Source organism: Cibotium barometz, chromosome 29 (genome assembly GCF_041138505.1).
Source record: "Cibotium barometz isolate CiBa-2024 chromosome 29, ASM4113850v1, whole genome shotgun sequence".
NCBI lineage: Eukaryota > Viridiplantae > Streptophyta > Polypodiopsida > Cyatheales > Cibotiaceae > Cibotium > Cibotium barometz.
In genome coordinates, this window is record NC_141074.1 from 46,456,756 (window position 1) to 46,528,844 (window position 72,089).

At 38.4% G+C, this 72,089-nt stretch overlaps 2 protein-coding genes and 1 long non-coding RNA gene across 3 annotated transcripts; 2 read left to right on the plus strand and 1 right to left on the minus strand.

Annotated features, from left to right (window-relative positions):
• Positions 1-5,976: 5,976 nt before the first annotated feature.
• Positions 5,977-7,488, minus strand: LOC147622262 (uncharacterized). The gene is made up of 3 exons (XM_086823570.1): positions 6,751-7,488; positions 6,231-6,644; positions 5,977-6,076 (listed from the first exon to the last, which is right to left on the minus strand). Exons 1-3 carry the CDS (start codon positions 7,486-7,488, stop codon positions 5,984-5,986), a joined length of 1,245 nt encoding a protein of 414 aa, XP_086679696.1. The 3' UTR covers positions 5,977-5,983.
• A 10,425-nt stretch (positions 7,489-17,913) lies between these two features.
• On the plus strand, positions 17,914-20,870 carry LOC147622263 (uncharacterized). Its single transcript, XM_086823701.1, has 2 exons — positions 17,914-18,014; positions 20,161-20,870. Exon 2 carries the CDS (start codon positions 20,162-20,164, stop codon positions 20,789-20,791), a length of 630 nt encoding a protein of 209 aa, XP_086679827.1. The 5' UTR covers positions 17,914-18,014; position 20,161; the 3' UTR covers positions 20,792-20,870.
• Positions 20,871-21,493: 623 nt separating this feature from the next.
• Positions 21,494-28,386, plus strand: LOC147622264 (uncharacterized). Its single transcript, XR_015269735.1, has 4 exons — positions 21,494-21,557; positions 22,352-22,424; positions 28,176-28,226; positions 28,313-28,386. It is a non-coding gene; the product is annotated as an uncharacterized LOC147622264 (long non-coding RNA).
• Positions 28,387-72,089: the final 43,703 nt, after the last annotated feature.

Here is a 72,089-nt window from a genome sequence, read left to right on the forward strand (position 1 = left end):
TTTACAAAATTAAAAACTATTTTCTTTAAACCATCTCATAGTACATTACATTATATATCATTACACAACACCACTACATGCATTTACAACAATGAAATATATTCAAAAATAAATCATGAGATAATAATTAAAAGACAACACATACAATAGAAATGTCATCAATTTAGAACGATACAGTGATGGATTGGTTAGGGTTCGATCTCATCTTCAATAAGATCCATCCTTGCCAAACGATCAACATCAATATCCATTTGATCAATTTGTAAGGCTACGATTAAATTTATTCCACTATCGATACTCTGTCCATTGTGATAATGGTATCGATGTCTTGATCATCCTCATCAACATCACCATCATCCTCAATGGTAGGGTCATTCTCATGATCATGAGAAATGGCATGCTCATCCTCATTATCATGATCATCTCTTATTTCTTGATCATCGATCACAACATCTTCATTGGCATGTTCGACATCATCTTCATTGCGGCTTGTTACATCCTCCATATGCTCCATATCAGTGAATGTATTATACATCACTTTGTAACGTGGTGCAATAGGGATGACGTACCACCATTTAATGTCATGCACCATTGGCAGATAGATAACCTACTCAAATACACATACTGTAGTAATTAATTAGCATATCAAAAGTCAAGGGGTACGCGAGCTTAGATATATATTTACATGAAACACTAGTAAAAAAATGCATACCTGCTCACATTGTTGTGGCAATACGAGCCTATCTTTCTTTGTTTGCCACAACTTTGTAGAGTCAATAGTTACATAGCCACTTGCATGGCGTTTTATCGTTGCATTAGGCCCTTTTTCCACCACGTTCATTTGCCATTTGACATCCAAAACATACACAAAGAAGCGACGAAAGTCAAGCCTAAATATGTCTTGGATTGTGCCACAATAATCATCCATTTTTCCATTAGCTCCCTCAAAGCTACTAATGACACCGCAATCTTGTGTATTCCTCTTTTCATCAATTCTTTGTGTTCGAAAATGCTTGCCTTCACACCATATAGCATTGAACATAGTGCACTGGACCAAAATAGAAGCAATATTTGTGTAAGCAATGTGAATAAATATTAAAAGCAAATCACTTACAACTAATGCAAAACATTAGTTCTATGTACCTTTAACATGCATCCTCGTGCATACTCCCATTCTTCCGCCGTGATATGCAGCCCCTCGTTGCTCTCTGCTCTCTCCATTTCCTCATGCAACCAATCAACATGGATATCATTCGGAAGTGTTGCTAGATGCTTAGGGTATGCCTTACAAGAGCCATGTTGCCTCCGAAAGAGAGCTCTTTCTGCTTGCCTTTTTGTCTTTGCATCTTCATATCTTGTAACCCATCTGCTCATCACATCACTATTAAGGATGCAAGTGAAATTGAGATCATCAATCAATGTTCTGTCAATTACTTTACTCTGTCCTTTTCCTTGAGGCACAATAGAGGTCATCCTCAAGTCCTCTTCATTGCTCCATAGTCGTGGCAAAGAGCTGTCCACCTGACCAAGAAATTTTGAAATATATACAAGAGACTCTTGTATCAACCAACCCTCGGCCATGCTTCCTTCAGGCCTTGCTTTTTGCCTCACAAAGTCTTTTAAGGTCTTCATGAAGCGCTCTAGGAAGAACATCCAACGTGCATGCAGAGTGCCACATAAAGCAATTTCGTCCACTAAATTCACAATGAGATGTAGGTGACTTGTGAGAATGGTTCTCGGAAAAGTCTCCTCTACCAAACAAACCACCTCCACTGCCATAACACGCGCATCATCCAACGTGGCTGGATCAATTGCTTTGGAACTAACATATCTGAAAAATAAATAAATAGTACGTTATACCTCATGCACGTTCATTTTGCAAGGTATAATGAAGGGTGATCTGACATGGGTTTTACATACCTCACAAGCTTGCCCATCTTATAAATACATAAGAGCACATGTATGTATGGTTTATGGCATTACAAAATTTAATTTCAACGTACAAGACTTGAAAAACGCTTACTTGGAGCATCTTGTGCCAATCGTGGGACTTCAACCCATATAGTTGCTCAACGCCTCTTTTCTTAGTGGTTGTAAAGGCTCCCTTCAATGATCTCATGCATCGAGTGGGAGTACGCAAAGTGGTGATGGCCTTCTTTACCTGCTTCTCCTCTTTCTTTGATATAATCCATGGTGCAGGCGGAAGACGAACGTGCCCACCCTCCTCTTGTGGCCAAGCTTGATGCATACGTCCTGCGACCCGCAAGTCCTCCCGTATGCTAACATTGTCTCATTTACCAATAACATGTTCCCAAATACCAGATCCCACATTCTTGAAGATGTGCATGGGATCAAGAAGATGGTTGATCTTAAGATGGGTCCAATATGGTAGCCGAAAAAAAATATTTTCAATTATTTATGAATTCTCCTAGATGGGTTTAGATTTATACACCTTCTAAATTTGGGCGATTGTAGCTTACTTTACACATACACGAATGATTTCATGCATGCGTGGGAGTATTGGTTGCATTGTCTTGAAACTATGATTTTTGAAAGGTTATTTATATTTTTAATCAATTAATTTATTAATTGACAAGCATAGTTGATGTAAGTGTAGATCCATCGATTGGATAATATAGGCGAGTGGTCAAGAAGATTTTGAGACACTCGATTTTGAGTGTTGTAAATATTATTTGATTTTATGACATGTGCCATTATTTCATTTTGGGTGTTGTTCCTATTTATTGTCAATGTATATATATTAATTGGGACTTGTGAAAGCTCCCTTGTGCATATTTGATTTTTACAAGAGATGTTCACATTTATAAGGTTCGAGGTACACCCGTTTTTAAGTAGATTAGCTTTTACGTCCAATAAAGCAAGCTATTTTTGAAGAGGTCGACATATTTATAATAGTGGACTTTTAAGCCCCACAAGTTATTTCAAGCAATATGATTTAGATACACCAAGAGGAAGCATGGGCTCACTTGTGTGGGGGCAAATTAGACTCAATCTTATGTCATGTGCAATTCCTATTCTATGGCTTGTGAGATTAATACTTTGCAATTATTTTAGTAAATCCTTTTCACCCTCCAACATTATTATTTATGGAAGCTCTTCTTTGCAAGTATGGTAAGTAAGTACATTTCTAAACCCGTAACCTCTTTGTTTTTTCTTAAACAACATTTCACTGGTGTAAGTTTTGTTGTGTTTAGGATCATGTTACTATAAATTTTTTCTCATGTGCAACAAAAAGCAATGAGAATGTGAGACTAGAGGCTGAAGCTGCAAGGGGTAATAATAATCAGAACGTGTGAGAATGTTTAGCAAAGACAATGATAAGGACCTTGAATATGCAATTTCAACTTCGTACACTTTTATTTTGATATCCTTATATTTTACCTATAATAAGGGTATAATCTTTTGTACCTATGATAAGGGATTACTTTTTGTTAACATAATCCTAGATGATAAGGCCTTAATCTTGTGCAAGATTTGTTGTCTTTTATCTCCCAATGTTTATCTATGAATATGATAATTGTCTTCGCCTTCACCTGCACATCCACAAGCAAGAAAATAGGGGGTATAATTCTATATGCATGTATAAATAGAGCATGCATAATGCTTTTATGCATTATGCTATGTATGCTATATGCATGCATAAAGACGGGGGCTTGCAAATTTTTGTCTTCAACTTTCTTGCACACTTGCACATGTACAAGAAAAAAAAAGGGGGCTATCCTTGCATGCACTGTAGTTTCTATAATACAAGGCAAGGGGTGCTCCCTATTTTTTTGTTGCATGCCTAATGTGGCTAGTGGCCCGACTTGTGGTCCGACTAGTGGCAATTTTCGAAGCCTACAGAAATAACACAATGTTGTCGGCTATACCTCCATTCTATTTTTTGTTGCAGTCTCCCTCCCTCAAGTCCCTCCTCCCTCTCTCTCTGTCTCTCTCTGTCTCTCTCCCCTCCCTCTAGGTGTGTGTATGTGTGTTTTATATCTCTCTCCAACATACGAAAACAAAGGAAAAAACCTTCATAGAACACTTTTCCTTTTTCTCTTAACCATGTGTTACTCCCCATGTTTGTGTCCTCAAAAACATAAGGACATGTTTAGAATTGAGAGAGAGAGAGAGAGAGAGAGAGAGAGAGAGAGAGGGAGTGGGAGAGGGAGACGGAGAGGGAGAGGGAGAGGGAGGGAGAGGGAGAGGGAGAGGGAGAGGGAGAGGGAGGGAGAGAGATGGATAGATAGAGACTGGGAGGGAGATGATGATATTATTCCTCATGTTTGGGAAGAACCAGCTAGCTCATATATGTATGGCCCCCAAGATGAGTAGTAAGACAAGCACACATTCTTTATCCACATCCATGAGAGGCCATATTGTGTGGCGGAGCGGAATAATATAAGCACCTTATATAAGTTAAGTAATGAGGACTTATGAAAAGGCCCAAGGCTTACAAAAAGGGAATAAGTAAGAAACTAATTGACACTTTTAGTAGGAGCTCATGGCCAAAAATCTCCAATGGTAGCTTGTCCTTCCTAGAGTGAGCCCATTTTGATGGTGCAAATTTTGGATGAGATAATTCTCTCTCTCTCTCTCTCTCTCTCTCTCTCTCTCTCTCTCTATATATATATATATATATATATATATATATATATATATATATATATATATATATATATATATATATATATATATCTCTCTTCTATATTTCACACACAAGGTTATTTGTCTTGTCTATGTACTAAGTTAAATAGCATTAAATGAAGGCTTGGACCATGGAGATAGTCATTGATTTTCATTTTCTTCATCCTCGAATAGTATGAGATAAATTTGGATATTATATCCATTCAAAAGTTAGAATTTTTTTGATTAAACTATAAAATTTCTTTTCATGTCATCTTATTTTGCTAAATGATTAGGGTTGGGAGTTCATTAAAAATCATGTAAGCTATTCAAGCTACCCATTGTGTTTCAAAAAGAAAACTTTTAATGTTCTAAGTATATAAGTTTTTAGAAAAAAAAAAACAAAGAGAAAAACAAAAGTTTTATTGTTCTAAGACGCATAGGTGAGGAGTTTTGCAATTATATGGTAACTTCATTCTTTCCAATAGTCAAATAACTAGGTGACTTGCAAAGCGCACCAATTTAAAGTAGAGATTAGAATTTATCAACTTGACTTTTTAATGCACCAATTTAACTTACATGTGTAACCTTACATCCTTCCCTAACATTTTGTGCATGTGAAGACATTTTATTTTAATGCATCTAATGGAGGAGCCACATCAAAGAGAGGTGCATATGAAGGGTCAACAATATTAAATCATAAAAGTGATGGATGTGTTCTAGCACTTTACTTTTTTTTCTCTAGCATACCATACTACTACTCAACTTGTAGCACTTTGTTGAAATGCTATATGGATTTTCAAGTAACACTTCTGACTCATTCAACACATATACTCACAACTTCATAGTTGTTTCCGTGCATGAAGATTTTAATTGGAGGAAACATGACATAATTACATGTGATGGACTCTTTCTCAAGGTAACAAGTGTTTTGCATGCTATGGAAGTAAGTCCATCTTTCTTAGGAATATCTGTTGTTAAGAGTGACAAAAAGTGTTTGTTGTCAATAGCAAAAAGAAACCGAAGTATGTTGATCACTACATGAACGGTCATGGGAATGAAGGGGAACATCTTCATGATAAAATAATGACGTAGGAAGAGAGCCGATATCAATTGCCTTGAATTGTTCTCCTGTGATCTAAGAGCATGACATTTTAACTTGAGCGAATGTTTGGCTCCATGAGAGGAACAAGAAATTATAGGCTTTCTTGTAGAAAATGTTCAAATATATGAAGGCCTATGAATAAACGTGTGGTTTGCACATAAAAACAATTTAACTTAAATTCAATAACTCTAAATTGTGATCGAAAGAAGATGTCACGAACCTTACATTGATGTGAGTTTTCTCTCATCATCATCTCTTCAATGTTATGAGTTCCTTGATGGCAATTTGTATGCTTTCGTGCAAATCTCCCCGTTTGATGGAAGAGGCATCAGCAACCTCAATCTAGGATATCACGACTTTCACTATAAGTGTGAGATAATTAAACCAAACGTCTAGGTCTGTCCATGCAATATGATCATCAAATGAAATAATCAAATAGCATGCACTCCATGTGGATCAATGTGAGCATACTGATTTTAAAAAAAGAGTTTCTTACCTTGGAAAGGAACCATTGCAAGGTGGAGGTACTGCTAGAGGTGTTGTTAATGCAGGAGCAAGAGTTCGCATAGAGGATCCGGAGGTCGAGCTTGGTGAGAGCAAGAGTGATGTCCGAGAAGATTTTAGGCCTATGGTGAGCTCTTATACTGATGATGTAGTGGCTTCTCTGCGCTGCGACTGCCGCTGTAGTCACCTCTATAGCGGGCGCATGTCCCATAAGCTCATCTTGCAGGTCACAGAAAACCATAGATAGTGCTCCCTCCCCTGCCGATGTATGTGCACCATCCAGCCTAGCGCCGTCATCACATTGTGGTAATACTGTATGTCTTCCCTCTTTCTTTGATACTAATGGCGGTTGCATCCTCTCCATCAGAAGCCTAACTGCAGCTTCAATGACGGAAGCCTTGTCGGTCTGTCAAGGCAATGATCGCCCTTACAACCTTGATCGTGTGCAGTATTAGGTCTCATACGTGATTAGTATCTAATTAAGCTAATTAGGATTGTATCAGCATGCGTACCTTCACGGAAAGTAAAGGGCTGACTACGACTCGAAGATCTTCGAGATTCTTATTCACTTTCTCTCGCCTCTTGCGCTCCGCGAGGCAGTGCCGTGCTGAATTGTCGTCGAACCTTGGCTTCTTTATTAACCTGCATTTAGGACTCGCAATTAGCTGCTTCACGAGAGAGTCCTCTTCGCCGAGCTCGGTGCTGAAGGAGATCATCGTTCCGTCGGCAGACTGCAGCGCCGCGGACGTCGACGGCCAGCTAGCTGCTCTGATCTCCTGCTCGCTTGCTAAATGAGTTCTATTAGTATTTTTCTCACTTTCGGCGCCGCTCTGCATTCGGGGGATTATCTTCCTGCCAAGGTACTGCTGCCCGCCATTATCTACTGCAACACAAGTACTAATTAGGGCCCCTTTTTCTGGATTAAGGTTATTATGCAATGCTGATGTATCATCATGATTACCTTGCGTTAATGTACTATCGAGATGACGGCTACGATTCAGCATCAAGTAACTTGTGTAAGAATTAGAGGTGCCCTCAGCAATAGGCCCTTGTTTAGGGTTAGTTGATCGGCATATTAAAGGGAACGCCTGAGTTAAGCCTTGATTACTGTTTGTCTCCTCCTCCAGCTCCAAACAACCACCCAAATGGGAACAACTAGCAGCCATCATGGCCGGTGTGTTGTAATTTCTGGCATAATTAAGGGCACTCTCATTGCTAGTAGTAGTGGAATCTCCTAGTTGCCAGTCCATAAACCCCAACCAGCAGTCGCTTGCAGGTTCATAGTTCTAAGCGTCCATAAGCCTAGCTTGGGAATTACTGACTAAGGCCCCGCTCCCTGATTGCGAACCTGAGCTTAATAGCAGCAAGAAGAACTAACGACGGATTAAACAGCAAAATTGAGCTCTAAGGTCAAACTGAGCATCTGATGTTCTCGCCTCATCTTTATCTGCTCAATTATAAGAATGAAATGTAAGGTCAAATAACAGGCGCATCAACGGTTGCATCGTGCATCTAGTGATGTCGGCTATACTAGCTAGAACCTCCTTTTAGAAAAAAAAAATTGGCAAGTGATCGACAAGTCAAACTCATTCACTGAAGGGCCATAGCTAAGAGAAGTTGGACCCTTTGTGGTCGACAAACAAGGACTCAAAACGTTGGCTTTTGGGGAATATAACAAATCATATTTAATAAGATTTGATTATCCAAAGCTCCACAGTTCGGAAAACGGGAAACCTCAATGAGGGCGTTATGGATATTCTAGTCCCGAGGCTCCACAACAAGTCTCTAGATTTAAAAGGTGCCACACCTTGTGGCTTTTAAGGTGATTCTTTTGGTGATTTTGGTGGCACTAGAGCCTAGAGCCCTATAAATGTAGCCTTTTGGGGTGGGCTAGCCAAATTTAGCTTTGATTCTAAGACTTAATAGGAAGTTATGTGAGGCTACCTTTCGAGAATCGAATGTGTAGTTAAGTTAGTTTAGGGTTGAGATAAGGTTAACAACTACGTACAGCAATGAGAGAACTTTCTTTGGGGAGCAGCATACAATTCTCTTTATTTGCACGAATTCACAATAGTAGCATGTCATTCTCTCTATTTGCTTTAATTTACATTAATTTAACAAGTATATTCACTGAAGGATCTATATCAAAATAAGTGTATAGTATCATAATTGTTATTATCCTGTTTTTTATAAGCTAACGTGCTTGGGTTGTCATTTATCATGAGATTCCTTACCCCACTACTATATATTGAGTCTCTACTAGCAATGTTTTTTATACTTGGGTAGTCATGATATTCCTTACCCTTCTACTATGTATTGAGTCTCTACTAGAAATATTTTTATTAGCATCACTAAAAGACGCATATTCTAACAATGGAAATGCTCTAAAGGGACACTTGAAGAGATGCTTGCCACCTATATTTCTTGAGCCAAAATAAAACTATATTTCTTTGCCATCCCCTAGCCCCCCTACACCACTTATCATTTGATATATCATTTCCTAGGCAAACTTTCCCACTTGCATGTAGCTTCGCTTGTCGCCATGCAAGGCAATAGGGGAAATTGGTAAAGATCCAAATTCGTATCCACACACACATGTGTGTGTGTGTGTATAAATGAGAACAAATGAATGTGTTTGTGTGTGTGCGTACGATGTAATTGGATATTTGGTAATAAATAGAACATTAGTCAAGTTTTGGAAATGGGACAATGTATCTTCTAGCCTTTCATTTTAGACTGATCATTGTGAAGGAAACCTTCATGTCCTACCCCTTGGTGGAACTCCTTGATGAACTTCAATAAATATAAGCATTAGAGAAGAATGCTTAGCTAGACAAGTGATTTTGTTTGGAAGAGAAATAAGGGAACTATGAAATCATGTTTCTTTTTGGCTTTGCATAAATTTTACAGACCCAAGGCTAAAGGAGTTCTTGGTATGAAGCTCATATATCACTACGAGACTGTGTAAGATGATGGAAGTTTTCTTTGAACAAAGGCAACCTAGCTTGAGAGATTATGTTAGAGTTTTAGGAAAATGGCATAGACTCTCACATGAATGAACATTATCTTCTCCCATGACACACTAGTGATTTAAAGTATGCAGTTTACAAAATTCCTTATCAAAAAGAGGAATTACATCTTGCATTTAGTTAAGCGATGCTAATTGTTTAACTCTTTAATTTTATATAATGTGTGGTGATTTTTTGGATACCTCTTTGATGATGTGGTGTTGAGAAGTGTGATGCCATAGAGCACATGTAGAGGCAGAGAATGAGTAGGTGAGGATGAAGCCATATGGCAAAAGTGGATTATCCCACATGGACCAAGCAAAGATATAATCTACCCATAAAAAAGGGGGTTATTTTCAAGCAATGGAAGTACAAGCACATCTCAAGAATCTCTGTTAGATCAAGTTAATCTATCTTGCAACCTAATTAGCTCATGATCATCACTTTGTTTCACATACTCTCATCGTAATAAAGCATCATCCACTTGAGGTTTAAGTTAATCATGTGTCATTAGTGTGTGTGTATTGTATCATTAGTCTCATTGGCTTCTTGTAGGAGGTACCATAAATCTTAACACACCCTGTGCTCATCGTCCTCATTACTCCACAATTGTGGAGTTATGGGATCCACTCAAGAGAGACGGATACTATGAAATGTGGACACATGATTCTTGCACTAAGTAACCCTCTGCATGCTTCCTTCTGGCCTAGCTCTTTGCCTAACAGAATCCTTCAAGGTCTTCATGAAACTCTCAAGGAAGCGCATCCACTGAGCATGCACAACCCCGTATACCGACACTTCATCTATCAAGTGTACCAGAAGATGTAATTGACAATAGTCCTTTATTATGCACACTTCCTCCACTGCCAATACTCGGACTACGTCAATAGTGTATGGATGGATCTCATATACCTAAAATGGAGTTTATTCCATTTAATTACATGACATGTCTTACAAACTAGCGCAACAAAACAATAAAGCCATGTTAGAATTTTAGTTTCTCATACCTCACCAATGTCCCCATTTTGTAGATGGTCTTGCACACTTTTTGATCTCCGCACTTGCTAATGAATATGGGAAGAATGATGATGTGACAAAACATTGCAATCAATATTATGTAATTATAATGAAAGACCATCATGAGGTTTATATAAGTAAATTGAACGTACCTGAAACATCTTGTGACAATCATGCATTTTTAGACCATACAATTCAGTTTCTCCTTTCTTCTTTGTTTTTGTGAATTCCCCCTTTAAAGAATGCATGACACCTACATGGGTACGAAAGGAGATAATTTGATCCTTCACTCTCTTCTCCTCATTCTTTGTCAAGATCCAAGATTCTTTAGGTAAAATTACCTTCCCATCATCTTAAACTATTGGCCTAGTTGTGGGGAGGCGTTCAATCAATATCAAGTTCTCTTCTCGAGCTGCTAAAGAACCTCTATTGCCAATTATGTGGTCCCAAATATTGGATGCTACATTTTTTATGATGTGAATCGGATCTAGAAGATGATTGATTCTTAGATTTGTCTAATATGGGAGACAAAAAAGGATTGAGCACCTTGTCATTCTTGATAGTGGTGTATGGGACGATCCTCTCCACAATACTTCCCAATCTCCTACTCTTAGAGGATATGGGGGCACTCCTTTTGTAGATGGACAAAATTTCTCATGATCAAATGGAAAGAATCGGTGATGGTCTTTGTACACGACCTTCTTGAGATGCATAGGCGATGATGTCAAATCGGACAAGCATTGTGACCGAATGTTGTGAGTCCTAATTATGCATAATGCAAAAATAAAATATATTTAGAGCTAACCCATATTTGATAATTAAAATAAAATGAAAGGTGATAAAGAATAGAAAACGTACCGAAGCACTCTCCATATCCTAGAAAGTCATGCATTGTCCACATTAGAATTGTGTTCGCCTATGTGCTACATTATTGTGTAAGCGGTCGAGACACATCATGCACTTGGATGCCACGCTATAGTGTCTCAAGGCTCTCAATCAAAGGTTCAAGGTACATATCCATGTTCTTGACCTTGTGCTTACCAAGCATAAGAAGAGCTAGAATCACATGAACCTTCTTTATTGACTTCCAAGAAGGGAGATTGTAGTTCACTACTACCATTGGCCATGTGATCCATGATGTTGATTTGAGACCAAATGGATTTACTCCATTCATACCCAATCCAAGTAGTAAGTGGCATGGATCGTCCTTAAATTCCAACCACTCCTCTTCTATGGGTTTTTCCATAGCAGTGAGAATCTACACGGACTATCATCATGCCATCAGTGGAACGATTATGTCCATGCCACATCATGAGTTCAGAAATAGACTTGCACCAAAACATGTGTTGAATGCGGGGTATGATAAGAAAATGCATCAACACCTTTTGAGGAATCATCGTACCTTGCAAATCACTTTGGTAACGAGTATCTCCACATTTCAAACATTGAGTTGCATCTTTATGAGCTTCCTGAAATAGCACACAATCATTAACACATGTATGTATACATTCAAAATCCATGCCAAGGGCGGTCAATACTCTCCTAGCATGCCTCCTTGTGCTTGGCATTTGTTTTTTGTCGAAAGGAATCATCTTCTTCATGAGCCTGCAAGTTTAGTAAAGCCAAGGTCACACGAAGGATGGAGTATGCACACCCCTCGTATAGTGGAGTGCAAGCAGCTTTTCATAATTGATCTTTGCTAAGTGTGGTTTCAGTCTTCTCTCCTTCTTTCTCAAAGAAGTCATCCAATATCATCTTGTCCATGCCCAAATTTTCATCAACTTCATGTGCCATTGATGGAGGCATTCTTCCTCATGTCAAGGAATGCGGGATCTCCCTAATTGAATCATGGAGGTCTCTAAAGTTTTTACGTAGTTTTTCACTAAACATGGAGTAATGAGGCATAGATTCCCTTGTTCTACAACGTGTCTCCTCCTCATATTTATCCTAAATAACATGGACTACCTTATAAATACCTAAATCATGGAAATAAGAACTTGCGATAGGGAATATATATACACTAATTGAACTTTCCGAACACCGTACATCTTCGAATTAGCCGTAATCTTGCACATGCTTTACTATGATTTGTAAAAAATGCACGATTTCTCCCTTACATCTCTCGCATATGGACATGGAATCTTTGGACATAACTACTCATGACAACTTCACACGGGTGGCGTGTCATCATCGAAAGAAGAAGGCACCGAGGGTTGTCTATGCATGGTGGGCACCTAAAAAGAAAAATCGAGAATACAAGTGTGTGAACACTTCATTCCATTTTATCAAACACAAAATCAACTCTCTAAAATCTGCCAAAAATAGCTCTCTCCATTTTTTCCTAGTACGTAGCTATAGCTGTGAACCCATAGCCACATGCTGGGGAAAAAAATCGGATACTTCCTTCTTGTGTGTTGCATCGTGGGATTTTGTATTCTTGTCTCCACCTTTGTCTAAATGCTTTTGGAGCATGCTATTCATTTGTTTCTTTTTGTGGCTATGTTCTCCTCTCCTTTGGCTAGGTCAAGGCAATCTTGTCCAAACTTCCTCAACCGCATATACAAGCTTCTAAAAAGAATAAGAGGTAAGCCCTTGACCAAACTCTTTCTAATTTTTTGCACCTTCGGGTGCCAAGGATTATTTCTTGCCTATGTATAATTATTAAGCTTAATGAACTAATGCGTTAAACCTATACACTAATGCTTATTGCATAAGCATCTTAATGTAGTATGCTTAATACATTAATGCTTAAGCTTATTCATTAACACTTAATGAATTAATGCTTAATGCATTAAGAATCTGTTGGATGCATTATTCTTAATAGCATTATGCTTAATAGCTTTATGCTTAATAGCTTTATGCTTAATGCATTATGCATAAGAATAATGTCTCAAGCCTATGCATTAATGCTTAATAGCTTTATGCTAAATGCATTAATGCATTATGCATAAGCATAATGTCTCAAGATATGCATTAATTATTAATGCATATGCATAATGCAATTTGCATATTGCTTAATGTATTAATGTATTACACATAATGCATTAATGTATTATGCATAATGCATAATAGGTTATGCTTAATAACTAATGCATTGCATGGGTCAACAAAGTGTATAGCCCCACACCTAACCCCGTCTAAAGTTAAAAGTTAGCAATTCTGGATCCTTGCAGAGACCTTATCTGGCATTCTCTAAGCACCATTTGTCTGCTGTTTTGGTCGTGCAGCTATGTATTACGCATGATGCATTAAGCATTAATTATACATGCTACGCAATATCGCAAAACTGTCATCTGCAGAAAGCATATACAGAAGCGAGGTTTTATACGAAGCAGCCACAGTACAGACCGGCAACATATACGGCATTATTTCATCATCTCCATGCAAAGTAGAATGGTGCAGTCATTCACATAATCCTTCCACTGCACACGAAGAAACATTGATAGGGTGAATGTTTTAAGTCTCGGTCTACTACTGTTAATTGGCTTTATTTCAGATGAAGAAACTTATCACCATAATCTAATCACCATAATCCATCCACACTATTCTGGGAGCTATCCACACTAATTCAGATTATCTACACTATTCTCGGAACTACCATGTAATCGAGATTGTGCACACTATTCTGGGAACTGTGAACGAGGTGGCAGCTCCTCGTGTTTCCCACTGGAGATTGAGGGGGAGCGGCAAGGCGCGGGTCCCTAATATCTATACAAGATTAAGGGAGACTGGCCCTCCCTCCACGTGGCCAAACGAGGGGGGCCTATTTCAAAATTATCCCCCCTCTTGCAAGCGTGATGTTCACGCTTAGTTCCCACGCTTCGTTTCCACGTCAATGTCACCTACGTTCGACGTGTTCCACGCGGTTGCTGCTCCACGCCTGTCTGCCATTCCGCCTCGAGCTCCACACGGTACGTCGTCTGCAGTGTTTCGTCTCACGTCGAATGTTAATGTGTGTAATGTTTGTAAAGCTAATGTTTGGATTGAGCGGGGAGGGTGCTGACGACGTCAGAGTCTGCAACTGCGGGGCTGGCCAGGGGGTAGAGGGGGCGCAGAGCTCTGGGGTGAGTGGGGCGCCTCAGCGCAGTGCCAGCGACGCGGATTGAGCGGGGAGGGTGCTGACGACGCCAGTGAAGCGACGTGTGGATTGAGCGGGGAGGGTGCTGACGACGCCAGAGCTCTGGGGTGAGTGGGGCGCCTCAGCGCAGTGCCAGCGACGCGGATTGAGCGGGGAGGGTGCTGACGACGCCAGTCAACCGACGTGCCAGCGACGTGGATTGAGCGGGGAGGGTGCTGACGACGCCAGTGAAGCGACGGAGCGCTCTCGAGACTGTGTAGGCTTTTCACTGCAGGTGAGCGTAGGCATAGGCCGGCTCAGCATGTATAGCGGAACAGAGACCGACGACGTGCTCTGGGGTGAGTGGGAGCGACGCGGATTGAGCGGGGAGGGTGCTGACGACGCCAGTGAAGCGACGGAGCGCTCTCGAGACTGTGTAGGCTTTTCACTGCAGGTGAGCGTAGGCATAGGCCGGCTCAGCATGTATAGGGGAATAGAGACCGACGACGACGCAACAGACTGGACGTCACTGGCGTTTGCATGGGAGATCTACTAGACAAATGGAGGGCGCAACAGACTGGACGTCGCTGGCGTTTGCATGGGAGATCTACTAGACAAATGGACCTGCATGAAGATATGCCGTGTGCTACCGTTGGACAGGAGATCCGACTGCAGCTGAGCCAGAGAACTACAGTTTTCTGAATTCGAGCCATTCCACGTTTCAAGCCATTCCACGTTTCAAAACAAATGATTTTTTATTTAAAAAATCTAAAATTATATACACATGTGTGTGTGTGTATAAGATTTAAATAAAAAAGAGTCCCCCGCGATGGATACCACGCGAATAGGACTATAGCCGTGCAGCTCCGGGGAGAGCCCCCCTCCGCGATGGATACCCACCACACCCACGAGCTCTGGGCATGACCTTCTTGGCTCTCTTCAGAAGACGTATCAATTAAATGGAGAGCGCCCCACCCACCACACCCACGTGCTGATTGCAAAGCTGGCTTTAGAGCCATGCAGCTGGGAGAGCCTCTGGACCTTTTTGGCTCTCTTCAGAAGACGTATCAATTAAATAAGCCGCAATATATATATTTCTAAAAACAAGTATAAAAGTATTTCATATACACATGTGTGTGTGTGTGTGTGTGTGTGTGTGTGTATAAGATCCGACTGCAGCTGAGCCAGAGAACTACAGTTTTATGAATTCGAGCCATTCCACGTTTCAAGCCATTCCATGTTTCAAAACAAATGATTTTTTATTTAAAAAATCTAAAATTATATACACATGTGTGTGTGTGTGTGTATAAGATTTAAATAAAAAAGAGCCCCCCGCGATGGATACCACGCGAATAGGACTATAGCCGTGCAGCTCCGGGGAGAGCCCCCCTCCGCGATGGATACCCACCACACCCACGAGCTCTTGGCATGACCTTCTTGGCTCTCTTCAGAAGACGTATCAATTAAATGGAGAGCGCCCCACCCACCACACCCACGTGCTGATTGCAAAGCTGGCTTTAGAGCCATGCAGCTGGGAGAGCCTCTGGACCTTTTTGGCTCTCTTCAGAAGACGTATCAATTAAATAAGCCGCAATATATATATTTCTAAAAACAAGTATAAAAGTATTTCATATACACATGTGTGTGTGTGTGTGTGTGTGTGTGTGTGTGTGTATAAGATTTAAATAAAAAAGATTTGGATTGTTCGGAGAGCCCCCCGCGATGGATACCACGCGAATAGGACTATAGCCGTGCAGCTCCGGGGAGAGCCCCCCTCCGCGATGGATACCCACCACACCCACGAGCTCTGGGCATGACCTTCTTGGCTCTCTTCAGAAGACCTATCAATTAAATGGAGAGCGCCCCACCCACCACACCCACGTGCTGATTGCAAAGCTGGCTTTAGAGCCATGCAGCTGGGAGAGCCTCTGGACCTTTTTGGCTCTCTTCAGAAGACGTATCAATTAAATAAGCCGCAATATATATATTTCTAAAAACAAGTATAAAAGTATTTCATATACACATGTGTGTGTGTGTGTGTGTGTGTGTGTGTGTGTGTATAAGATTTGGATTGTTCGGAGAGCCCCCCGCGATGGATACCACGCGAATAGGACTATAGCCGTGCAGCTCCGGGGAGAGCCCCCCTCCGCGATGGATACCCACCACACCCACGAGCTCTGGGCATGACCTTCTTGGCTCTCTTCAGAAGACGTATCAATTAAATGGAGAGCGCCCCACCCACCACACCCACGTGCTGATTGCAAAGCTGGCTTTAGAGCCATGCAGCTGGGAGAGCCTCTGGACCTTTTTGGCTCTCTTCAGAAGACGTATCAATTAAATAAGCCGCAATATATATATTTCTAAAAACAAGTATAAAAGTATTTCATATACACATGTGTGTGTGTGTGTGTGTGTATAAGATTTAAATAAAAAAGATTTGGATTGTTCGGAGAGCCCCCCGCGATGGATACCACGCGAATAGGACTATAGCCGTGCAGCTCCGGGGAGAGCCCCCCTCCGCGATGGATACCCACCACACCCACGAGCTCTGGGCATGACCTTTTTGGCTCTCTTCAGAAGACGTATCAATTAAAGGGAGAGCGCCCCACCCACCACACCCACGTGCTGATTGCAAAGCTGGCTTTAGAGCCATGCAGCTGGGAGAGCCTCTGGACCTTTTTGGCTCTCTTTAGAAGACGTATCAATTAAATAAGCTGCAATATATATATCTCTAAAAACAAGTATAAAAGTATTTCTTTGCATTAATTAATTACTCTTCTCAATTTTAAATTTTGACGTACTCATACCCCCCCCCCAAAAAAAAGGAACAGCGGATTGATGTGGCCTTGGGCCGGATAAGGAATGGTGAGGACATGAAAATCTATACAAGATTAACCACATCCCCACCTCTTTCCACGTGACCGGTTGAACACCGGTTGAAAAGATATTATTTTATTTTATATAGTTAATAAAAAGGCCCTAACATTGGCACCTTTGACTGCTGGGTCGTCATCTATCTATACAGGATTAAGGAGAACCCCACCTCAGACTTATTTTCATCCATCTTTTTAAATTAGTTCCCTAAGAGTTCTAAAAGTGTATTTTGTAAAATGATTTTGGACTTTTTAGATAAAAAATGATTTGTTTTGTTATATATATATATATATATATATATATATATATATATATATATAGAGAGAGAGAGAGAGAGAGAGAGAGAGAGAGAAAGTGTAGAATAATTCGGGTTTTTTAATTAAAAAATGATTGAGAAAAAGTGGTTGCATTTTGGCTAGCCTTCAAATTTTTAAAAATTTTGGTTATTCCCTAAGAGTTCTAAAAGTGTATTTTGTAAAATGATTTTGGACTTTTTAGATAAAAAATGATTTGTTTTGTTATATATATATATATATATATATATATATATATATATATATATATATAGAGAGAGAGAGAGAGAGAGAGAGAGAGAGAGAGAGAGAGAGAGAGAAAGTGTAGAATAATTCGGGTTTTTTAATTAAAAAATGATTGAGAAAAAGTGGTTGCATTTTGGCTAGCCTTCAAATTTTTAAAAATTTTGGTTATTCTATGTATGCCAGGCACCTCAGTCTGCTAGCTTTGAGCTCCACGTGGTCGTGCCTTCGCCTCCTCGAGCTCCTCGACCGCCTTTGCCTCCTCCAAGTGCAAACCAGAACTGGTACTGCGCTGTTACCTTGAACTCGATGCAATTGTATACATGAGTGTTGTAATGAATTGTTTTATAATTAATGATTCAACCTAATATAAACATCAATTCAAAACCTTCCTAAAAAGTCGAAGATTGATGACTTTTGATTAATGTTTGATAAAGATTTGGATTGTTTTGTTTTAAATAAAAGATTTATTTATATAGAATATATATATATATAGAGGACTACCTAAAGATTTCAAACAAAATGTATTATATATATTTATCTATACCTTGAACTCGATGCATTCATGGATGGGAGAGGAGGCTATTCACATGAACGGCTTGATGTCAACGGTGTGGCCAACGGCAGCCCCTTCGCCATGGCAGAAGGAAATGATCGATCACTGTCTTGGTTTTTGTTGTGATACCTGAGAAGCCCATGGGACCAAATCCCTTCTGCATTGCATTGCCCCTCATACCTCTTATGCTCGAATTATTGACATGCACGCCTTGAAGAACAGATTTTTTTATGAAAGTTGGCACAGTATGTGTCCTCTACATGGGGAACACCCACGTGCTGATTGCAAAGCTGGCTTTAGAGCCATGCAGCTGAGAGAGCCTCTGGACCTTTTTGGCTCTCTTTAGAAGACGTATCAATTAAATAAGCCGCAATATATATATCTCTAAAAACAAGTATAAAAGTATTTCTTTGCATTAATTAATTGCTCTTCTCAATTTTAAATTTTGACGTACTCATACCGCCCCCCCAAAAAAAGGAACAGCGGATTCATGTGGCCTTGGGCCGGATAAGGAATGGTGAGGACATGAAAATCTATACAAGATTAACCACATCCCCACCTCTTTCCACGTGGGCAAAGGAGGTGCGCAACCCCTATGCTATCGATAGAGAGCAGCTGAGGCAAAACCTAATCTCACCAAAATCCTAGCCTATTCAAACCCTAGGTTGTCCAAGCCCTAATCTGTTGATCCTTGGAGGTCGATGAGAAGAGCTGCGGACAGCGACGATGATAATGTAGAGAAAAAGACGACAAGGAGGGCCAGTAAAACTAAAACTAGGAATTGAAGGGCATTTTGGTTCCCCAAAGAAAAACATAGAATAGCATTGGAAATGTCATGACGCCTTTGACCGGTTGAACACCGGTTGAAAAGATATTATTTTATTTTATATAGTTAATAAAAAGGCCCTAACATTGGCACCTTTGACCGCTGGGTCGTCATCTATCTATGAAAGTTGACATAGTATGTCTCCTCTACATGGGGAACATACATGTTGTTCAAACAATATGTGTCCTCTACATGGGGAACATGCATGTTGTTGAGACAAAGAGAGTGGTTCTCACGATAAGTGTAAGGGAGTTCACTAAAGGAGTAGTTTAAAACTCTTTAAAGCTGAGGCAAAACCTAATCTCACCAAAATCCTAGCCTATTCAAACCCTAGGTTGTCCAAGCCCTAATCTGTTGATCCTTGGAGGTCGATGAGAAGAGCTGCGGACAGCGACGATGATAATGTAGAGAAAAAGACGACAAGGAGGGCCAGTAAAACTAAAACTAGGAATTGAAGGTTGATGTTTTAAATATACCCATTTTGTTAACTTCAAGGTAATAAACTACGGTTAAGCTTAGAACTTTCTTCATTCTTTGTATTTAAAAAATCGAGGATGTATGTAAAACTTTATGTGAGTCGATGAAATTGTAAGCGCCTTTTGTTTAACTCACATGATATTTTACATATTCCTAGGTGAATACCTTGGGCCCGCACTCTCAGCCATCTTTTTCAATGAGTTTCCCAAAAGCTAAAATTAGGTGAACCGCCTTCAGACATATATAGATATATATACAAATACATATACATATATATATGTATGTATATGCATATACATATATATATACATATACAAATACATATACAACCATATATGTATGTATATGCATATGCATATACATGTACATATACATATACATATACATATACATCATGTGGATACCTTTTTACCATTCATTCACTTGAGCGTAGTTGGGTCTTAATCTATTCTACGTACGTGTGATTTAGTTTGTGATTCACCGTTTCGATTATTTTCATAATCCATAATTTCTTCTAGATTAAAAAAAATTTGAAAAATATTTCATTAATATATTTCTTAATGATGTACAGTATGGATAACGAGGGGGAAATTGTGAGGTGTTCCATGGACGTTCAGGATAGAAGCCATTGTGCAGAGTATTCAAGACCTCAACAATCTGAGGTAAGAGAAGATAATGAGAAGACTCAACGAATAATGCATGCTTTTAAGCAATGCCGGAGGAAACTAAAAACCTCTACTAAGTGGGTGCGACGTAACCATGGTAAGAAGACTCGAAATGGAAAGAAGACAATAAATGTAACATCAGAGAATATACTCCATTTGGTCAACGACACAAACTCCCATGTGTTAAATGTGGAGAGCTTGATTGCTGGTCTTGGTCAGTGCATAAGAAATCATGGAAGTGGGGAGAGCAGTTCAACTCGAGAATCAGTTTCTGCCATTATAAGTGGCAATCACGAGATCAAGGATATTGTCGAAGCTACCTACCTCCGCATAATGGATACATGTGGTGCTTTCGGAGCACACCTTTGTGATATTGGTTGTCGAAAGACAATTGATGCTATAAAAGAGCAACAAGACAAGTTAAGTGCCCATGTTGATAGGCTTGGAATGGAAGTATCAAGCCTTAAAGTAACATTGAATAGGTTTGGGGCTTTACTTACCCAAATGAGTCGTAGATTGCAAACACGTGGAATGTAATTACTCAATTGGTTCACCAATTAGGAGTTGATCTTATGATCCTTTTGTAATGCTTATGACACTATTATCTTTTTGAAAGTTTGGGCTCTAAGTACTCTAATGATAATGATTACCAAAATGAGTTATAGATTGCAAACACGTGGAATGTAATTATTCATTTGGTTCACCGATTGGAAGCTGATGTTATGATCCTTTTGTAATGCTTATGACAGTATTTTCTTTTTGTAACTTTGGGCTCTAAGTACTCGAATGATAAGTATGGTTCTTTTTGTCTCTCAGATATCATTGTTGTGAGAGAGAGAGAGAGAGAGAGAGAGAGAGAGAGATTGATTTATATATGTGGATATAATCTCTTAGTATTTATATGGAGATTATAGAGAATGTCTCTTTTAATGGTTTTTTTATAGAAAATTCTCTTTTTATGGCTTTTTGTCTCTTATATGTACATGGGGGGAAGAGAGAGAGAGATTTCTAAGCTTGGTTTGGTCATTGGAAGACATTGGATGTTGATTTTATAATGTTTTTGTAATATTTGTGACATTGTTATTGTCTTTTTATAAGTATATATGTAATGTTTTAGGATTATAGATTTTGTCTGTTATTTTTATATATGTAAGTTTTAAGGAAAAATGTGAAATGAAGTTAAGGGGATGGAAAGAGCTCTCATGTATTCTACTTTGTGGATCAATGTAGGTACATTAGCTTTTCATAGGGCTGCCATATTGTTGATTTGTCATATAGTTTGGGTCTTCCTTAGTCTTTTGAGGTAAGCTACCAAAACTTTGCTTTATTTTTGTTTTTCTTCTTAATTGTATGTTTATTTTTAGAATTTATGATTTTTAAATACGAATAGTTCGATATAGTTTGATAAGAGCATAAGGATTTTAATGCTCATGAGAAAAGATGAAACTTGGCAAAGATCAAATAAGTTTATGACATTTACTTACCTGCATATAAGCACAATCTAGCTTGAGTCAAAGGGATGGATATATATATAGATATATATATATATGTATATATATATATATACATGTACATATATATATACATGTATATATATATATATATATATATTCATGTATATACATGTATATATTCATGTATATACATATATATATATACATGTATATATAGATGTATATATACATGTATATACACATGAATATATAGATGTATATATATATATATATGTGTGTGTGTGTGTGTGTGTATATATATATATACATGTAAATATATATGTATAGATATATATATACATGTATATATATATATATATATATATACATATATATATATATACATATATATATATACATATATATACACATGCATATATAGATGTATATATTCTACTTTGTGGATCAATGTAGGTACATTAGCTTTTCATAGGGCTGCCATATCGTTGATTTGTCATATAGTTTGGGTCTTCCTTAGTGTAATGTTTTAGGATAATAGATTTTGTCTGTTATTTTTATATATGTAAGTTTTAAGGAAAAATGTGAAATGAAGTTAAGGGGATGGAAAGAGCTCTCATCTATTCTACTTTGTGAATCAATGTAGGTACATTAGCTTTTCATAGGGCTGCCATATTGTTGATTTGTCATATAGTTTGGTTCTTCCTTAGTCTTTTGAGGTAAGCTACCAAAACTTTGCTTTATTTTTGTTTTTCTTCTTAATTGTATGTTTATTTTTAGAATTTATGATTTTTAAATACGAATAGTTCGATATAGTTTGATAAGAGCATAAGGATTTTAATGCTCATGAGAAAAGATGAAACTTGGCAAAGATCAAATAAGTTTATGACATTTACTTACCTGCATTTAAGCACAATCTAGCTTGAGTCAAAGGGATGGATATATATATAGATATATATATATGTATATATATATATATACATGTACATATATATATATATATATATATATATTCATGTATATACATGTATATATTCATGTATATACATATATATATATACATGTATATATAGATGTATATATACATGTAAATATATATGTATAGATATATATATACATGTATATATATATATGTATATATATATATACATATATATATATATACATATATATATACATATATATATATATACATATATATATATATATATACATCCCAAGAGAGAGAGAGAGAGAGAGAGAGAGAGAGAGAGAGAGAGAGAGAGCTTTATAATCTTTTAGTATGTATGTGAAGATTGGAGAAAATCTCATGAGGGATTTGTATATTATGTGTATACACAAATATCATAGAAAAAATATTGTTATTTTTATTCAATGTTTACTATTTTATAATAAAGAAAATGACTTTACTATTTTATGATGGAATTAGGTTTATAGCAAGAATGGTAGAGACACGTAGTTTGAGGTGTCCTCTTCAGACCATTTCCTTGAATGCTCCAAGGAAAAGAAGAAGAAATGAAAAAATAAAATGTGCACAGGAGTCAAGGGATAGTGAACCTCATTGTTGTGATGCAAGGATGCATAATGTTACCTGTAATACCGGTGATGTATTGATGCAAGAGACTCATAGGATTCTTGCAGAAAACGATACCTTTTGTGCACAAAGACAAGTAGCAAAAGAAACTTTGATGTGTTTACCTCAATCTAGCACTAAGAGGTCTCAAATTGCCTTGGGTGGAGATAAAAGGATATCTAACAAGAGTGCTAGAAGTGTTCGCCGTGAAATTGCTAGGAATAGGACTCTTTTGAAAGAAATAACAAGGGAAATGGCAAGTGGAGTTTATTCAGGGATATCACTGGTTCAAAGTTTGAGACTTACAAGAAGGTACCGTCGCTTCATCGCTAGAAATAGGACCTCTTATAATGCAGCTAGAAGAGTAAATGAGGGTAATGCAATTACAATGTCTTCCTTTTTTTCCCATGAAGAGAGAGAAGTACCATTTGCTAATACAATAAGAAGGGAGAGTATCGAAGAAATTACCTCTTATGTATTTGAAAAAAGAAAGGGAGGGATTTTGTCTATCCTCCATGAACTCCCGCCCGTACAAGGTACACATGCAGCTACTTGGCCTTTGGTATATTCGTGCACTTTAAGTCACTCATTAGGAGGGATGACACATGAGTGTCGGTTTTGTGGAGCACAGTTACGGGCAAGTGAAAAGAAGATGAGTTGTGGACAGGTTCTTGGCAAATATTGTTGTAAACATGGGCGTGTGTCTGTTCCTTCACTTGCTGAACCACCTGAGCCATTAAGGTCTCTTTTGATTGGTAGTGACACTACAAGTAAAAAATTTCGAGAAAACATCAGGGCTTATAATAGTGTGTTGGCTTTTTCATCATTGGGTGCACAAATAGATGACTCTCTCTTTCATAATAGTAGTGTCTATACTTTCAAGGTGCATGGGACTGTTTATCATCGGATTGGGTCCTTGGTCCCCAATAATATGTACAATCCTAAGCCACAGTTTGCACAGTTGTATGTGTTTGATACTGAGCACGAATTACAAAATCGACTAGGTGTCATGAATGGATTGGAATCCACAACCCTAGAAGCACTTCAATCGATGATGCACACTTCTAATCCATTTGCACAAGCTTTTAAGTATGTGGGAAGAATGTTGAGTGACAATCCAAGTTTGGATTTGAAAATGACTATATGTGAGACGAAATCCACATCTAGGCAGTACTCAATGCCAACAGCTTCCGAGATTGCTGGTATCATGATTGGTCAAGGTGATGATCATAATGTTGGTCGTCGTGATATTTTATTGCATACTCGAGAAGGCACATGCAAACACATCTCTAATTTGCATAGGTGCTATATGCCTCTTTTGTACGTCATGTTATTTCCAAGAGGGGAGGATGGATGGCACTTGAGAATCCCTTATGCTGATGCACAAGTGAGTGCATTGAGAAATGGTCATTGTGTGACTCAACGACAATACTATGCTTATCGATTGCAAATTCGCCCAGATACAAATGCATGCTTGCTACGTGGTGGAAGGTTGTTGCAACAGTTTATGGTTGATGCCTATTGCAGTGTTGAAGAGTCACGATTATCTTGGCTACGCCATAATCAAAAAAGTTTGCGTTCAGAGGTTTATAGTGGTTTAGCAGACATGCTTCATGTGGAAGGAAGTGGAAGTGGTATTGCAGGAAGGACAGTGGGAAGTAGAATAGTGTTACCTTCCAGTTTTACTGGTGGGCCACGACAAATGTATCAACTTTATCAGGATGCCATGGCAATTGTTCGTTCAAAGGGCAAGCCCGATTTATTCATTACTTTCACCTGTAACCCAAAGTGGCCAGAGGTATTAGATGCTTTACTCCCGGGGCAAAGTGCATGTGACCGGCCTGATTTGACTACTAGAGTATTTCACCAAAAACATTCAGATATGATGAAAAATATCGTGAAGAAGGACCTCTTTGGTAAGGTGATTGGATATGTGAGTGTCATTGAGTTCCAAAAAAGAGGATTGCCTCATTCACACACGTTATTGATCTTGGATAGTGCCTATAAACCTAAGACTGTCCAAGACTATGATAGATTAGTATGTGCCGAATTGCCTGACAAGCAAATGTTTCCTGCTCTGCATGATGTCGTGTTGCATTGCAATATCCATGGGCCCTGTGGGCCATTCAATCCAAGTGCAATTTGTATGGATAAAGGGAAATGCACAAGGAACTATCCACGAGCTTTTGCACAAGAGACTACTGTGGATGAGAGTGGTTACCCCATGTATATGCGTCGAAATGATGGAAGAACTGTGGCATTGAAAAAGTGTAATGTTGATAATAGATGGGTTGTGCCATATAACCCTTATCTTTCAGTCACATATAATGCTCATGTAAATGTGGAAATATGCTCAACAATAGCAGCAGTGAAATATCTTTACAAGTACATATACAAGGGGCATGACAGAGCAACAATAAGATTTAGCACTGTACAAGGTGGGGATGTTAATGCTGCTTGCGTAGTCGATGAGATTCAGAGGTATTTGGATGCACGTTACGTCTCTGCATCAGAGGCATGTTGGAGACTCTTTGAGTATGATTTACACAATGAGAAGCCTGATGTGCAACGGTTGCAGGTACACTTAGATGGGGGTCATAATGTTATCTTCAGAGATGATGATAATATTGCAGATGTTTTTCAGAGGGAAAATGTAGGCAAGACTACTATGACTGAATGGTTTACCTGTAATCAACAACATCCTGAAGCAAACAATACATTGTATGGTGATTTCCCTCAACAATGGGTTTGGAACTCCAGGTTGAAGAAATGGACCAAAAGAAAGATTGGAAACACTATAGGGCGCATGTACTTTGTAGCTCCTTCGGCAGGTGAGGCATACTATGTTCGCCTACTTCTTACAATATGTAAAGGATCTAAGTCATTTGAAGATTTGCGTTCGCTCAATGGTCACATCTATCCTTCTTTCAAGGCAGCTTGCATTGCCAGAGGGATACTGGAAGATGATTCTGAATGGGTTGCATGTATGGAGGAAGCATCATCTATGCAAAATGCCTTGCAATTGAGATGTCTTTTTGGTACTATATTGCTATTTTGTGAGCCTTCCTGTCCAGGAATATTGTGGAAGAGATTTCGAGAAGAAATGATAGAAGATTTTCTATACCAGTTATCAAGAAGCAGGGGTCAGTTTATTGGTATTGAACAATTAGCTGAAACTCATGCACTACTACATTTGGAAGAAATTCTTCGTGCTCAGAGACGGACATTGGCAGATTTTGAAGGAATGCCTGAACTAAACAGAACTGATTTGGAAGTCTTGGGTGAAAATACATTGCTTTTGGAAGAGAGATCTTTTGATACTGTGGAACAATATAACCTGTCAAGTGCTATGGAGTCAACATTAACAGATAGCCAGCGTGTTGCTTTCGATGCTGTAATGCATGCAATTGCGACAGATGCAGGTGACATTTTTTTCCTGGATGGTCCGGGGGGATCGGGCAAGACCTATTTGTATAATTGCTTGCTTGCGCGAGTACGTGGACAAGGGTATGTTGCTTTGGCCACTGCATCGTCAGGTATTGCTTCTCTACTCTTGGCGAATGGACGTACTGCACATTCTAGATTCAAGATACCTCTGGAGCTAAACAATTCTTCAACTTGCAAAATCCCTGTACATGGACAACTTGCTGAGGTTTTGAGAGTTTGTAAGCTCATTATTTGGGATGAGGCTCCAATGATTCATCGTTATGCTTTTGAAGCATTGGATAGGAGCTTACAAGATGTATTATTCTCAGATAAGCCATTTGGTGGAAAGGTTGTATTAATGGGAGGAGATTTTAGACAAATCTTGCCTGTTATTATGAAGGGAAGACGTGAGGATATTGTTAATGCAGCATTGTGTCGTTCCTTTCTATGGAACTCTATCAAAGTTCTAAAGTTAGCTGGAAATATGCGTATTCAATCAAGCAATACTAATGGATGCAATGAGTTTAAACAGTGGGTCATGAATATTGGGAATGGAGTGGATTGTAGCGATGATAATACGATGGTGACACTACCAAGTAATATGGTCTTGCAAAGATCGAGTCTTAAAGACTTGGTACATTGGGTATACTCTGAATTGGCTATCACTACGACATATGCTTCATACTTTAGTGAGCGTGCTATTCTTGCTCCGATAAACAGTCAAGTGGATATTGTGAATAAGACAGCTTTGGATGCAATGCCTGGTGAGCCTAAGCAATATTTCAGTGCAGATTCAATTCTTGAAAATGATGAAAATTCATTCCTGTATTCCACAGAATTTTTGAACACAATCGACCTTCGGGGCGGATATCCACCTCACTGCTTGGTTTTAAAGTTAGAAGCTCCTGTTATTTTGCTTCGTAACTTGGATCCAAGACGTGGACTCTGTAATGGTACACGGATGATATGTAAGGCCTTTCACTCTAAAGTCTTGGAGACTGAAATCATCACTGGTACTAAAGTTGGTGAAAGAGTATTTCTTCCACGGATTACCTTTATATGCAGCGAGGCCCAACTACCATTCACCATGAGGAGGAGACAGTTTCCCGTCCGGCTGGCATTTGGCATGTCAATAAACAAATCACAAGGCCAAACCCTAAATGTCTTGGGGTTGTATTTGGTGACTCCAGTGTTTACTCATGGACAACTGTATGTCGCGTTGTCACGAGCACGGTCTCCTCATGCTGTGAAGGTGTTACTTGAGGATAACGCTAATGTGGAGTGTTCATTTGATGATCTTCAAAGTTATACACCTACAACAAACAATATTGTTTATAAGGAGATCTTGATGACTTCAGAGTGACAAGTCAGGTTTCTTATTTAAGTTCTGCAATTTGATTAATTTTGTTGTGATTTCTTTTTTTATACATATTTGTCCATGGTAAAAGTACCTATTTTTTGTTGTTTACAGACATGTCTGAGATTACCTTTACATTGGACATGCCTTTGTCGAGGATAGAACGTGAGTTTTTCTCTATATTTGCTTAACTTTTCTTGATTACAAAGTATGGAACATGACATTCTATACTAATGTCTATCTGTATACAGAGCCACCGCTATGGTCAGCTCCTATTACTGCAGGTCACGTAGCAGGGATTATGATTGATGCTTATAGGGATGGGTAAGTATAAGTGTAATTGTTAGGCATTGTATGAATATTTTTTGAACCTATATATAAATAATTGTATAACCTATTTGTTATGCTTTGATTTTAGGATATTACATGACATTGATACGTTTATGGTAAGAGTTGTCGACGAAGGCATTGAGATGTACGGGATTGGTGTTCCTGATGAGGAGTGGGGTGTGTATTTGTTTTGGAGAGAGATGGACAGATGCTTTGCATCATTTGAGGGGTATTCAGTACCCGATGAGTGGGTGTTTCTTACATCCATCATGGCCATTGGTATTCGTTATGCGTTTTATACTAGAGCTCCTCATGTACCATCCACTCGATGTTCTATTGTACGAGGTAATTTTGATTATGTTTTTCTATTATAAGATTTTTTTGAGATTTTATTTATCGATGTGTCGTTATGTGCAGATTTGATTTATCATTGTTTCGTTTTGTGCAGGTCCTTTGCATTCATCGATAGTAGAGCATGTGCGGGATGGATCACCGCTTTACAATAGAGAGCGTATTGTGATGAGGAGACAATTGAATGATCCTTCTCACAAGAGAAGAATTCAATTTGTTGATTCTGACATTACTGACTGAGAATACGTATTTTGTGGTGCATTTTGAGAATATGTAATATTGGTCCTTTTTTGCATCTTTGTATGCTACATTACTATGATATTTTTGTTTTCGCCATAAATCTACGAGACATGGATGTTATTTTAAGATATATATATATAAAGTCACTTGAAATAATGTATTGTGTTTACTTAAAACATGACCTAAATTGGAGAAACTGAGTTTATTTTTTCTAGAACTCTACCTGTCGGCCGCAGCAACGCGCGGGTCCAATACTTGTGTTTATACTAAGGAGCGCCGACGTTAGTCCTGGACCCTCTCACGTTCTTATTTTTCATGGGCCGTGGAAACTGCTATCGTGGAGCTGCCATAAGATTCCCCCAGTGGGGAAAACGTACCCCTTCGACAAAAAAAGACCAAGTCCTAATTGGTGCCTAATTAAAGAGTGTTATCACTTACTTCCTTGTGTTTGTAGTGTAATTTTCTCAACTCAAATTTAAAAATCCTAGTTGGAATTCGTCATTGTCTTTAATTTTAAGGGATGAAATTTACAAGTTTTAGTTCTGAATCTCAAAATTTGTATGGCTTTTAGAGATTTTTAGGCCTAAATCTTGGTTAGGTTTAAGCATTGCCTTTAATTTTAAGGGTTATAAAAAACGTTTTTTTTCAAGCACTGCCACCTTCAATGCACTCATATAATTGTACTTTCTATATACCGTTCCACAAAAGATAGGTCCCCATTACCCTAGATCCATCATACTCTTATTGTTATGTGGGTCCACTTTGGGTTGATTTTTTAATCATTTAACCCTAGTTTGTAAATTTTTAACATTTTTTACTATCGAAGTTTGTTATTAAATATACCAAAAATATTGCTCTATATGCATTTTCACAAAGAAAACATATAGCTTTTCAATGGGCAAGGCAACCTTCCAAAAATCAAGTGCAAGAGTTAATTCAAAATTTCAAACTGTCTTCTTAAATGATAGCAAAATCTAACTGAGCCTCCCCCCAAAATGTTCATTTTTTAGTAGAAAGAAAGATGCTTGTTCAAAATTTTGATTTCCTCTTTTACCGTGGTAAAAAGGGTTGATGTAAGATTTAGTGATATATTTTGACCAAACCTATGACTCTTTCTCTTACACAAGTCATAGGGTAGGTGAAAGCATAGTAAGGTAGCTAGAAAAGTAGTGTAGACATCTTTGCAATTTCTAAACTTCGAGTACTTTCGAGACTCACATGTGTATGAAAGAAAATAAATGGAGTACTTTAACATTATCATGAGAATTGAAATTTTAAATTCATAAAATAAAATAAATGGAATATTTTTACATGATTGTACAACTGAAAATTTATGACAAAGCACTTTTATTTTTTATTTAAAAAAGTCAAGGATGCTATTTTAGAGAGAGAGAGAGAGAGAGAGAGAGAGAGGGAGGGCATTAGGATAAATATGGACTACAAAAAGGGGCCTATAAGGATTAGCTTAAGTTGCTAATTTTTTGGATTTAGAATGCTAAACTTGGCTCTATAGTAGGGGACAAGCTAAAGAATACCCTACTTTTGGGTCCCTTTAGACTAGTAACTCCTAGATCCTCTCCTATTTTTACTCTAGAGGGATGTAACGTACTCATATGTACGTATTTTTAGATACATTTGATTTGGTGATTTTTAGCATCTATATTCAATGTTGAATAGTATGAAACACTTAGACAACATCAAAGATTAAGTTTGGTCACAAATTTAATAATTTAGATATGTCAATTTTGGGTCAATTTTGAGACTTTTTATGCATGTTTTGAGGTGTCATTTGTATGCAATTTCTATTCTATACTTATCCATGATAGATAATGTATAAGTGGATCATAGTGAGTGGTTTAGCCTAAAGGAAACTCATATGGGGGTTTACATAATAAATATAACCGCAACCAGCGCGCTTGAAAATCGAGGCCCGGACACCAATTTGACCCTTAATTTTTGGTATAACGGCCTCGCATGAGGGTGTAGATAACTTTATTTTTCAGAGAGGCGAATTAAAGAAAGTTAGTTCATCACTCATAAGACGAATAAAGTCCATGTTTAGATATTTGGGAGATTCTGCATGGGGTGGCTGGTATTCACGAAACGAATCCGACACCACTTTCTAGTGTTTTTTTTAACGTATCTTCTCTAATTTGGTTCGAATGCATATTTTTAGAAAAGATTTTCTATCTTTGATGATTTCGTGCATGATAATCTACTAATTCTCGTGGGCTCTTTTTTGGACTTCTTCTTGAGCCTTAAAGATTTTTTGTGCAGGATAGATAGAGAGAGATTTTGAGATTTGGGCCGGCCATCCTTAGACAGGGAACGCCGGACAGAGATTGTGATTTATGCCCTCAGGGAGCCATTTGGTAGAACCTAGAGTGGACGAGATTTACTAGAGGCATACCTGGGATAGCCGCGATGTCCAGAGTGGTGGCTGGGTGCAGGGATTTAATATTCACGTGATCACAAGATTTTTTGTGATAATAACACATGTGAACAAGTTATTCACATGTTCTCATGTTACCGTTCACAAAATAACAGGTCACTTGCCATTTGGGAACCCCTTAAAAGCTTGGCTACACATGGGAAAAAGCTATTTACATGTTCTCATGTTACCATCTTCACATAATAGCAGGTCAGTGGCCACCTAAGAAGATTTTTTATGCCCGACAAAGATAATTTTTTTAGGCCCTTGTGAAAGCTTTGTGAATATAACATGTGATCACAAGATTTTTTGTGTTATTAACATATGTTATTAACATGTTCACATGTTTTCGTTTACGTCAGTGAAATCCCTGGCTGGGTGGACGGTCGTCGGAGAAAGGCCCTATTGGCTAGATCTTTTGTTGGTGATTCTCTCTATGATTTTTAGATTTTTGTATTGACGAATATTACTGTTACTTTTGATTTCGCAAACGAATATGATTTGTTGAAAAACTCTTCATTTTTCTGAAGTATAAGTGATTCTGTTTTCTGTATGATTTGAAAAAATTTGTGTTAGAATATAAAAGAGAATTTGGGTACATTTCAGTTGGTATCAGAGCCTAGGTTGGGCAATATGCACTTGATTGCGGATATTGCAGGTCTTCGATGACTAATATTTATTTTTTATTTTTGTGATACAACCAAGAATTTCTTTCTCTTGAGAATTGTTTTGCAATTTTGTTGTACAGTCACAAGATGGCTGCACATCAAACAAATTCAGTAGTAGTCAATCCAGGGCAAGAAGAGGAGCTTTTGTAAGGATTATTGCATGTGGGTGTAAGTCCAGAGGAAGTTATTAGACTTATTGATAGGAATCAAGAATTGGAGGAAAGAATGAGAGTCATGCACGGTCGAGCCTCCATGAATTTGAATGAAGAAGACAAAGATGACTGAGAAGATGAGGAAATGGAAGATCGTCTAAATTTTGATGATAGACACGGTCAACGAGAACGGCAAGGAGCAAGAAATTCTAAAGAGCAGCAAGAAGAACTTGGTGAAATTCCTATAAGCCCTCAACCAAGAGTTGTTGCACAGGTTGGTTTCGATCTTTCACTTCATCGAGCTATTAAAGAGTTGCAGGATATAGTGTAGGCCATAAAAACTGCTATCGTGGGCACAGGGCCTAATTCAAGACATGTAGATGATTTTTCTCTCAAACAAGTTACAAAGAAAAGAACACTACCAACCTTTAATGGAAAGGGAAAGAGGAGTGAAGAAGTAGAAGCATGGATTGAGCAGCTTGAAGATTATTTTCAAACATGTAACTTCGGTGAGGAAGCTAAGGCAAAGACATCAGTACTTCTTTTTGAAGGTTTTGCAAAATTATGGTGGAAGTCTTTTATGCACAATAGGGACTTACGGAATGAGGACATCACATTGTGGTCTCTAATAAAAAGGCATATGATTCAGCATTACTATCCACTAGAATACCTTATGGAGAAAATGAATGAATTTTTAAACTTGGAACAGAGGGCACTTATTGTTGCAGAATATCATGATAAATTTTGGGACTTGCAGAAATATTCACCCTCATGAACACAAAAAAGGAAAGAGCCTCCTCCCAATTTATGAATGGCTTAAACAGGAAAATCAAATTTCTGGTAAAGGGTAACAAGCCAACTACAGTCCAAGATGCTATGCTCCGTGCCATGATGTATGAACAGATGGGAAAGAATGAAGAAAGTTTTGGAAATAAAAGAAAGAGATCAAATCCCTTTATGATGAGAAGGGGAATTTTATGCAGAAAAGGAGAATCCAGACTGGGGAAAAGGAGAATGCAGACTGGGGAGAAGAAGAATGGTAATCAACCTTTCACATATTTGTCTATAGAGATGGTAGAAAAGGCGCGACGTGCAAGCTTATGTTTTTGTTTTTTACAAAGGTGTCATAGAACTTATGAGTGCAAAACCAAACCAGCAACATGTGAGGAATGTGAGGGACTAATAACAAAGGATCAAAAAACAAGACAAAATGTGCAGGAGAATGTACGCGGATTTTTAAGTAGTGACAATGCTCGTGGAGCAGAAAGGCTACTACTCTGCAAAACTGTGGCCAAGGAGATTAAAGAATATGCACTTGTCAAAGCTGTTGTTCATGGAGGTAAGGCAAAAATCGAGCTTCAATTATAAAAATTCCTATCAAGATTGCAAATAATGTTTTTCAAGTGTTAATTGACTTGGGAAGCACCCATAGTTTTCTATCTCCCCACATGACAAAACAGTTAGGAATAACACAATTTTGTCAAAAGAAGCTTAAGGTAGAGCTTTCGTCAGGAAAGCAACAAACATGTAAGGATTATGTTAAGAATATACCTTTCGTCTCATAGGTGACCTCAAGTCAAAAGTAGATTTTCATGTGTTGCCTTTAGAAAGGTTTGATGCCATTTTAGGGATGGATTGGTTAGTGCCGAGAAAGGCTAGAATAATGTGTCATGAGAAGCGGGTGTGTATTATTGGAGAGGATGGTAAAGATTATTGCTTACAAGGTCAAAGGTGTGAAGTAGAATTTAGAATGATGTGTGCTATACAGTTTGTTAAAGCAGCAAGAAAAGGTTGTCATGTATATGCCGTGGAATTGCTGACAGAAAGTCTTAAGGAACAGAAAAAGGGTGATGATCATCCTATGCTTCAAGAATTTCAGAATTTATTTTCTGATGATTTGACTAAATTGCCTCTGCATAGATTTGCAAATCATGAAAAAGAGCTCATACCTGGTGCAGAACCTGTTTGTAGAGATTCTTATTGTTTATCTGTGCAGAGCTGAAAATGCAATTATAAAAATTACTGAGCAGGAATTTATTAGGCCTAGTGTGTCGTCATGGGGTGCTCCTGTTCTCTTTGTAAAAAAGAAGGATGGGACTATGCGGTTGTGTGTTGATTACATGGGGCTCAATAAGTAAATGATCAAGAATAAGTACCCATTGCCAAGAATGGGGAGCGTTTTGATCGTCTTGCAAGGAGTTGCATATTTTCTAAAATTGATCTACGACCTGGTTATCATCAGATTCGCATAAGAGAAAGTGATATAGCAAAGACTGTGTTCAGAACATGTTTTGGGCATTATGAATTTGTTGTGATGCCATTTGGATTAACAAATGCACCCGCTACTTTTCAGTGTGTGTGATGAATCGCATTTTTCGAGAGAACATGGATGACTTTGTGTTGGTATTTTTCGAGAGAACTTGGATGACTTTGTGTTGGTATTTTTGGATGACATATTGGTGTTTTCCAAAAAGTAAAGAAGAGCATGAAGGTCACTTGTGAAACATGTTTCACATATTGCTAGAGCATAAGTTGTATGCAAAGAGGTCCAAATGTGAATTCTTTAAAGACAGGGTAGAGTAATTGGGACACATTATATCTAAAGAAGGTATTTCAATGGATCCCAAGAAGATTTCCACCATTGTGGAATGACCAACTCCCATTTCTGTTAGAGAAGTTCGTGGATTTCTAGGACTTGCAGATTTTTACCGAATCTTCATTTTTTGAGTTTTCTCATAAAGCAAGTCCTATGAGACGGACCTTTTAAAGAAGGGTAGAATATTCATATGGATTGTACAATGTGAGCAGAGTTTTCAGATTTTGAGGCATGCATTGACTACAGCCCCTGCGCTTAAATTGCCTCAGCTTTGAAAAACCTTCTTAGTTGTAAACAGATGCTAGTATTCCGGTTGCATTTGAGTCATGTAAGCTGAAACCTCATGAGAGGAATTATTCAGCATATAATTTGGAATTATTGGTTGTTGTGCATTGCGTGTGTGGAGACATTATCTCCTTGGAGCTAAGTTTCAGTTGTTGCAAATTGATCAATCTGCTTTGAGGCATTTGTTTAGCCAAGCAGAATTGAATGCAAAGCAAAGAAAGTGGATAGAATTTTTGCAGGAATATGATTTTGAGATCATTTATAGACCAAGACGAGAAAATAAAGTGGCGGATGCATTGAACAGAAAACCAAAAGTTGCTTTAGTGAGTGTAATCATTGTTATACATAATAGTTTGGGAAAACACGTAAAGAATGAGATTCCAAGAGATTCTTTCTTCAAAAAAGCTTTTGCGAGTTTGATAAAGAAATATAAGTCACAAGAGGAAATAGATGTATTTTCAAAGTATGAAGTAATTGATGGAATATTATATTATGAGAAAAGGTTATGCATACCTGATGTTGTGGAGATCAAGAGCAAGTTGATGCATGACCTTCATGATATTTCCATAGCAGGACATCCAGGATTAAGAGAAATACACTAAGGCTAGAAAGAGTTTCTTTTGGTCAGGAATGAAAGCTTATGTAAGGGATTATGTGGCAAAATGTCTAAAACGCCAAACAGGTAAAAAATGAGCATGTAAAGAAACCACGTTCTATGTTACCATTGGTACCAGAGATAAAATGGCAATGTATATCAATGGACTTTATTACTAGGCTACCAAGGACTAAAGGAGGTTACAGCATTTTTGTGGTGGTAGATAGGCTTACAAAAGCCGCTCATTTCTTGCCTATCAAGAGCTCATATACCGCTATGGATGTGGCAAATATATTTGTGAAGAGTATCTTCAAGTTACATGGTATGCCTAAGAGTATAGTATCAGATAGAGATTCTCCATTCACTTTAAATTTTTGGAAGGCATTCTTTAAAGTTGTTGGGACATCACTTGATATGAGTACTACATATCATCCTCAAAGTGATGGGCAAATAGAAAGAGTGAATCAAATCTTGGAGGATATGTTAAGAATGTATTGCATGGATAAACTTGGAAAGTGGGATGGATACTTACATAATAAAAGTCCACAGTCTACTATTGGAAAGTGGGATGGATATTATGGTGGAGTTTGCATACAATAAAAGTCCACAGTCTACTATTGGAATGTCTCCATGCAAAGCATTATATGGGCAAGATTGCATGTCACCTGTATTATGGTATCATCCTGTTGTTGGGTAGGTTAAGATAAGTAAACAGATGCTTGATGAAATGGAGATGCAGACAAGAGACATAAGGGAATGCATAAAAATCGCTCGAACTCGTCAAAAGAGTTATGTAGACAAGAGAACAAAGCCAAGAGAATTCAATGAAGGTTAAATGGTATTCTTAAAGGTGAAACCAAAGAATTCTTTAAGAATTGGAAAGTTTAAGAATTTGGCACCTAGATATGCAGGACCTTTCAAGATACTTAAGAGGATTGTAACACAAGCTTATCGCCTACAATTTCTAGAAGGAGTTAAAGCACATAATGTATTTCACATGGGCTTATTGAATAAGTATGTGGCTGATCCAAATAACTTATTGGGTGACAGTACAAGAGTAGAGGAAGTGGGCAATTTTGAGATAGAACCAGAAGCAATTTTGGATTGCAGGGTTAAGAAGGTTAGACATTAGGACATAGTCAATCTCTTAATAAAATGGAAGAAATATCTAGTTGAAGATGCCACTTGGTTGTCCGAGGATCATATGAGGACTCACTATCCTCAGATCATGCGCTGGACAGCACTCTTTTTTTAACCTGGGGAGAATGTAACATACTCATATGTACGTATTTATAGATCCATTTGATTCAGTGTTTTTTAGAATTTATATTCAATGTTGAATAGTAGGAAATACTTAGATGACATAAAAGATTAAGTATGGTCACAAATTTAGTAATTTAGATATGTCAATTTTGGGACTTTTTATGCATTTTTTGGGGTGTCATTTGTATGCGATTTCTATTCTATACTGAACCATGTTAGGTAATGTATAAGAGGGTCATAGAGAGTGGTTTAGCCTAAAGGAAACTCATATGGGGGCTACATAATAAATATTACTGCAACAAGCGCCCGAAAAACGGGGCCCGAACACGAATTTGACCGTTAATTTTTAGTAATGGCCTTGCATGAGGGTGTAGATAACTTTATTTATCAGAGAGGCGAACTAAAGAAATTTAGTTCGTCACAAGATGAATAAATTTCGAGTTTAGATAATTGGGAGATTCCACATGGGGTGGCTGGTATAACAAATTCGACACCACTTTCTAGTGTTTTTTTTAGCGTATCTTCTCTAATTTGGTTCGAACGCATGTTTTTAGGAAATATTTTATATCTTTGATGATTTCTTGCATGATAATCTACTAATTCTCGTGGGTTATTTTTTTTGGGGCTTCTTCCTGAGCCTTGAGGATTTTTTGTGCGGGATCGAGAGAGAGAGATTTTGAAATTCGGGCCAGTCATCCTTAGACAGGGAATGTCGGATAGAGATTGTGAATTATGCCCTCTGAGAACCATTTGGTAGAACCCAAAGTCGACGAGATTTACTAGAGGCATACCCGAGATAGCTGCGACATTTAGAGTGGTGGTTGGGTAGATGGGCTTTTGGAGAAAGGCCCTATTGGATAGATCTTTCGTTGGTGATTCTCTCTATGATTTTTAGATTTTTGTATGGATGAATATTACTGTTACTTTGGATTTTACAAATGAATATGATTTGTTGAAAAAATCTTCATTTTTTTGAAGTATGAGTGATTTTGTTTTCTGTATGATTTGAAAACTTTTGTGTTAGAATATAGAACAGAATTTTGGTACGTTTCAAGGGTCCACTCACTTTTTGAAAAAGTTGCCACTATTTCTAGAGTCCATTCTTATTTTTGAATTTTTAATGTGTGTGATTCCTTAGACCACTTTCCTTTTTTATGTGGTCCCACACCTCTCTCTTCACACCAAATTTGAAAAACGTGGGTATAAGGGACCCTAAAAATAGGGTTTTTTTTGAAATTTTAAAAATTGAACATTTTTTAATAAAAAATGGTTCCCTTAATCATATGTAACCTCTAAAAGTACCTTTTCAAGGTCATTTTCAGTCAATAACTACCTCTTTCAAGCCCTATATCTTTTCCATCATATCTCATGCATATGTATGTGGTCCCACACCACTCTCTTTCCCAAATTTGAAAAACGTGGGTATAAGGGACCCTAAAATTAAGGTTTTTTAAAATTTTCAAGCATTTTGTAATTAAAAAAGGGTCCCTCAATCATATGTAACCCCCAAAAGTACCTTTTCAAGGTCATTTTCAACCATAACTACCTCATCTTCCTTTAATCATCCTTTCATCTTCTCTAATCCTTCTTTCATCTGACGTGAATTTAAACCATGCCTCCTTTAGAAGATATTACTAACACAAGAAAATGTAAGATAGATCTTTATATTCATATAAAAGAGGAATATGCATCAATCAAATATCCTTACATAAGACAACGATTAGATAATGCATCCACTTCTTTACTTAAGACTCAGGGAAAGAAACATGTAACCCATTAACCTTAGATAATCGACCATTTCACTGATGTGACTAGTTTAGTACGTCACATTGGTGATGGAAAAAATGGGCTTCTTGGATATTGTAAACGTCTAACAGTCTGTGGGTGGCGGGGCTTACATGCAACATATATACACATCAAATTTGCATCTTCAATCAAATATTGAAGATCTAACAAACCTAGTGTAAAATATAGAGAATAAAAATAATAAAAAGGAGATACAAATCAAGGAACAAGAGAAATAATTAAATAAGATTAGAGTCAAATTAGATCATTTGAAGAAAACCCCAGTTGGTGCAAGGAAACACCAAAAAGAGCTATCAAAAATTAATAGCTTGCAATAGGCAATGATTCTAGGAAAAGCCGAATCATGGCAAGGTGAATAAGAGTTATTGAGTGTTGAATAATTTAAATAAGAGTTCTACAATTAACACTTTTCTTCAATGTTTACATTTCATGAACTTTTTAATTGATACATCGGCGGAGAATACACAAACTTATACCCAGAGTCTTTTGAAAGCTTGCATGAGGAAGCAAGACATGTTGGCTATTGTTCGTGACCCCAATTTTACAAGGGATTTCATAATGTTTTGATGAAAGAAATCATGAAGGACATTGAGGGTATTTTGAGTGCAAATGATATTTAAAGTGCTTGTGATGAAGCAAGTATAAATCACAAGGGCTATGAGTCCATCCATGCCATCACAAAGGAGGCTCTTCATCATAAGAGAGAGAGAAAAAAAGCCACTTTCTTCCACCTTCATACAAAGTTGCATTGGCAAAGAAGACAAACAATACACATACAAGATCACTTGTCAGTCTAGTGAGTATTTCCATGTAAAGGGAATAAAAGTTTTAAAGGACAAATCAAAGGGTGATATTAAAGTGGATTACGATGCCTTGAGCAAAATTTTTGTGGATTTGAAGAGGCTTCAACAACTTATTCATGGTGAAAAATCAAATAACACGTATATCTAATCATGTGTTGCTTCATGATTCTAGAGTCAGTGGTCTCTTTCATATTGAATCTAGATGAGTGGCAAATTGTCAAAGGGCATGGACTAAAAAGAATGGGACCTACACTCATGAATGAGGCAATGGCACACATGCAAAGGACAAGGACAAGGTGCCTTCTTTTAGTGTTTAATCTAAAAAAGACAATTATGGTTAGGAGCTTTTGAGGTGCAAAAGGAGAACCATGAAATGCTAGAGTGGATGCTTCCAAGATGTCCTTGGATTGTTGAAGTCATCAAGCAAAAATAAATGGTGATGAACAACTTGAAGTTCTAGGTGTGGGTACCTTTGTAGTGGATTGGCATTTAGCAGGAGATTTGAAAACAATCAAATGTATGCTTGGTTGTGACATAAGTTCTACCTTTTTACTTCCTTGTCCTCTATGCATGAAGAAATCAAAGCAAAAGTGTAAGAAAGACGAATTGTGATGGATTGATAGTCATGTCATGCAACTTGGAAGAACCGCCAGACAGGGATGCCAATGATCCTACATGGAATCCCATTATTTCATTCCCATGTGAAAAAAATCACATCTGCACATTACATGCCATGATAAGAATATTTGATAAGTTGATCAAATTACACATTGACTTTGCATCCACTTTGAAGTTGGATGCGTGATCCATGGAATCCATTTCCAAAGTGGAGGATCTACTAGGGGTCCATGGAGGCAACATCAAAATAGTGAAAGATGCAAAGATATCTAGAGATAATAACGTTGTGGCACAATAAGTATCAATGTATAGCAAAGATTAGGTATAGTTTGCATAACATGTCGACGAAAAACTCCAAAGCAAGATGCGAGTTGTGGAAAGAGTTATGAAAGTGTACTAGTAACTGTGACAAGGATGCAAGTCTTCGTAATAAGTGTACAAAGGTTTGGGATTGTTTTGACAAGATGGTGTCGATCATGCTATTCAGTACTACCAATGCTGAATAATGAAGCATATTAAAGGCAATAGCCATCGAGTTTACTCAATTAGTCATTGATAGTTGGGGGAAAATATCAATCACCCTTCTAGCATGTTGTTTATGATCATGGATCATATTACTTAGAAAATTATGGTTTCCTCGACATGTGGAGCACCTAAGGGATGTAATCGTCACATTATAGGGAAAAGGGCATCTATTTCAAGAACACTCTTGGTGGTGGAGGGGTGACACGAACAAATTACCTCATTGAAATGTTTGATTAGTTTTTCCGATACACATTGAGTAGAATCTTATTGAAGGAGAAAGCAAAGACATCTCAAATTGCAAAAGCAGCCCAACTCCACAACATGAAGGAAACCAATAAGGCTAAATGGAACCAAAGTAGTGGGACAACATGCCATGCTGCATGGCATGCTACAATGGTTAGAAAAGGAAAATTTTGGGTGAAACAACATTAAATTGAATGGACATTAAGTTTTTTTATGGTTTCACTCTAAATTGTCATTTTTAAAAAATTGACCTAATGTTCAAGTGCCTATAATAAGACTCTATGGCCTCATTTTTGTCTTTTCAATTTCACTCTTCTCACCCATGGCTCGAACTAAGAATATTGTGCACGTAGAGTACCTCCTCGTCCTACTACGAATGTTGCTATTGGTACTAGAAAGCGTCCTCACTCACGATCCCGATAGCACTGAATATTCAACTAATAGTAGTGAGCAGGAATAGGACCAGGGTCCTCCACCATGGATAGGACAAAATATTCCACCTCCACGAATGCAATGTGCTAGGAAGACCCTCCCTACCAATATGGGTCTCCTTCCAACATGAGAGGAATTCCAATGAGTAGGAAGGAGGACAAGGAGGATCTATAACACTACAACACATCGGAAGCATAACATCATATTTTAGCAGCGTTTTTGGAAGAAAAATATCAGGGATTCGCTACTTTGGTGTGGTGCGGTCATACCAGCGCTAATACACCGGATCCCATCAGAACTCCGCAACCTTCAGTGGGCAACCGATCCATATGTTGGTGGAACAACTACTCACATTAGTGCCAAACTTTAGGGAGCAGTGCTATGCCACCTGATGCCCCCCCCAGGAGGAGAAGACATCACCCTCGTAGCCTCTAGAAGCCATGCACATAGAGAGGACATAAACTCCATCGAGGGAAGCCCCGATTTATGATGAAGCCATCCTAATGATCCAGGTCAAGTTGGCTGAAGTGGACATAACAGAATTATTGTTGGATGGCGGATCAGGAGTCAACATTTTGTCGGATACAACATGCAGAATGCTCAAGTTGAGGAGATGGGATCCAGTCCCATTTGCCATAAAAATGGAGGATTAGAGGCAAGTTTAGCCAGTCGGATATTAATGCGCAAGCTCACACTAGAAGTCTTTGGATTCACTTTCTAGATTGTAGTAGTGGTGCTCCACATGCAGGACATAAAAGGTGCCTATGCGATGTTACTAAAGACCATGGCTGAAGCATGCAAGAATTAAGCAAGATTGGGATACGGATAGGATAACTATCCAGCGAGGAAAGAAGAAAGTTAGGATTTGCATATCCAGTCAAAGGGAAGTGGAGAATGCTTCTCAACTAAAAGTAGCCGAGGGAGTAAACAAGTTGGAAGGATTGGACCTCAATGAAGAGGAGGAATATCTCTAGGAGAATGCAAATTTGATAAGCCTATTTGAGGTTGATGTGGTTGGAAGGATTGGACCTCAATGAAGAGGAGGAATATCTCTAGGAGAATGCAAATTTGATAAGCCTATTTGAGGTTGATGTGGTTCAGATCATGGAGGGATACCAACTAACCCATCATCACAAGAATGAAGCCGCTAGGGATTAGCCCAATCCGCTGAGTGAAATTTGATTTTCTGAGATGAGACCGAAGATTTTTATGAAGCCTTAGCCGATGATGGCAATACACCGCGTCTGTAGAGCAAATCATTGTAGCAGCAGAGTCCACCTTTGAAAGAGACTTGAAGCAAATCATTTTGTGACAGAGAAAGCCTTTTAAAAGAGACTTGAAGCAATCTAAATGGGTCAAAGAAGATATCCTGGGCGACCCAGAGCCCGAGCATCGTATGGTCAGCACCCTCTAGGCTCCTTGCAGGTCACCTAGCGCTTCACACATAGGCCGCTTCCTTGGTCCCTCGTCCACCATACTTGAAGCTCACCATTTTAATCGAACCGAGGCTGGTGAAGACCTCAGTCGACCTTGCCACGGGAGACGTCCTTCATTGACTCTCCATCAACTGTTACAACCTTTTCACTTAGGTCCCCCACGACCTCATTCCACAAGATAGTCAAATGCTTCCCCAACATTCTTGACATAAAACAATGTTTAAAAAAACAGGTTTCACATACAAAAAGAGTTCCAAACAAAATTCCCATCTTTCCTCATCATCATTCCACATCCTTTCACATTATTCCTCATCATTTCACATCATTCCTCAATCATTTTTCATTATCCCATATCACTCCATGTCATTTCTCATTATCCCACATTTTTCTACATTAATTCACATCATTCCACATAAATTCACATACATTCACATCATCCCACATCAATTCAAATCCATTCACATCATCCCACATCAATTCACATCATTCTACATCATTCCACATGCATTCACATCATTTCAACATTCATTCACATCATCCTTTATCATTCGCACATTCATTCACACCATTTCATATCCATTCACATCATCCCACATCATTATCACCATATCATCTCACATCATTTCACATCCATTCATATCATCCCACATCAATTCACATCCATTCACATCATCCCAGATTAATTCACATTCACTCACATCTTCCCACATCATCCACACATCAATCCACATCATCCACATCAATGCACATTAACCACATCAGTCCCTTCATCAATCCACATCATCCCCACATCATCCACATATCACTTCTCATCACTTCTCATCACTCCACGTCATTCCACACATCCCACACATCACTTCTCATCACTCCACATTATCCCACACATTAGTTCTCATCACTTCACATCATTCCACACATCCCACACATCACTTCTCATCACTCCACATCTTTCCACACATCCCACATAAACCAGATTAAAAGTACAGTTTCTCTATATTTTATACTGACAGGACTTTCTACGTCTCATCGTCCATTACTTGGCTTAGTTAAAGGTAACTTTTTCTCAACTCAATTCAATCTAAATTTTCGTTCACTTTAGGATCCTCGATCCTTTCAAGTATCTTGATCCCATGCACATCTTCAAGAATGTGGGATCTGGTATTTGGGAACATGTTATTGGTAAACGAGACAATGTTAGCATACGGGAGGACTTGCGGGTCGCAGGACATATGCATCAAGCTTGGCCACAAGAGGAGGGTGGGCACGTTCGCCTTCCGCCTGCACCATGGATTATATCAAAGAAAGAGGAGAAGCAGGTAAAGCAGGCCATCACCACTTTGCATACTCCCACTGGATGCATGAGATCATTGAAGGGAGCCTTTACAACCACTAAGAAAAGAGGCGTTGAGCAACTATATGGGTTGAAGTCCCACAATTGGCACAAGATGCTCCAAGTAAGTGTTTTCCAAGTCTTGTACGTTGAAATTAAATTTTGTAATGCCATAAACCATACATACACATGCTCTTATGTGCGCAATTCATACTACCTACTAGCATCAACCATTGTGTAAATAAGAGTTTGAAAAAATGTATTTATAAGATGGGAAAGCTTGTGAGGTATGTAAAACCCATGTTAGATCACCCTTCATTATACCTTGCAAAATGAACGTGCATGAGGTATAACGTAGTATTTATTTATTTTTCAGATATCTTAGTTCCAAAGCAATTGATCCAGCCACGTTGGATGATGCGCGTGTTATGGCAGTGGAGGTGGTTTGTTTGGTAGAGGAGACTTTTCCGAGAACCATTCTCACAATTCACCTACATCTCATTGTGCATTTAGTGGACGAAATTGCTTTATGTGGCACTCTGCATGCACGTTGGATGTTCTTCCTAGAGCGCTTCATGAAGACCTTAAAAGACTTTGTGAGGCAAAGTGCAAGGCCTGAAGGAAGCATGGCCGAGGGTTGGTTGATACAAGAGTCTCTTGTATATATTTCAAAATTTCTTGGTCAGGTGGACAGCTCTTTGCCACGACTATGGAGCAATGAAGAGGACTTGAGGATGACCTCTTTTCTGCCTCAAGGAAAAGGACAGAGTAAAGTAATCGACAAAACATTGATTGATGATCTCAATTTCACTTGCATCCTTAATAGTGATGTGATGAGCAGATGGGTTACAAGATATGAGGATGCAAAGACAAAAAGGCAAGCAGAAAGAGCTCTCTTTCGGAGGCAACATGGCTCTTGTAAGGCGTACCCTAAGCATCTAGCAACACTTCCGAATGATATTCATGTTGATTGGTTGCATGAGGAAATGGAGAGAGCAGAGAACGACGAGGGGCTGCATATCACGGCAGAAGAATGGGAGTATGTACGAGGATGCATGTTAAAGGTACATAGAACTAATGTTTTGCATTAGTTGTAAGTGATTTGCTTTTAATATTTATTCACATTGCTTACACAAATATTGCTTCTATTTTGGTCCAGTGCACTATGTTCAATGCTATATGGTGTGTGAAGGCAAGCATTTTCGAACACAAAGAATTGATGAAAAGAGGAATACACAAGATTGCGGTGTCATTAGTAGCTTTGAGGGAGCTAATGGAAAAATGGATGATTATTGTGGCACAATCCAAGACATATTTAGGCTTGACTTTCGTCGCTTCTTTGTGTATGTTTTGGATGTCAAATGGCAAATGAACGTGGTGGAAAAAGGGCATAATGCAACGATAAAACGCTATGCAAGTGGCTATGTAACTATTGACTCTACAAAGAAAGATAGGCTCGTATTGCCACAACAATGTGAGCAGGTATGCATTTTTTTACTAATGTGTTTCATGTACATATATATCTAAGCTCGCGTACCCCTTGACTTTTGATATGCTAATTAATTACTGCAGTATGTGTATTTGAGTAGGTTATCTATCTGCCAATGGTGCATGACATTAAATGGTGGTACGTCATCCCTATTGCACCACGTTCCAAAGTGATGTATAATACATTCACTGATATGGAGCATATGGAGGATGTAAGAAGCCGCAATGAAGATGATGTCGAACATGCCAATGAAGATGTTGTGATCGATGATCAAGAAATAAGAGATGATCATGATAATGAGGATGAGCATGCCATTTCTCATGATCATGAGAATGACCCTACCATTGAGGATGATGGTGATGAGGATGATGGTGATGTTGATGAGGATGATCAGGACATCGATACCATTATCACAATGGATAGAATATCGATAGTGGAATAAATTTAATCGTAGCCTTACAAATTGATCAAATGGATATTGATGTTGATCGTTTGGCAAGGATGGATCTTATTGAAGATGAGATCGAACCCTAACCAATCCATCACTGTATCATTCTAAATTGATGACATTTCTATTGTATGTGTTGTCTTTTAATTATCATCTCATGATTTATTTTTGAATATATTTCATTGTTGTAAATGCATGTAGTGGGATTGTGTAATGATATATAATGTAATGTACTATGAGATGGTTTAAAGAAAAGAGTTTTTAATTTTGTAAAGGAATTTAGTTTTTCTTAATAAAGCATGTATTGATGTGTGTATTAATGCATGTATAATTACGTGTATATACACGCGCTTATACACGCGCTGGTAGATGCCAATATACACGCGAATTTAAATGCCAATATACACGCGCCCGATACTATTCAAATACATGCGTGACCATACACGCGCCCGTAATTTATTGCGTGTATGGCAGCATTGTCTTGTAGTAGTGACCCCTAGGGCCAAGAGGAATTAGACCCATTATAACTCGAGCAGCAGAGATCTCATTTTTCCTTCAGAAAATAGACGCCTACAAAATCGCCTAGAATTGCCGTGTGCGAAGGCAGTTTGAGCTTTTGTTTGAATGGGCTGGAGCACAAGGGTTATAGCTATGCTCGGCTAAAGTGGTTTGGGCTAATCTGATGTATGAAGGGAGAGAGCGCTCCTCCACCAGCTGGGGGTACAGAGGCTAATTGAAAAACGAGGTAAAAACTTAATTATCTACTAATCCTAATTAGCCAGGTTATTAGCAATATAATGGGCTCACAAATTGATGGATTCTAGGCTAGGCTCTGATACCATGTTAAATTTGCAGCAATGTGATGAGCTATGGTGGATCAAATGCTAGAATCAACATCATTAATAAAGAGATTAGATGATAATTAAGATGTAATTAGTGAGCAATTAACTGATAGCTTAATGTAGGCATGGGTAATAAAAAATAGCAGATTAGAATCATTAATAAAGAGATTAGATGATAATTAAGATATAATTAGTGAGCAATTAACTGATAGCTTAATGTAGGCATGGGTAATAAAAAACCAGCAGATTCTCATTAGGGCAATGCCTCAATTTATAGGGTTTACATCCAAGCATCTAATCCCACTGATTGCTCCTTGATTCACTCCACCTCTTTTGCTTGATTCTCTCCACCTCTTCCTAGAATATCTCCACACCTCCTAAATCTCCTCATGCTACCCTTTATTCTCTCCCAGTAGATACTTCTCACCTTTTCACAGGTTCTCTCACATTTACAAATTCTCTTTTATAGCCTCTTGCCAAGGGCTTGTTCCCGCACACACCCGATTCATTTGTATATTTCAACAGAACCAAGTGCAAGTTGTGCATGTCTCATATCATATTGGTGTATTACTATGTGCGCATAACTAGAGACACTCAGTAGGTTGATCGGAGTAGCAGGGTTAACCCCAACAACACAATATGTGTGGAGTGTAAGGGTGAAGAGTTAGTGGAGGCACTCCCTATGGCCCAATCTATAGTACATTATTGGGAACACGGGGGGGTTCACCTAAAAATATGTAAGCATACCATGTGAGTTCAAATGAAGGGATTTTTTAATTCAAAATTTTGAGGTAAATTTACAGAACTACATTTATAGAATGGGTTTTTTAAATCAATTTTGAAAAAAAAGTTGTGTAAGTCCATAAAGATAAAGGGGTCATTTTATTCATGAAAAATTTATAGGTAAGGGGTTTTTTAAATACCCCTTGAACGCACATGATACGTAGGGTTTTTAAGTAGTGCACCCCCAAGATTAGGTAACTTTCATCCATGCTTGGCTAAGAACAACTTGTTCCTTCATTGTCCCATGATGACAAGCATGACCAAAAAATCGCTCACCCAAAGCCTGTTTGCACCATAGATGATAGTTTTTAGAATTCCTAGCACTTTGTTATTCTTGTTATTGATGCCTTTTACTCTCAAAGGATAAGTTACAAACAACTGAGGAATTCCCAACTAGTTTCATACATTAAAAGAGAGTAAATTGTGACCTGCTCCAGTATCAAAGCAATGCATTGTAGGTCAATTTACCATAAGGGCTAGGTAATTCAACTTGTATTTTGAGAGGTTCAATGTGATCTTCTATTTCTCCAACAATCTCTCCTACATAAGCTTGTGTAGTTTTCAAGATTGATTTCTCTAGATCAAGCTTCCTCTTGAGCTTGAATTTTCTTTTGATCAGTCCATTCTTTTGCAGCTTGCTTGTCATGGGCAGCATGTAATGCTTCCTTAGTGAGAGTACCATAGTATTTTTTGAATTTACTCCTATTTAAGAAGCAAAAAATTTAAATTCCATGTAGAGTTTCCACACGTATTGTCCCTTGGGCGTATTCTCACATACCTTGAATGGTACTTTGCCCATATATTTAAGCTTTTTCTTTTCATTTTGGATTCCGTACGTAAGTATAAGATATTCAACATTAAGCTCCTTATCTTTGACATGTTTATCAAACCACTTTTTTCTTTTGTTTTTCTCGACTAGTATAGTTGCACTGCTAGTTGTCTCTCCTTCTCAACTCATTCCAAAGTGAGTAAACATTCAGCAAACTCATTAACCCAAGCTTTTTAGTTTTACAACCACTCTTAATATGGGTACCATGAGCTCCCAAGGCATCACTACCTCAAGTCCATAAAGCATATTAAAGGGTGTTCACCCAATCACAACCTTGTATGCACTCCGATAGACCCATAAAGCTATTGTGAGTTTAAGCTCCTAATCATTGCAAGCTTCTATTGTATTAGTAAGTATAGATATTTAGACCTTGTTTGTGCTCTCTTGTTGACCATTGGCATGTGCATAATAAGCCGTTGACTTGCAATGTGAGATCGTGAGTGTGCTACTGAGATATTTGATCACATCATTACTAAAATGACTCCCTTTATCACTCACTTTCTCAAATGGGCATCCAAATCATATTATGATGTTCTCATAAAGAAATTTGAACACCATATTGGGGAATATGGGAATTTCCCATAAGTTTGGGACACGTGGTCAAAACTTTGGATTTGCCATAACTTGAACACCATTACTCCAAATTGTGCGTTTTAAAGCTTAATAGATCCCTCTTTTCAAGCGCTTTCCAATGATAGGTCACATGATAGGGTTTTGAGAAACTTATAGACATGTTAATCGGGTCCCACCTTTTTAGTATTACAAAAATGGGACTTGGAAGATTCCCAAACTCACGAATATGGTGTTTTTGTTTGTTTCACATGCATCTACCTTCCTTGAAGCTGTTGCTTACCTACATATGGTAATGTAACCTGTTATGATATATCTTGCTTGTGTTTCTCATGTAGGAGAAGTAATTGGTCCAACATAATCTAGACCCCATTTTTAAAAAGGTTGGTCTACTCGACTAGGATATTAGGGCATCGTGTTCTTTCTTAGCAATTTCACACTCATCTCACAACCTTTGACAAAGAGTGTGTAATTATTGAAGAGCGTCGGCCACCACCAATACCCCGATTAGAGTATTTTCCTAGCTGTGATTTTTGGTGTAAAATGTCCACCTGATACCCCTTGGTGTGCTTGTTCCATGATGTATAAGTAATCATCCTCCTTGGGATAACATCTTAGTATATCATCTTTACCTCTCCTATAGAGGGTTCCAACAATCAATTGGTAAGGCTCCACTTCTTTTAGCAATTTCCTTGTTGGATCATGCCTTAAATGTTTTAGTGTTGGGAATTCATTAGAGAGAAAGTTAATAATTCTCAGTCCATTCTGGTATAGCTTCAACCTTGAATAGTGTAGCATCATGTAGATCGTCATCATAAACTCCAATTGGTGGTTCACCATTAGGTACACCTCATAGATGATCCACCATGACATGTTTTTTGCTCGGTCTCACAACTACGGTGAAATTGAACTTAAGAAGAATTAATAACCACCTTGTGATTCTCCCTGTGGAGCATGGTTTGTTAATAAGGTTTAAGAGGGCTTGATGGTCAACATGAAAAACAAATTTATTATTATCAACAACAAGGCAGGGCCTAAATTTCTTAACAGCATAAACATTTGCTAACCCCTCATGCTCTCTAGTGGTATAATTAGTTTCAAACTCATTCAATTGATGTCTTGTAAAACTAATAGGGTAGTCCAATTTATAATCACCTGGCTGGGCTAGAACGTATCCAATGACAACATTTGATGCATCAATATGCACATGGAAGATGACATCCCAGTTCGGCAATCACAAGATTGGAGCACTAGATAGCGCTTGCTTCAGTAGATCATAGGCTACTTGACACTCTTTGGTCCACACAAATGCAATGAGTAGCTTATACAAAGGTCTAGCTATCTCAGCATAGAATATTATGAACCGTCGCTATCGCTAGCCAACATGACCCATAAATCTTTGATCTCCCTTTTAGTTTGTGGTCATGGTAAGTCCAAAATGACTTTGATTTTTCCTTCATTTGTAGAAATACCAAAATTGGCATTTGAAAGGGTTCAATGATATGCAATAAAGTTTACACCATTCAAAGTTCTTTCTTAAGCATGTTAGATTTTTTTACCAAGATGAATGAATTCATAAATCATCTAATAAATCTTCAACAAATTCTCCTAAAAAGTCCTTAAAGGCAATGTTCATTGGTCTTTAGAATGTGGCTGGTGTAATGGTTAGGCCAAATGGCATAACACGATGAGCATACACCCCACCTTCTATAATAAATGTTGTTTTATCTTGGTCCTCAAGTGCAATGAAAATTTGATTATAGCCTAAGTATCCATCTAAAAATCTAAAAGATTCCTTTCTTTGACTCGCTCTAGCACATGTTCAAAAAAAGGCAAGGGGTAGTGACCCTTGCATGGGTGGCAACATTCACCTTCTTAAGATTGACACACACTAAGTTTTCCTTTTCACAATAGGCGAAAACCACATTGAGTGTTCAATTTCAAATAAAACGACATTCAATAAGCTTGTCAATTTCCTCCTTCATAATTTTGGGATATTTGGGATTCATTGGACATCATCATTTCTAGACTGGTCTAACATTTGGTACCATTGGGATGGTGTGCTATACAATGCTAAGCAAGCACTCCAAGGTAAAAAATAAGATGCCTGAGCCATTAATATATAAGTGTAGATAGGTTGGTGATTATTCCTTATATATAAATCTATAATTTTAGAAAATGGGGCAAATGTTTTCAAAAAATTCCCTGAAATGTCTGAAATTTGGCGAATATTTGAAGATGCCAAGCAAATGTTTTTTGGAGAAACCTCGCAAAATAGGGAATTGGCAAAGATTAGCCCCTATTTTTTTCCTTGAAGCACTCCATGTCATGATAAGTGGCCTACAATACTTTACCTTTTGTAACTCTTCTCCTCAATCGTCTATAAAATTTGATGTAAGTCTAATGCACCGATGTACTTGAGCCATTGGGTGGTAGTTATCCTCTCTTTGTAGCCTTCTATGATGATTGGTTGCATGGCATTTATGTCTGCCATTTTTGGAGATGCTCCTTGGTGTTTTGAAGAACTTCATCCCTTTCTTCAGATTGGGAGTGCATATGAGATTTAGAGCTACTGTTTGCAATTTCTTTTGATGTTTTCAGCTCTGTTTTGTTTGAGATAATTAAGGAGTTAGTATCGCTTCTAGTATCTATTTCAAAATCCTCATCATCATCACCATTGGTGATTATGTGTCTGAGTCATCACATGTGGACGCAAGCTCACTATAACCATTCCCCTCGACATCAGAAGGTAAAGCACAAATCTTTCTTAGCGGCACGACCTTAGGGAGTTCCTTACTGTCAAGAGTTACCCATGTTAAACCTCTTTATCCCTAGTATTTGTTGTGGCCATCATTTCTATCCAATTTAGATCATCCTCCTCACTCATGACCTTTGACTTGTAGGGTGAGTCTTTGCCTACATCGGCCTCATCCCTGCAAGTGTAGCAATATTGCAAAGGGATTGAATGGATGGTAGTATCATATCTCTGGTCGAATAGTCCACCACTACCCATTAGATGTATGTCAATAGTCACAAAGTCTACTCTATGGATTGAGTCTTCAAATTGTAGGTAGACATGATTTTTGGACCAGTGATGGACCATTTTAGCTTCACACATAAATGGTCTTCCTAAGATCATTTCAGAAGAATCAGGTTACTTGGAAAAGTCCATCATAATGAATGTATGCCTCACCTGATGTTTCAACACTTTGATATAAAGGTTGCGTAACATGCGAATTGGTTTGGTAATACTACCATTAGCCATTTTAACCACATTAATGTCTAAGAATTCAAGCCTTGATTTGGCCATTTTCTCCCAACATTTTTTGGCAATTATACTTACTCCTATACCACCATCTAGGACTCCCATTACTATGATACCCTTGGTAGGGTTGCATTAGATTCATCACCTTCAAAGTATTGACCCAATTTATTCAATGGAACTTTTACCATTGATTTGGTGTACTCATCCTCTGGTTGGGTTCTTGGATCTTCTGTGACTTGAGTCAGTGAAATCCCATAGTAGGGTTGAGTCTTGTGCGTTTCTATAAATAGTGGTAGTCCTACATTGAGTTCTTCATTTAAAAGAGCTTTTAATGCTCTGAAGAGTTGTGGATCCACACAAGTACTTAGTCATCGTGGTATTTGTTTTTGAAGCCATGAAATCCAAAAATTTAGGGATGTTAAGAGGAGTTCTTGACATCTCTCTACCATCTAAAGGAACAAGGGAGACTAGAATCTCCACTTCTTCTGTGGGGTTAGGGTTTTCAAACTCAAAAATTCTCCTAAATAGTTTGAGGTCCATACTTTGATCCGGTCGTTTTCGTTTTCCTCCAAGATGACACTAGAAATATCTAAGGGTTTGTGTGCCTCCACAGGCAAGAGATTATCCTGTTGTCATATGTTTGATATTCTTACATGTTTGGTTTTGGCTCTAGATTTTGTTGGGTCTTAACAACCAAATCTTTGATTTCATGCACCTGCTCAACATCTTTCACACTAGTCTAGGATAAGAGCGAGGTTTTCCCTTAGTTGGTGCTTCCTTTGAGATGATACATTTTTTGGAATTTATTTTTAGGTCTCATTAGACTTTAGAACAATTTCTTGATGTTGTTTGGAATTAGTTCGTGTGCCAATTGAATCAGAGTCTTCATCTATTTCATTCATGTAAACTTGTTCTTCAATTGTTTCTAAGTTTTATCTTTTCATCTTAAAAGACTTATCCCCCTTCACAGATTTCTTCTTTCTGTGGCCTTTCTTGTTCTTAGATTTTCCCACTAAAGCAGTTGGAGTCTCTATTTTTCTTTCCAAAATTGGCTGGTTTTTAGCTACAAGTGTGGTATTGGCATTTAAAGGAAGAATTATTGTTTTCTTTTGACTTATCACTACTAATCACATTAAGTGGTGTGATGGTTAGACAACTTTGCATATTAGTTACCATAGGTTTCATGGGTAAATCCTTAATCATATGATCTATGCTACCGGCCTGTGGGGAAAGTGGTGGTGTAAAAGATGTAGCTTAAGTGGTTTGTCGGTTGTGGATACTTAAGATGACATTCAGAGATTCTGTGTGGTCCTTGGAAGTGATAACATTGGGGAGGCATAATTCTAGCAGTGGCATTAATACCAGGACCTCTTCCTACAAGAGCAAGCTGGTACATAGGTTTAACTCCCTCTTGGGCATCATCAACTACATACTAGTAATCATCATGAGAGAGTTGTGTGGAATCTTCTGCAAAATGTGAGGCAACATCTAAGTCTACCTCGTACCCTAGGTAATCACTACTACAACAACCCCCCCCTAGCGATAGGCCCAAAATGATGTATTTTTCCAATAACATCATTTAAATGATGATGAATGTCACATAAGCGACACATTTTAAAGGTGAGAATGCCACATCAGAAAGACCATTGCCAACTGTGGTTGCATAAGAGACACTTTATTATGCATCGTATCAACAATGACGCCTAAAGCGACACTTGCAAACTGTAGGGCATTGGTAAAGAGATGCTAATAATGGAGTTGTCACTTAAATGACACCTTAGAAAGTTTAAAAAAACCTAAAATAGATGGCTCCCGTGAATTTGTAGGAGCCATCTACTGCTTGAAGCTTCCATCGACACATGATTGCCAGCCACTATGTCACACTTCTCCGCTAGTCCACGGTCAACCCATCCACGTCACCTTCCAGCCAGGTTAGTGGTTGTGTGTGTGTGTGTGTGTGTGTGTGTGAGAGAGAGAGAGAGAGAGAGAGAGAGAGAGAGAGAGAGAGAGAGATGTGATGTGTGTGTGTGTGTGAGAGAGAGAGAGAGAGAGAGAGAGATGTGATGTGTGTGTGTGTGATATGAGAGAGGGATGTGTGTGTGTGCGTGTAAGAGAGAGAGAGAGAGAGAGAGAGAGAGATAGAGATAGGTCTGTGTGATGTGTGTGTATGAGTGAGAGAGCGATGTGTGTGTGTGCGTGTGAGAGAGAGAGAGGTGTGTGTGATGTGTGTGTGTGCGTGTGAGTGAGAGAGCGATGTGTGTGTGTGAGAGAGACACAACCCTCTCTCTCTCTCTCTCTCTCTCTCTCTACTACCCCCATAGTAACTGACCACACATTACTTTCTTTCACAATCTCATGCCCCACCTTACCGCCCACACCCACACTCCTGTCACCACCTTCACCTAGATTCATTTCCATCACGATCTTGAACACATCTATGAGGACCACCTCTCCTGCCACATTTTAGCTCTCAACTTATCCCTCCCTATCTCCACCATTACATCCCATCTCTCCCCCCATCATCCATGACTTTGCCCACCCCAGCTTCCCCTACACCACATGCTCCACACAGAAAACTTTGCCGATGGGATTCCAACCCTAGAATGGATGGTATGATGGAGAGTGAAAAACCACTAGCCTTTTCCTCTTACGCCCATAGGAAACATGGGCTGATTTCAACACATAAGATGCAACGCATCTTTCATACATTCACTCACTGCTAGAAAGAAATGAGAATTTCTCTCTAGACAAGAACAAGAGTTATACCAGATATTTTTGAGGAAGGACAATTGAGAAGCTTTGTGCATTCTTGAACAAAAAAGAGCACGTACACCTATCACAGAGGATAACCTTTAGGAAGCCTATGCATGACAGTTGTATGATGTGCTCAACCAACCTAAATCACAAATGTTACACATCCCTCGGCCTACATCATCTTATCTCTTTGATTCCCCCTAGGGCTGTACATAATGAGAGAGCAAAAGATCAACATTTTGTCCATGGGTACCATGGATTGGCTCCCATTCTTGCACTCTTTTTAATAGAGAACTTTGTGAAGGCTTTCCACCCTCCTAGACTACCAACACCATTGTCCCCATCCACAAAGCACAAGACCCCATGGACCCAAGTAACTACAAGACTATCATGATTGATCACACAATGGCCAAGATCTATGGGGAAGTACTGGAGGACATGAGATGAGATCTATGGCAGAGAGGATGGGAAATAGAGCATTAGGCCAGGCATGCTTTAGGAAACACTTCTCCACATTGGACCATATCTTTACTTTATGGGCTATCGTAGAGGAGGCAAGATCCTCAAAGAGACATGAGTATTCTTGTTTTGTGGATTTTTGCAAAAGCCTTGGAATTCGTCCCTCGATCCCGTCTAATAGTGGAGTGGGCTTCATGCACATGGAATACAAATGGGCTGTCTCCCCTAGCTTCACTATAGCCTCTATTCCCCCTACCTTTATCTCTCACGTACACCTATCACAGAGGATAACCTTTAGGAAGCCTATGCATGACAGTTGTATGATGTGCTCAACCAACCTAAATCACAAATGTTACACATCCCTCGGCCTACATCATCTTATCTCTTTGATTCCCCCTAGGGCTGTACATAATGAGAGAGCAAAAGATCAACATTTTGTCCATGGGTACCATGGATTGGCTCCCATTCTTGCACTCTTTTTAATAGAGAACTTTGTGAAGGCTTTCCACCCTCCTAGACTACCAACACCATTGTCCCCATCCACAAAGCACAAGACCCCATGGACCCAAGTAACTACAAGACTATCATGATTGATCACACAATGGCCAAGATCTATGGGGAAGTACTGGAGGACATGAGATGAGATCTATGGCAGAGAGGATGGGAAATAGAGCATTAGGCCAGGCATGCTTTAGGAAACACTTCTCCACATTGGACCATATCTTTACTTTATGGGCTATCGTAGAGGAGGCAAGATCCTCAAAGAGACATGAGTATTCTTGTTTTGTGGATTTTTGCAAAAGCCTTGGAATTCGTCCCTCGATCCCGTCTAATAGTGGAGTGGGCTTCATGCACATGGAATACAAATGGGCTGTCTCCCCTAGCTTCACTATAGCCTCTATTCCCCCTACCTTTATCTCTCACGATAGGAGATTAACTAGATTTACTTGGGCTATACATACACCAGACATGGGTGTGATCTCCATCAGATATTGGTAAGAAGTGTGAGTTCTACATGCTATGCATATCACGATCGGCCAAGTCAGGGTATCCTCCCATCGCCTCAGAGTAGAGATTGGCAAAGCTAAGAATATCCCACATGAGGAGAGGACATGCACAATATGCACCACAAGAGCAGTAGGATGAGGCCCATTATATGTCCAGTTTCCAGGATTAATACGAGATATGAGTGAGATTCCACTGCCTTTTCCAAGAGGGATTTGAACCACTCACATGGTGATACAATTTGAGGATCAGAGGTGCTTGGCCATGTACTTGATGGAGCTCAAACAACACAGGGATATAGTGCTAAGGCAACATGCTGAGAGACAGCCCCGGCTCTGACACGACACCTCACTGAAAGCCATCACAGATTTCTTTATGGTACACACATCCACATCGAAACCCACTGTCCACAAAACAATTCCTCTACTATGACATCATAGCCCACCAGTGTGAGGGAAAAAGGACAAAAGGACCAAATGTACAAGAGATTAGAGAAAATCAACACATCATGAAATGGGTGAATTAGTGTATGTATGATGGTGAATGAAATCATGTACAAGAGGCCCTGTGATGTGAGGTAAATCTGAGTAGTAGACTGGCACAGAAGCACAAATGAGGTCAAAGCCAAAGCACAGTCCGTGACAAAGGCTCACATCAATGTGAGGAAAAGGCACTCCGAGAGGTGGTTGGTGTCACGGCTCGCATTGGTGGATGCAAAGGCACTCCGAGATGGTAGATATTTGGGGTGGGTAACAAAAGGTTAAGTGGTGCAAGCTCTGATGATAAGGGTGTCGCGGTACCGGTGGAGACTCCGGTGATGAGGGTGTTGTAATACCTGAGGGGTAGTGAACAGCACAGAGGGATGCCGTCTCCGTCTTGAGTCAATGTGGAATGAAAAGAGAGGGCTATTTTTCAACGATGTGAAGATGATAAGCATAGAGGGCTACTATCCCAACGATGTGAAGATGATAAGCAGAGAGGTCTATTGACAAAGAGAGATCGAAACAGTCCACGATGAAGGTGAATGAATGAAGAGATGACTATAATGTGTGATCCAGTACAAGAGCATGGTTTGAGACTCTGATAGAGCAACCCAGTAATGATAGACTATTGGTGGTGAAGCGCAAACAATGTCGGATCTGATGGTATGGTTTATGAAGAGATAGTGATAAACACAGATCTGAAGGGGTGAATAGGACTACATAAATCACAAAAATGAAAACTTGAAAATGCTGATGTAGAGAAGGGTTTAGGGGTGCAGAAGGGCTTCTAGAATAGAACAATATTAGGGTGAAAAAGGCTACCAAGATAGGGTAGATCTGGTTGTCAAGAGGGTTGCAGAACAAGGCAGATTTAGTGGTGTAGAGAGCTACCAGCACAGGGCAGATGTGGTCGTGTAGAGGGAAATGAGGGAACTTCCCCTGGATGATCTACATAATAAAAATGCTGAAGCAATGAGGATCTAGGTAGGCCGGCACCACAGAACAGCTAGCATAAGATCTAGATGTCGAATGTGATGTGGGGTAATGCTAAACGATGAAGCAAATCATATATATATGTTGTTGTGCTGCTGTGGTCGGTTGAGGGATAGATGTCCGCCTATAGGCAAGAGATAAAAACACCAAATAAAATCAAATAGAAAAACCCCTTTTAAGGGCTGGAAAAAATTCAATTTTCACACAACCACCCATATCCACTCTCCAACTCCATGCCCCACAAAAGTTCTTAGGAAGAAAGCTTGATCAATTCTGCGAGCCGAACATCCCCGACCTAGAGCATCATATCCCTCCACCACATAGAGACATATTCATGAGGTTCTCTGCTGACATGCAATGCTCTCGTTCATAGAGGCCTGACATTCATTCCACCATCATATTGGTCTGGCCGAGGCACGATTGTCATTAGCTGGTCACATCATATCTCACTCTTCACAGTATCATTGACTCCATTATTTGAGGGATTTTGTCCATGAGTCATCGAGACCAGTCGGCTAGTCTAAATAGACTAACAACCCCCTATAGGGCCCTAGGATTAGTAATCGACTAGTCTAAACACATAGACAACCCTCTATAGGGCCCCATGACCAACAATATCTAGTCGGTTGGCCCCCCACGACTAGCATAACCTGGTCGGGCACCTTGGCCCTGCTGGCTAGGCCCTTCCCAGCCGACTCCTACAGGCCGACCAAAGAGAGAAACAAAACAGTCCCCCATGCCTACTAAAATTGGAGAAAGAAATGGGAAAAAATGGACATCATCTGAGGTGCGGCACACCATATCACACGCCGTCACTCCCTATAATATAATACGCGTAGGTTGCTACTGACATGTGTAGGAAGCACCCAGCATGCATCAGAAGCACCCAACATGCATTGGAAGCTACCAGCATGTGTCGGAAGCACCCAGCATGCATCAATCACCCAACATGCATTGGGAGCTACCAGCATGTGTCGGAAGCTATGGGTATGCATTAATTGCTACCAGCATGCATAGGAAGCACCCGGCATGCATCGACAGCACCCAGCATGCATAAAAAGCTACTTGCATGCATAGGAAGCTACCGGCATGTGTAGGAACCACCCGGTATGCATCGGAAGTACCCGACATGCGTAGGAAGCTATCGACATGCATAGGAAGCTACCAGCATGCATAGGTACTAGCATGTGTTGGAAGTTACCGGCATGCATTGAAAGCACTCGGCATGCATCGGAAGCACTTGGCATGCTTAGGAAGCTACCCAACATGCTTAGGTAGCTACTACTGGCATGCATAGGTAGCACTCGACATATAATGGGAGCTTCTGGTGTATTCCGGTAGCTACGTGCATGCCTAGTAGCACTCGCCTAATGCATAAGCCTTATGCATAAGGCTCATGCATACTATGCATAAGGCTTATGCATAGCATTCATAGCTTGGATGAGGCTATACGCATTCGTAGCCTGCATAAGCCTCATGCATAAGCCATCGCATACATGAGCCTTATGCATTAGCCATATGGATAAGCTTAATACATAAGCCTCATGTATGTGGCTTATGCATGAGGCTTATGCATGAGCCTCATGTATGGGGCTTATGCATGAGGCTTATGCATAAAGCTTATGTATCCAACTTATGCATTAGCCATATGCATAAGCTTTATACATAAGACTTGTGCATATGGCATTATACATGGCTTATGCATATGGCTTTATACATTATGCTTATGCATACGGCTAATACATAAGCATCATGCATAAGCTTATGTGTATAAGGCTTAATGCATAAGCTTTATACATGAGGCTTATGCATGAGGCTTTATACAAAAGTCTCATGCATAAACCATATGTATAAGCCTCATGCATGAGGCTTATGCATTTAGTAATGCATGAGGTTTATGCACTACCCTTATGCATGAGGCTTATACATTTAGTAATGCATGAGGTTTATGCACTACCCTTATGTATGAGGCTTATGCGCATAAGGCTAATGCATAAGCTTTGTGCACCAGCCTCATACATGAGGTTAAGGCATACGGACACCTCTAGAGAGGAGCTATGCTATCCATGTAGGGGAGAAAAACTAACAAATCCTAAAATTTACAAACCCTAAAACATGTAAAAACATAAGAGAGGAATTATAGAGAGATCTCTTACCTTATGGGGCTTTTATGTGTGGATAACCTATAAAATCAAACCAAATAAAGAAAAAAAGTATTAGTAATCCTAATCTTAACCCTAATAGAAAGCATATACAAAACCCTAATCTTAATAGAAATCTTAATGAAAGATTTTGCCCTAACTTATTGAATCTTTCTTTTTCCCTTCTCATTATAACTTAACCTTAACCCTAGCTTCTAAATAGAAAACATAATAGAGAGCTTTGATAGAGAACTCTCCATCAAATCTCTTTATTAGGGTTTCTATGTAGAAGCTAGGATTAGGATCAAGCTTCACTGAGAAGGGAAAAAGAAGAAAAGAAAAACTTAAAAGAGAAGAAAGAGAAGGGAAATACTCACAAGAAAGCTTTAATGGAAATATTGTTTGCATAAGAAATGAAAGAAAAAAATAAGCATACCTTTCTTGAGCTTGAGGAGGATAGGGCAGGAGAGGTAGAAGTGATAGACAAGGCCAAAACCTTAAAAAAATAAAACTCAGAGTACAAGTTTATTGTATTTAAAAGATAAAACTATGTGGCGGTAAAAAAAGCAACAAAAAAGTGAGATATTTTTACAGTATAGCGGCGTTTTTTTGCTACCTATAGATGCTGCTGATGGAGTAGCACTTTTTTGTTGTTCAACAATGAAAAAACGCTCCTGGGCGGCGATATTGCATTGCTAAGTAGTGAAAAAGCACTGCTAAAAGCACTGCCTAGCAGCGAAAAAGTGCTACGGAGCAGCAATAGATCGCTGCTGAGCATATTGAAAACCCCCGATATTTTTCTTCCAAAAACGCTGCTAAAATATGCTGTTATGCTTCCGATGTGTTGTAGTGTTGTAGATCCTCCTTGTCCTCCTTCCTACTCATTGGAATTCCTCTCATGTTGGAAGGAGACCCATATTGGTAGGGAGGGTCTTCCTAGCACGTTGCATTCGTGGAGGTGGAATATTTTGTCCTATCCATGGTGGAGGACCTTGGTCCTATTCCTGCTCACTACTATTAGTTGAATATTCAGTGCTATCAGGATCGTGAGTGAGGACGCTTTCTAGTACCAATAGCAACATTCGTAGTAGGACGAGGAGGTACTCCGTGCACAATATTCTTAGTTCGAGCCATGGGTGAGAAGAGTGAAATTGAAAAGACAAAAATGAGGCCATAGAGTCTTATTATAGGCACTTGAACATTAGGCACTTGAACATTAGGTTAGACAAAAATGAGGCCATAGAGTCTTATTATAGCACTTGAACATTAGGCCAATGAGTCTTATTATAGGCACTTGAACATTAGGTCAATTTTTTAAAAATGACAATTTAGTGTGAAACCATAAAAAAACTTAATGTCCATTCAATTTAATGTTGTTTCACCCAAAATGTTCCCTTTCTAACCATTGTAGCATGCCATGCAGCATGGCATGTTGCCCCACTACTTTGGTTCCATTTAGCCTTATTGGTTTCCTTCATGTTGTGGAGTTGGGCTGTTTTTGCAATTTGAGATGTCTTTGCTTTCTCCTTCAATAAGATTCTACTCAATGTGTCGGAAAAACTAATCAAACATTTCAATGAGGTAATTTGTTCGTGTCACCCCTCCACCACCAAGAGTGTTCTTGAAATAGATGCCCTTTTCCCTATAATGTGACGCTTACATCCCTTAGGTGCTCCACATGTCGAGGAAACCATAATTTTCTAAGTAATATGATCCATGAGCATAAACAACATGCTAGAAGGGTGATTGAAATTTTCCCCCAACTATCAATGACTAATTGAGTAAACTCGATGGCTATTGCCTTTAATATGCTTCGTTATTCAGCATTGGTAGTACTGAATAGCATGATCGACACCATCTTGTCAAAACAATCCCAAACCTTTGTACACTTATTACGAAGACTTGCATCCTTGTCACAGTTACTAGTACACTTTCATAACTCTTTCCACAACTCGCATCTTGCTTTGGAGTTTTTCGTCGACATGTTATGCAAACAATACCTAATCTTTGCTCTATACATTGATACTTATTGTGCCACAACGTTATTATCTCTAGATATCTTTGCATCTTTCACTATTTTGATGTTGCCTCCATGGACCCCTAGTAGATCCTCCACTTTGGAAATGGATTCCATGGATCACGCATCCAACTTCAAAGTGGATGCAAAGTCAATGTGTAATTTGATCAACTTATCAAATATTCTTATCATGGCATGTAATGTGCAGATGTGATTTTTTTTCACATGGGAATGAAATTATGGGATTCCATGTAGGATCATTGGCATCCCTGTCTGGCGGTTCTTCCAAGTTGCATGACATGACTATCAATCCATCACAATTCATCTTCTTTCTTACACTTTTGCTTTTATTTCTTCATGCATAGAGGACAAGGAAGTAAAAAGGTAGAACTTATGTCACAACCAAGCATACATTTGATTGTTTTCAAATCTCCTGCTAAATGCCAATCCACTACAAAGGTACCCACACCTGGAACTTCAAGTTGTTCATCACCATTTATTTTTGCTTGATGACTTCAACAATCGAAGGACATCTTGGAAGCATCCACTCTAGCATTTCATGGTTCTCCTTTCGCACCTCAAAAGCTCCTAACCATAATTGTCTTTTTTAGATTAAACACTAAAAGAAGGCACCTTGTCCTTGTCCTTTGCATGTGTGCCATTGCCTCATTCATGAGTGTAGGTCCCATTCTTTTTAGTCTATGCCCTTTGACAATTTGCCACTCATCTAGATTCAATATGAAAGAGACCACTGACTCTAGAATCATGAAGCAACACATGATTAGATATACGTGTTATTTGATTTTTCACCATGAATAAGAAAGTTTAAATCATACTAACCTTCATTAGAGACTTTATAAAATTTGATTATTTCTTGTTGAAGCCTCTTCAAATCCACAAAAATTTTGCTCAAGGTATCGTAATCCACTTTAATATCACCCTTTGATTTGTCCTTCAAAACTTTTATTCCCTTTACATGGAAATACTCACTAGTTTGACAAGTGATCTTGTATGTGCATTATTTTTCTTCTTTGCCAATGCAACTTTGTATGAAGGTGGAAGAAAGTGGCTTTTTTTCTCTCTCTTATGATGAAGAGCCTCCTTTGTGATGGCATGGATGGACTCATAGCCCTTGTGATTTATACTTGCTTCATCACAAGCACTTTAAATATCATTTGCACTCAAAATACCCTCAATGTCCTTCATGATTTCTTTCATCAAAACATTATGAAATACCTTGTAAAATTGGGGTCACGAACAATAGCCAACATGTCTTGCTTCCTCATGCAAGCTTTCAAAAGACTCTGGGTATAAGTTTGTGTATTCCCCGCCGATGTATCAATTAAAAAGTTCATGAAATGTAAACGTTGAAGAAAAGTGTTAATTGTAGAACTCTTATTTAAATTATTCAACACTCAATAACTCTTATTCACCTTGCCATGATTCGGCTTTTCCTAGAATCATTGCCTATTGCAAGCTATTAATTTTTGATAGCTCTTTTGGTGTTTCCTTGCACCAACTGGGGTTTTCTTCAAATGATCTAATTTGACTCTAATCTTATTTAATTATTTCTCTTGTTTCTTGATTTGTATCTCCTTTTTATTATTTTTATTCTCTAAATTTTACACTAGGTTTGTTAGATCTTCAATATTTGATTGAAGATGCAAATTTGATGTGTATATATGTTGCATGTAAGCCCCACCACCCACAGACTGTTAGACGTTTACAATATCCAAGAAGCCCATTTTTTCCATTACCAATGTGACGTACTAAACTAGTCACATCAGTGAAATGGTCGATTATCTAAGGTTAATGGGTTACATGGATAGAGTGCACCATCAACCCATAACTCTACATGTTTCTTTCCCTGAGTCTTAAGTAAAGAAGTGGATGCATTATCTAATCGTTGTCTTATGTAAGGATATTTGATTGATGCATATTCCTCTTTTATATGAATATAAAGATCTATCTTACATTTTCTTGTGTTAGTAATATCTTCTAAAGGAGGCATGGTTTAAATTCACGTCAGATGAAAGAAGGATTAGAGTAAGATGAAAGGATGATTAAAGGAAGATGAGGTAGTTATGGTTGAAAATGACCTTGAAAAGGTACTTTTGGGGGTTACATATGATTGAGGGACCCTTTTTTAATTACAAAATGCTTGAAAATTTTAAAAAACCTTAATTTTAGGGTCCCTTATACCCACGTTTTTCAAATTTGGGAAAGAGAGTGGTGTGGGACCACATACATATGCATGAGATATGATGGAAAAGATATAGGGCTTGAAAGAGGTAGTTATTGACTGAAAATGACCTTGAAAAGGTACTTTTAGAGGTTACATATGATTAAGGGAACCATTTTTTATTAAAAAATGTTAAATTTTTAAAATTTCAAAAAAAACCCTATTTTTAGGGTCCCTTATACCCACGTTTTTCAAATTTGGTGTGAAGAGAGAGGTGTGGGACCACATAAAAAAGGAAAGTGGTCTAAGGAATCACACATAAAAAAGGAAAGTGGTCTAAGGAAAAACACATAAAAAATTCAAAAATAAGAATGGACTCTAGAAATAGTGGCAACTTTTTCAAAAAGTGAGTGGACCCTTGAAACGTACCAAAATTCTGTTCTATATTCTAACACAAAAGTTTTCAAATCATACAGAAAACAAAATCACTCATACTTCAAAAAAATGAAGAGTTTTTCAACAAATCATATTCATTTGTAAAATCCAAAGTAACAGTAATATTCATCCATACAAAAATCTAAAAATCATAGAGAGAATCACCAACAAAAGATCTATCCAATAGGGCCTTTCTCCAAAAGCCCATCCACCCAACCACCACTCTAAATGTCGCAGCTATCTCGGGTATGCCTCTAGTAAATCTTGTCGACTCTGGGTTCTACCAAATGGTTCTCAGAGGGCATAATTAACAATCTCTATCCGACGTTCCCTGTCTAAGGATGACCGGCCCGAATTTCAGAATCTCTCTCTCTCTCGATCCCGCACAAAAAATCCTCAAGGCTCAAGAAGAAGCCCCAAAAAAAAAACCCACGAGAATTAGTAGATTATCATGCAAGAAATCATCAAAGATATAAAATATTTCCTAAAAACATGCGTTCGAACCAAATTAGAGAAGATACGCTAAAAAAAACACTAGAAAGTGGTGTCGGATTTGTTATACCAGCCACCCCATGTGGAATCTCCCAATTATCTGAACTCGAAATTTATTCATCCTATGATGAACTAAATTTCTTTAGTTCGCCTCTCTGATAAATAAAGTTATCTACACCCTCATGCGAGGCCATTACTAAAAATTAACGGTCAAATTCGTGTTCGGGCCCCGTTTCGGGCGCTTGTTGCGGTTATATTTATTATGTAGCCCCCATATGAGTTTCCTTTAGGCTAAACCACTCTCTATGACCCTCTTATACATTACCTAACATGGTTCAGTATAGAATAGAAATCGCATACAAATGACACCCCAAAAAATGCATAAAAAGTCCCAAAATTGACATATCTAAATTACTAAATTTGTGACCATACTTAATCTTTTATGTCATCTAAGTATTTCCTACTATTCAACATTGAATATAAATTCTAAAAAACACTGAATCAAATGGATCTATAAATACGTACATATGAGTATGTTACATTCTCCCCAGGTTAAAAAAAGAGTGCTGTCCAGCGCATGATCTGAGGATAGTGAGTCCTCATATGATCCTCGGACAACCAAGTGGCATCTTCAACTAGATATTTCTTCCATTTTATTAAGAGATTGACTATGTCCTAATGTCTAACCTTCTTAACCCTGCAATCCAAAATTGCTTCTGGTTCTATCTCAAAATTGCCCACTTCCTCTACTCTTGTACTGTCACCCAATAAGTTATTTGGATCAGCCACATACTTATTCAATAAGCCCATGTGAAATACATTATGTGCTTTAACTCCTTCTAGAAATTGTAGGCGATAAGCTTGTGTTACAATCCTCTTAAGTATCTTGAAAGGTCCTGCATATCTAGGTGCCAAATTCTTAAACTTTCCAATTCTTAAAGAATTCTTTGGTTTCACCTTTAAGAATACCATTTAACCTTCATTGAATTCTCTTGGCTTTGTTCTCTTGTCTACATAACTCTTTTGACGAGTTCGAGCGATTTTTATGCATTCCCTTATGTCTCTTGTCTGCATCTCCATTTCATCAAGCATCTGTTTACTTATCTTAACCTACCCAACAACAGGATGATACCATAATACAGGTGACATGCAATCTTGCCCATATAATGCTTTGCATGGAGACATTCCAATAGTAGACTGTGGACTTTTATTGTATGCAAATTCCACCATAATATCCATCCCACTTTCCAATAGTAGACTGTGGACTTTTATTATGTAAGTATCCATCCCACTTTCCAAGTTTATCCATGCAATACATTCTTAATATATCCTCCAAGATTTGATTCACTCTTTCTATTTGCCCATCACTTTGAGGATGATATGTAGTACTCATATCAAGTGATGTCCCAACAACTTTAAAGAATGCCTTCCAAAAATTTAAAGTGAATGGAGAATCTCTATCTGATACTATACTCTTAGGCATACCATGTAACTTGAAGATACTCTTCACAAATATATTTGCCACATCCATAGCGGTATATGAGCTCTTGATAGGCAAGAAATGAGCGGCTTTTGTAAGCCTATCTACCACCACAAAAATGCTGTAACCTCCTTTAGTCCTTGGTAGCCCAGTAATAAAGTCCATTGATATACATTGCCATTTCATCTCTGGTACATCCAATGGTAACATAGAACGTGGTTTCTTTACATGCTCATTTTTTACCTGTTTGGCGTTTTAGACATTTTGCCACATAATCCCTTACATAAGCTTTCATTCCTGGCCAAAAGAAACTCTTTCTAGCCTTAGTCTATGTCTTCTGAAATCCTGGATGTCCTGCTATGGAAATATCATGAAGTTCATGCATCAACTTGCTCTTGATCTCCACAACATCAGGTATGCATAACCTTTTCTCATAATATAATATTCCATCAATTACTTCATACTTTGAAAATACATCTATTTCCTCTTGTGACTTATATTTCTTTATCAAACTCGCAAAAGCTTTTTTGAAGAAAGAATCTCTTGGAATCTCATTCTTTACCTGTTTTCCCAAACTATTATGTATAACAATGATTACACTCACTAAAGCAACTTCTGGTTTTCTGTTCAATGCATCCGCCACTTTATTTTCTCGTCTTGGTCTATAAATGATCTCAAAATCATATTCCTGCAAAAATTCTATCCACTTTCTTTGCTTTGCATTCAATTCTGCTTGGCTAAACAAATGCCTCAAAGCAGATTGATCAATTTGCAACAACTGAAACTTAGCTCCAAGGAGATAATGTCTCCATACACGCAATGCACAACAACCAATAATTCCAAATTATATGCTGAATAATTCCTCTCATGAGGTTTCAGCTTACATGACTCAAATGCAACCGGATGCCCATCTTCCATCAAAACCCCACTAAGTGCTATAATACTAGCATCTGTTTACAACTAAGAAGGTTTTTCAAAGCTGAGGCAATTTAAGCGCAGGGGCTGTAGTCAATGCATGCCTCAAAATCTGAAAACTCTGCTCACATTGTACAATCCATATGAATATTCTACCCTTCTTTAAAAGGTCCGTCATAGGACTTGCTTTATGAGAAAACTCAAAAAAATGAAGATTTGGTAAAAATCTGCAAGTCCTAGAAATCCACGAACTTCTCTAACAGAAATGGGAGTTGGTCATTCCACAATGGTGGAAATCTTCTTGGGATCCATTGAAATACCTTCTTTAGATATAATGTGTCCCAATTACTCTACCCTGTCTTTAAAGAATTCACATTTGGACCTCTTTGCATACAACTTATGCTCTAGCAATATGTGAAACATGTTTCACAAGTGACCATGCTCTTCTTTACTTTTTGGAGAACACCAATATGTCATCCAAAAATACCAACACAAAGTCATCCAAGTTCTCTCGAAAAATACCAACACAAAGTCATCCATGTTCTCTCAAAAAATGCGATTCATCACACACACTGAAAAGTAGCGGGTGCATTTGTTAATCCAAATGGCATCACAACAAATTCATAATGCCCAAAACATGTTCTGAACACAGTCTTTGCTATATCACTTTCTCTGATGCGAATCTGATGATAACCAGGTCGTAGATCAATTTTAGAAAATATGCGACTCCTTGCAAGACGATCAAAACGCTCCCCCATTCTTGGCAATGGGTACTTATTCTTGATCGTTTACTTATTGAGCCCCATGTAATCAACACACAACCGCATAGTCCCATCCTTCTTTTTTAAAAAGAGAACAGGAGCACCCCATGACGACACACTAGGCCTAATAAATTCCTGCTCAGTAATTTCTATAATTGCATTTTCAGCTCTGCACAGATAAACAACAAGGATCTCTACAAACAGGTTTTGCACCAGGTATGAGCTCTATTTCATGATTTGCAAATCTATGCGGAGACAATTTAGTCAAATCATCAAAAAATAAATTCTGAAATTCTTGAAGCATAGGATGATCATCACCCTTTTTCTGTTCCTTAAGACTTTCTGTCAGCAATTCCACGGCATATACATGACAACCTTTTCTTGCTGCTTTAACAAACTGTATAGCACACATCATTCTAAATTCTACTTCACACCTTTGACCTTGTAAGCAATAATCTTTACCATCATCTCCAATCATGCAAACCCGCTTCTCATGACACATTATTCTAGCCTTTCTCGGCACTAACCAATCCATCCCTAAAATGGCATCAAACCTTTCTAAAGGCAACACATGAAAATCTACTTTTGACTTGAGGTCACCTATGAGACGAAAGGTATATTCTTAACATAATCCTTACATGTTTGTTGCTTTCCTGACGAAAGCTCTACCTTAAGCTTCTTTTGACAAAATTGTGTTATTCCTAACTGTTTTGTCATGTGGGGAGATAGAAAACTATGGGTGCTTCCTAAGTCAATTAACACTTGAAAAACATTATTTGCAATCTTGATAGGAATTTTTATAATTGAAGCTCAATTTTTGCCTTACCTCCATGAACAATAGCTTTGACAAGTGCATATTCTTCAATCTCCTTGGCCAGAGTTTTGCAGAGTAGTAGCCTTTCCTTTTGCTCCACGAGCATTGTCACTACTTAAAAATCCGCGTACATTCTCCTGCACATTTTGTCTTGTTTTTTGATCCTTTGTAATTAGTCCCTCACATTCCTCACATGTTGCTGGTTTGGTTTTGCACTCATAAGTTCTATGACACCTTTGTAAACAACAAAAACATAAGCCTGCACGTCGCGCCTTTTCTACCATCTCTATAGACAAATATGTGAAAGGTTGATTACCATTCTTCTTCTCCCTAGTCTGCATTCTCCTTTTCCCCAGTCTGCATTCTCCTTTTGTGCATAAAATTCCCCTTCTCATCATAAAGGGATTTTATCTCTTTCTTTTATTTCCAAAACTTTCTTCATTCTTTCCCATCTGTTCATACATCATGGCACGGAGCATAGCATCTTGGACTGTAGTTGGCTTGTTACCCTTTACCAGAAATTTGATTTTCCTGTTTAGGCCATTCATAAATTGGGAGGAGGCTCTTTCCTTTTTTGTGTTCATGAGGGTGAATATTTCTGCAAGTCCCAAAATTTATCATGATATTCTGCAACAATAAGTGCCCTCTATTCCAAGTTTAAAAATTCATTCATTTTCTCCATAAGGTATTCTAGTGGATAGTAATGCTGAATCATATGCCTTTTTATTAGAGACCACAATGTGATGTCCTCATTCCGTAAGTCCCTATTGCGCATAAAAGACTTCCACCATAATTTTGCAAAACCTTCAAAAAGAAGTACTGATGTCTTTGCCTTAGCTTCCTCACCGAAGTTACATGTTTGAAAATAATCTTCAAGCTGCTCAATCCATGCTTCTACTTCTTCACTCCTCTTTCCCTTTCCATTAAAGGTTGGTAGTGTTCTTTTCTTTGTAACTTGTTTGAGAGAAAAATCATCTACATGTCCTGAATTAGGCCCTGTGCCCACGATAGCAATTTTTATGGCCTACACTATATCCTGCAACTCTTTAATAGCTCGATGAAGTGAAAGATCGAAACCAACCTGTGCAACAACTCTTGGTTGAGGGCTTATAGGAATTTCACCAGGTTCTTCTTGCTGCTCTTTAGAATTTCTTGCTCCTTGCCGTTCTCGTTGACCGTGTCTATCATCAAAATTTAGACGATCTTCCATTTCCCCATCTTCTCAGTCATCTTTGTCTTCTTCATTCAAATTCATGGAGGCTTGACCGTGCATGACTCTCATTCTTTCCTCCAATTCTTGATTCCTATCAATAAGTCTAATAACTTCCTCTCGACTTACACCCACACGCAATAATCCTTACAAAAGCTCCTCTTCTTGCCCTGGATTGACTACTACTGAATTTGTTTGATGTGCAGCCATCTTGTGACTGTACAACAAAATTGCAAAACAATTCTCAAGAGAAAGAAATTCTTGGTTATATCACAAAAATAAAAAATAAATATTAGTCATCGAAGACCTGCAATATCCGCAATCAAGTGCATACTGCCCAACCTAGGCTCTAATACCAACTGAAATGTACCCAAATTCTCTTTTATATTCTAACACAAATTTTTTCAAATCATACAGAAAACAGAATCACTTATACTTCAGGAAAATGAAGAGTTTTTCAACAAATCATATTCGTTTGCAAAATCAAAAGTAACAGTAATATTCGTCAATACAAAAATCTAAAAATCATAGAGAGAATCACCAACAAAAGATCTAGCCAATAGGGCCTTTCTCCAACGACCGTCCACCCAGCCAGGGACTTCACTGACGTAAATGAAAACATGTGAACATGTTAATAACACAAAAAATCTTGTGATCACATATTATATTCACAAAGCTTTCACAAGGGCCTAAAAAAATTATCTTTGTTGGGCATAAAAAATCTTCTTAGGTGGCCACTGACCTGCTATTATGTGAAGATGGTAACATGAGAACATGTAAATAGCTTATTCCCATGTGTAGCCAAGCTTTTAAGGGGTTCCCAAATGGCAAGTGACCTGTTATTTTGTGAACGGTAACATGAGAACATGTGAATAACTTGTTCACATGTGTTATTATCACAAAAAATCTTGTGATCACGTGAATATTAAATCCCTGCACCCAGCCACCACTCTGGACATCGCGGCTATCCCAGGTATGCCTCTAGTAAATCTCGTCCACTCTAGGTTCTACCAAATGGCTCCCTGAGGGCATAAATCACAATCTCTGTCCGGCGTTCCCTGTCTAAGGATGGCCGGCCCGAATCTCAAAATCTCTCTCTATCTATCTTGCACAGAAAATCTTTAAGCCTCAGGAAGAAGTCCAAAAAAAGAGCCCACGAGAATTAGTAGATTATCATGCACGAAATCATCAAAGATAGAAAAACTTTTCTAAAAACATGCATTCGAACCAAATTAGAGAAGATACGTTAAAAAAAACACTGGAAAGTGGTGTCGGATTCGTTTCGTGAATACCGGCCACCCCATGCAGAATCTCCCAAATATCTAAACATGGACTTTATTCGTCTTATGAGTGATGAACTAACTTTCTTTAATTCGCCTCTCTGAAAAATAAAGTTATCTACACCCTCATGCGAGGCCGTTATACCGAAAATTAAGGGTCAAATTGGTGTCCGGGCCTCGATTTTCAGGCACGCTGGTTGCGGTTATATTTATTATGTAAACCCCCATATGAGTTTCCTTTAGGCTAAACCACTCACTATGATCCACTTATACATTAT

Bases quoted from the DNA above. Each gene is read 5' to 3' on its own strand.
- LOC147622262 (XM_086823570.1), bottom strand. From the start codon at position 7,488: ATGGACTGGCAACTAGGAGATTCCACTACTACTAGCAATGAGAGTGCC. The intron at 6,645-6,750 runs GTACGCATGCTG...TTGCCTTGACAG, and splicing joins GCCCTTTACTTTCCGTGAAG to ACCGACAAGGCTTCCGTCAT. The intron at 6,077-6,230 runs GTAAGAAACTCT...GTGATATCCTAG, and splicing joins TGCAATGGTTCCTTTCCAAG to ATTGAGGTTGCTGATGCCTC.
- LOC147622263 (XM_086823701.1), top strand. From the start codon at position 20,162: ATGGATAACGAGGGGGAAATTGTGAGGTGTTCCATGGACGTTCAGGAT.